Raw genomic sequence first — 72,089 nt, 5'->3', positions numbered from 1 at the left:
TTGGATCGAGGGGAATTTGAAAGTAGCCTGTCTAGGAAACAGTAGTATTCATTTCCTGATAGACGTTCCAACATTTGATCGATGAAAGGTAATGGAAAATGATCCTTCCAAGTTTCATCATTTAGTTTACGATAATCTATGCAAACCCTCCAACCGGTGACTTCCCGAGTTGGAATAAGCTCATTATTCTCATTTTGAATTACGATTGTCCTTCCCTTTTTGGGTACCACTTGAACAGGACTAACCCATGGCGAATCAGAGATAGGATAGATTAGACCGGCGTCCAGAAGTTTGATCACTTCTTTCTTGACGACTTCTTGAATCATAGGGATGACCCTTCTTTGCCTCTGAACTGAAGGTTTGAAATCATCTTCCATAAAGATCTTGTGGGTGCAATAGTTGGGGCTGATCTCTTTGATGTCGGAGATCTTCCAAGCAATTGCCTTCTTATGTGATTTCAAAAATTGAATCAATTTCTCCTTCTCTTGTGGCGCGAGGTCTTTTGATATGATCATAGGGAGTTGCGATTCTCCTTCTAAGAATGCATACTCCAGATTATCGGGCAACTTCTTTAATTCCCATTCTGGATGTTCCTCAATAGATGGCTTCATCCTAGCTATTTCCTTTCGGTCTAACGAGTCATATTTCTCCTGGAATTCTGATTCTTCAGTAGCGGTCACTGATGCTATCTGTTCTTCATTTATGGAAATTGTCCTTCTTAATACTTCCTCTTCAGAAACGTCTTCTTTAGTTTCGAAGTTAGGTTCGGGATACTCCTCACAGTCCTCCCTTGACTAGGGTTTCTGATATACCGGAATGAAATCTGTTTCTTCATTCGATCTTCTCCTTAATAGAGGTAAAGGAATGCCTTGTCCTAGCGGTGCTATTTGAATAGTGTTGCCAAGAAAGTTACTTTCAGAGAGGGGAGATATGTGTTGACTAAGGTCTATGGCGGAATGGTTGTCGAGATTTCCTTTAGGAGGTGTAACGAACAGATCCTTAGAAATTTGATCTTGACTACATATAGCCATAGTCTCTTCTAGGTATTCGTTGACGAGTTCTTGAAAAGAATCGGAGAGATTCACATCTTCTTCCTTAGGATGGTTCATGAGGCGATCAACATTAAATGTGATTTCTTCTCCTCCAACCCTCAATTTCAATGATTTCTCATGAACATCAATTACGGCCTTAGCAGTATTTAGGAATGGTCTGCCAAGAATGAGTGAGACCTTCGTGTCTTCCTCAATGTCCATAATGACGAAATCAACGGGAAACGCAAACTTATCCACTCTAACTAGGACATCTTCAGCTATTCCCCGAGGAATCTTAACTGATCTGTCTGCGAGTTGGATAGTTATTCTGGTGGGCCTTAAGTCATTTAATACTAGCTTTTTGAATAATTAATAGGGCATTAGGTTTACACTGGCTCCTAAGTCTGCTAACGCATTGCTAATTTGGACATCTTGCAGGTAGCAAGGTACCGTAAATCTTCCTGTATCTCCTAACTTAGGGGGAATTCCATGTTGTAACACTAACGAGCATTCTTCACTTAAGGGTAAGCTAACTATCTCTCTTAATCTCTCTTTGTTTGAAAGCAGTTCTTTAAAAAATTTAACGCAGTTTGGCATCTCTACTAAAGCATCTACTAGTCGTACATTCAAATGCAAATTCTTAATAATATCCCAATACTTAGCAAATTATGCTTCTTGTTTTTCCTTCCTAAACTTACCTGGGAAAGGTATGCGGGAGCGCGGAATAATTTCCGAGGCCTTAGGAGAGATAGGTTCCGGTGGATTGACAACTGGGTCAATCGGCACAGGATCCTTATCAAAAAAAACTTGTAAGGGTATGTTAACAGTTGTTTCCTTTCATCCTCTAGTAATTACTAGGGCATCAAACTCACTACACTCTATATCAATTTTAGTGGTTAATAGTTTAAGCGTAAGCTGAAAATTACTGATTAATTCTTCAAAAGTCTTTATCAAAATGTCGAACTTATTCTGGCATTCTATGACTTGAAGGTTTATCATATATTGCTTTTTCATAAATTCAGCTAAAATTTACTTAGAGTGGAGAGTAGGTTTGTGCAACGGGAAAATTATATTATGATCCGAGCTATTTTGGTGTTTGTGTGCCCATCTAGGGTAAGGATACCTTAGATTGGTTCTAGTAGCATCGGAGTTTTTAGGAATTGGTAAACTTTGAAAAGTGAGGGTGAGATCTTGTAACCTGGTTTCCAGCATTTTTACCGTATGAGCGAAGACGTCATCCTTCTCAGCAACTTCATTGTTCCAATCTTCCTGTTGTGCAAATATTGTGTCCAAGAGATCCCATGCTTCGTCTGCTGTTCGGGACATGAAATTTCCTAGCGAGGCCATGTCTAGGAGAGACTTATCATCCTTGGTCAAACCATTGTAAAGCGTGCAGATTATGTCTGCCCGACTTAACGAATGATTCGGACATCTTTTAAGCATCATCTTTACTCTATTCCATGCTAGACACAATGACTCATTTTCTTTTTGGGAAAAGTTTGTGATGTCATTTCTTAAACAGGTTTGCAGGGAAGGTGGATAAAATTTGTTTAGAAATTTAGTGGCTAAATCCTCCCATGTATTGATTGAATTCGGGTTAAGTTCGTCAAACCATGTTGAAGCGTGTGCAGAAAGTGAATATTGAAAAAGATGAAGTTTTAAAATAATTTTCTCATTTGCTTCCTTCTTAAAAGATTCAACCAGCCTGATAAATTTGTTTATATGAAAGTTCGGATCGTCAGTCGGTAATCTTGAAATTTACAGATCATACTGACTAGTTTAATCATGTGTGAACTGATTTCAGGAATTTCTTCGGTTCCTAAGGTGATTGGTCCTCCTCTTTCCTCTAAACATGACTTATGCATAGAATCAAGGGTGTCTTGTTGTTCCATTTTTTTAAATTTTCTGTTTAAAAGGACTAAAAGTAACTTTTAGAAAATATTAATTTACTAAAAGGATCGATAATTCAATAAAAACAATTATTCTTGAAATTCGGTCGCTAACCAAATCCGATATCTTAACTGATAGGACTTCTCACAGATTACTGGTATCGAGGTGGCCAGGCCGACTACGGAGAGGCAGGATCCTTTTGGTTCCAAAATAATTAGAGACTGTTCGGAAAATCCAACAACCAAGTCCGTGTATAATTGTCTTTCTTAGACACCACCAAACAATACTTTGTCTGTTTAAAATATTTCTCGATCAAAATATTCGATCCCCGACAGCGGTACAAGAAAACTTGATGTCACTACAAAGATACGGCCGAAATGGACGGTTTTATTGTAACACCCTATTCCTGTTTCTGACTTTTTAGTTATTCGGGACGCCGTCCAGGATGGTGGGATGCCGTCCAATTGTAAAAGGCTGGACGCCGTCCAGAAAATGGGACGCCATCCCGTTTGTCTGTCGAGCCAGCTGTTTTAATTATTTTAAAAGGGGTAAAATGGTAAAATCACTTAGGTGCCGGTTTGGAGCCTTCAAGGCTGGTTCCTTGGCCATTTTGGATCATAATACACACACACAAACACACTCCTCAAACCCTAGTGAGAGAAACTCACTTTTAGTGAGAGAGAGCTTGGTTTGGAAGGGAAGGAGTCGGATTCTCGCGAAAGCTCGGGTTCTAAAGTTGTTCATCTCATTCACGGCTACATTGTGGTGGTATTGGTAAGCTCAAACTCCGAATTTCATTTGTTAGATTTGATATTCAAGTTAGGGCTTTGAGTTAGTTTGTTATGAAACCCTTTAGGTGATGAAATGGGTTTATGGTGACTTGTTGTTCTTGTCACTTGGCGGGTTTTGGGTCGGTTGACGATTTGGCCTTGATTAGGGTTTGATCTTGAGTTTAATCACTAGGATTAGTGATTTTGGAAGTGTTGGAACCCTTTTGGGTGAGTTTGGTTAACTAATTTTGAAATGGGTCAAAATTAGGGTTTTGGTGTCAAAATGGGTATGACACGTGTTTAACACTTGTGTTCGGGTTTAATTGGTGTGTTAAGACCATTTTCATGTGTATTAGTGATTATTGGTTAATTTGAGCGCAGTTTGTGCTTGGAAGTGCAAATGGGTCGAATTTGCACTAAGGGTCAATTGGGTTGGTTTGTAAGTCAACCCTAATTGTGTTGTTGTGTTTGTGATAATGGAATAGGTACTTTCCATTTGGCGCGTTGCGGATTACTTGGAAGCATTCATCAAGGCGACAAAGTGAGTGTTAATATCCTATATGCATATGTATGTGTAGGATGGGTACGGGTCGGGTGAAGTGGTTCTCGGTTTTAGAGCTCACTTCACATATAGGTGGATTTGATGGACTTGTGTGTAGGTCCAATTGGCACGGTTGTGCGTTTTGGTTGACCTCCTTTTGGCGAGGTGTACACTTGTGTGTACGTTATCACATGTATTGTGATGTGGTTTTGGATAACCCCGATGTGGTGGATTTTATAATCCCGTGACCGTGGGTTTTGGTATAGAAGAAGTGAATCGCGTGTAGTTCGGATTCATGGTGACTCGTGTAGTTCGGTCATCTTAATGAGGTAGTAATCTCGTGTGGTTTCGTATTACTATGGCTCGTGTAGTTCGGCCAACCTCGATGTCGTGTTATTGAAGATAGTAGTCTCGTGTGTATGCGGATTTACTAAGGCTCGTGTAGTTCGGCCAATCTTCATTGTGGTATTCGGTTCTCGGTATTTGGGTTAAGGGGTTAACCTTGGTCGTTTATATATATTGTTATATATATATTGTCGTATTATCTTGATGTAGCTAACCCTCCGGGTGTAGCTTCTTGGCGTTGTTCACATCGTCGTGGGTGAACTTACCTTATTTGTTGGCTTTGTTAGCTCGTTGCTTAGTGTTTGTACGGTATGCTTAGACTAGCTTTCTTTATGCTTGGATGCTCCGGTATGCGGTATTTGTTTATTTGTGTGGCGTATCCATTTTATGCATATATATGTATGTAGTATATTATCATTCACTAAGCATTAGCTTACCCTCTCGTTGTTGACCTTTTTATAGATTTGCAAGGATGCGGAGGATCGGGTAAGTGGGAATTAGTGGACTTGCGTAGTTTGCTTTAGAAGACTTGCTTTTGGATTTGATTAGGATTGGGTAGCGTATCTCCAATCCCATGCTCGGTCTTTATTCAATGTTAAAATTAATGTGGCCGAAAACTCGTAGTTTTGTACGAAAGTTGTAAAACGGCTGATGTGGGCCCGGTGTCGTAAAACTCGGTTTTTATTATGGAAAACTCTTAGTTTTAATTATTATAACATGTTGCGAAAGCGTTTTGGTTTAAAAGTGTCGGGAAGCGGGTTTTCCGCCCGCGTGTAAATGTAAAGCTGAACAGAATGTTGCAGTTGTTCTGGACGCCGTCCCAGTCTTCAGAACTGGACGCCGTCCAGATGTGCTGCTCCAGAATTATTATTTTTTTTATGACACGTTTTTGGTCGGATAACGGGTTGGGTTGTTACAAGTGGTATCAGAGCATGGTCTAAGGGATTTAGGTGACTTGAGATAAGTGCCTAGACTTAGACTTTTGTGTGTGCTTAATTTGTTGCGAGACTTGTAGGATTACGGGTCGAAATGGGTTAGTTAGTGCCTTGTTTATAGGTTGACTAACGTTATATTAGTAATGCGGATATTAATATATTTGTGTTGTGATAATAATTCTCGCGTATGTGCATATCGCGTAGAATTTTGTTTGTGTTTGTTTGTATCATCGAGCGAGGCGGTTGCTGTACTAACGAGTGGATGCGGCGTGTGTGCGTAATAAGGACTTGTAAACCTTATTACGGGTGCAAATCGTGTCTAACAAGTGATGTACGACGAGTATTTAGCAAGATGGGGCGTTGTGGAGTGTGTTTTATACGTTCGTGATCTAATCGCTTTGCATTCCTTAGAATGGCAACGGGAAATGGGATCGAGACGAACGACGTGGAGTTTAACGCTAGAGTTGCGGCCGCCGTTGCAGAGCAAATGAGTGCGTTTCGAGAAAAATGGATAGGAAGTATTCCGAACTTCAAAGTAGTGGTGAAATGGAGCGTTATCTTAAGAGCTTCATGAGGACTAAACCCCCGATGTATGACGGGAAACCGAATCCTTTGGTAAGCACAACTTGGATCTCGGATGTCGAAGGGTGTTTTCGTACTATTGAATGCCCTCCTGAGAAGAATACGAGACTCACTACTAGTTTGTTGCGGGGTAGGGCAAAGGATTGGTTGGATGGTAAGATTGATCTTGTTGGTGGTGAACCGTTTATGGCGTTATCATAGGACGGGTTTAAGAAGGAATTCTTTGAGGAGTTCCGGACTTCAGCCGATTTGTCGAAAATGCGTAATGAGTTGCGAAATTTGCAACAGGGTTCTATGGATTTGAATACTCTCAAGATGACCTTTATGGCGAAGGTTCGTTTTTGCCCGGAGTATTTGGGGAATGATAATTTGTTGACGCAAGATTTCTATCGAACCTTGAATGATGACTTGAAGAATAAGATTAGTCGGGGTCACGCGAAATCGTTTGCGGAATTATTCGCCGTAGCTAGAGGTTTCGAGTCGTATACGCGATCAAAGATTGGTGAACCTTCAAGTGAGAGAAGGGTTGTTTCGTATGGTGCTCCGAGTAAGAGGACTAAGGGTCCGAGTGTGAGCACGGGTGGTACGCGGACGGGTATACCGGATTCTAGTGCATCTAGATGTTACAATTGTGGCATGAGGGGTCACAAGTCTTGGGAATGTTCGGTACCAAAGGGTGATGGTATGGTGTGTTTCAATTGCCAAGAAGAAGGACATCGTAAGTCGGAATGTCCCAAGTTAGCGGGGACGGGTGCGGCAAGGAGACGTTAAGGTACGTTTCATTTTAATAAATATGTCCTTTGATTATTTATTATGTGCCGTTGAGTTGAGTTTATTAGATGCATTATGTTGTGCATGTTATTGATATGGGTGACGTTCCTAATGGAAGTACCCTATGGTGACGTTTCGATTGTCGGGCGAAGGGCGTAAGACTTGGTGCAACCAAGCATTTCCTTAGTATTGGGAATTGTTTCTACCAAGCCATATGTGTGGGCTTCGGTGTTCGGATATTAAGCGCGTGTTCGCATTTGTGTTAAATTGATGAACCACGAGGTTCGACGGGTGGTTAAAACCCTTGAGATCGAGAGTTTTGGATCTCGATGTATGTTGGTAAAGGAGTCTACGTGACGCGACATTAGGTGCCTCTTTTATACCTACTAGCATGGTGTTCGACTCCGATGGTATTGAGGTTACATTGTACTTAGGGTACCGGAGAAACCCGTAGGTACATGAGTGACTAGGTGAAATTTGACAAACTAAAGCAATTGGATGATTGCGAGAGTAGAGTGGTGTAATTTGCGGTACACTTTTCGTTCGAAGTGTTTAAGGATTGGTTGAAATCCTTCGTATGCTCAAGGTGGGAGCAAGATATGGTGATGGGTCGTGTGAACCCAATCGTTGGTAAAGTCTACCTTTGGTAGCATTGTACGGTTGTACGAGTTGTGGATATTGGAACGTAGTTCCAAGTGGGGGAGTTACACTCCCGCCCGAGGAAGCTTTTAATTTGAGACTTCGGATGACACTTTTGGTAGATCCGGAAGTTTGCGTTGGGACCTAGTTTTGGTCGATTTGTGGTAAAGTACAATTTCGGTTAAATTGTACTTATGGTTTTGGATGTAAGTTACCACCGAGGTGGTAATGTGGTAAATCTCGTTGAGAGATAAAGGACGTGTGTGGCGAGCAAGGTGAAATCCCTCGATTAAGGGATGTGTGTATCGGATTCTCTTTTAGAGAACTATTGTTGGGTACCTATGTTTGATATAGGCGGTTCTTGCTCGATTGTGTGAATGGTTAGTGGTATCCGTTAGGATTCACTATGGCATAGCAGAGCGCGATGTTACGCTACTCGTTGTTCGAGGCCAAAAGGGCGTTGATTGATGAAGCATGACTTTCGGAGTCCGCTGACTTCATCATGGGAGTATGCGATTGGTGCAGCATGACCTTCGGGGTCCGCTAACTTCATCATGAGCGAGGTGTTATATCGGTGAAGAATGACCTTTAGGGTCCGCTAACTTCATCCGGTATTGAGATTGGTGAAGCATGACCTTTCGGGTCCGCTGACTTCATCATGGTTGTTGATTGGTGAAGCATGATCTTTGGGTTCGCTGACTTCATCATGGTGGTTGATTGGTGAAGCATGATCTTCGGGTCCACTGACTTCATCATGGTAGTGGATCGCGTGTGGTTTCGGATTCACGATGACGCGTGTGGTTTCGGTCATCTTATTGTGGAAGTGAATCTCGTGTTGTTCGGATTCACAAATGACTCGTGTAGTTTCGGTCATTGTATTGAGGAGTGGGTCTCGTGTAGTTCGGATTCACAAATGACTCGTGTGGTTTCGGTCATTGTATTGAGGAGTGGGTCTCGTGTAGTTCGGATTTGAAAGGACCCGTTGTAACGACCCGACCAAAACCGTTATTGACGGCGTCGTTAACTTAGGTCCCGTTGCGTGGTCGTAGTCCCTATATGAGACTCGTTTGACCAAAATTATGTCGCGTTCATTTGAAAGGTACAAAGTTTAGTTTAACAAACGGATCGACAATAAGTTTAAGTTTACAAAGTTATAAAGTATGAATGAAATAACTTGCGACATAATTTGTTTGAAACCACAGTTGCTATAAATAGCGTAAGTAAGTAGACAAAAGTTTGAATCCAAAAATGCTATCCCTAGCGTATGCATGCATGGTAGACTCCAATCAAGTAATCAAAGAGTGCGGAAGCGTGTAACAAATAGCCATGTGAAAACCTGAGAAAACATAGAAGAATCTGTCAACGCAAAAACGTTGGTGAAATCATAGGTTTGAGTAAGTGAGTAAAAGTAAAGTAAGTAGAACCACAAGATTTGCAAAGTTGAAATAATAGTACATTCTAAAAGTTAATATTCACGAGCACCCAATTATCAAAGCTTAACATTCCATCCATTGTATACCCCATCCATAGTGCTAGAACAAACACTGATTCTCGAAAATATATTTCATCCGTAGACGGTAGCGAACCGTCAAAGATGAGGGTTGTCAACCCATATGGCCATATAACATAAGTTCTCGCTTACACCATCTGATGTAACTAATGATAATCGGATTGAGGATTTTCGTTCTAAACTCGTATGTAGAATGTTTATTTTCCCGTTCTTGTGTTCACTTAGTTCAAAAGAATCGTTTATGTTTTCTCATCCCAAATATAAGTTCAAAAAGAGTAAAAGTGGGACTATGATCTCACCTCGAGTGCACGAGTATAAAGGTACTTCACAAAGTAAACGTGTGCATGAAAGTTGCTTATCCTTGACCTAAACAAGTAAGTTGTATCAATTAACCGGTTACGACACAAGGTCGGGCGAAATGTGTTCAATTAGTCCTATGGCTCGTTACGACTCGATTAAATATAGCATGTGAATCACGTTGCCAAGTTTCATGTGAGAATCAAGTATAAAAGCATGTTAGAACGATTGCATAAAAGTTTGGTTAAGTTTGACTAAAAGTCAAACTTGGTCAAAGTCAACGAAAAAGTCAACATGTTCGGGTCGGGTCCCGGACTATTTTTCTATGCTAATTATTCATATACAAGTATATTAGAACAAGTTTCATGTGAATCGGAGGTCGATAGCTAGTCAAACATTTCACGTGAAAAGGGACATAATGAGCAGAATCTGGCCAGACCCATTTGTGCGCCGCGCGGGGTGAGGTGCGCGCCGCGCACCATGCTGTTCAGCTATTTTCTGCAGTTTTCAACTTATGCACGAATCCAACTTCAAATACCCATAAATCCTAAACCGTAAACATCCAAAACAAGTATCTTATATCGTTGGAAAGGTATTTTGACAAGGAATACAACTAACCACATATCATCAAACAAAAACATCATTTACAATAACCGAAAACTCGTCAATTGATCAAGAAAGGTTTATTTTCAAAGTTTCAAGTTCGTAAAACGTATTTTATGATTCGGGAATCCAATTTACACATACGATATGCCGTTTCGAAGGTAATTAAGCATACATTGCATCTAAACACTTACTAACAACATTAACAAGCATTCAACGCATCAAAAGTTCATGTCAAGAACTATCAAACCCTAGTCAAACATCACAAAATCATTAATCGGGTTTTTGAAGTTTTCTTAATCAACCTACACATCAAAATGTGGCTAATGATACTAGTAACACAATTAAAACATGCACTTTAACAATCTAACAACATTAACTCATCCAAAATCAAGGATTAAGCAAACCCATTTTAAAAACTCAAACTAGTTACTCCAAACCACAAATCGAGCAAACAAAACATATATTCATGTTACACACGAGCCATAGACACTAACTAACACCATTTCAAGTATATAAAACGAATTTAGAGAAATTTAGTGATTTTAGAAAGTTACCCAAAACGGATGAAATTGGTACCAAATCGAAGAGGATGAAGAGAGGATCACGAATATGTAATTTGTTTTGATGTTTGCTTCTCCAATCGGATTTAGATGATGATTTTGTGATTTTGGTGTTTATGTTCATAAAAGAGAAGTAGAGAGAAAAAGAGGAAGAAATGTGGAAGGTGTTGGTGGAAATGAATGGAGGAGGTGAAGTGGTTGACTAGTTGACCTAGTCACCACTTTGCCCGCTTGTCAACTTAAGTCCCTCATGTTTGTAGTCGGGTGCGGGAATTAACCAAACGAAATATTTTAAAAACGCTCGAGTAGACGAGTGATGTTATAATTAAATAACGAGAATATTATAAACGTTAGTCAACGGAAATTGGGAATTTAAATAGCGAAAGATATTATTTAAAAAAAAAGACGGTGTTAAAAATAAATTTAACGGAAAAACGCGGGATGTTACATTATCCACACCTCAAAAGAAATTTCGTCCCGAAATTTAGTTGGAAGTAGTAGTTGTTGAATCTTACTCGAGATCTTGCGTTGTAAATTCCACGAATAAGGGAGAAGTACGTCCTAGGGTATTTCAACGAATTTTGACGGTCGGGATCATATGTTGTTTTAAGGTTTGGCTTCACGATTTATGGTTTCAACCGGTCCTCCTAGGAAGTGAAGGTTATCGTCGATAGTGAGTTCATCAAAGGAGATAACAAGTTCTCGTTTCGCAAAACACGTCTTTGAGTTGATACATCGAATGTAGGATAAACGGAGACCCAAAATGAGTCGGAAAAGTCTAAACGGCTAGCGACGGGTCCAAAACACCCCAAGAATTTAAAGGATCAAAATATCGCGGATTTAGCTTCCTACGTTTTCCCGAAACGGATTGCACCTTTCCAAGGTGCGACTCTTAACGTGACGCGGTTTATTTGAAATGTTTACGTCTAACATCGGCGTAGCTCTTGGTGATTACGAATCGCGTAGGGTTTTACCTGAATATGAATAAATTTTCTCGGTTGCTCATGAATAACCTCGGCCCCGGTGAATTGATCATCATTTACTTGGTTCGACAAAGGAGAATGACGTTTCCGGTCACATGTGGTTTCAAAAGGAGTGACGTTAAAACTCGAATGAAAAATCATTGTAGTACGAGGATTCGGTTAAAGGAAAATACTTTTCTCAAGTAAATTTGAAGTTAGTAATACAAATTCGTATTACGGTTTCCAAGGTTTGAATCATATGTTTGCTTGGTCCGTCGGTTTGTGGATGATACGCGGTACCCATGTTTAAACGTGGTCCCGAGGCTTTTTGTGAGGCACTCCGAAGTCTAGAAATGAAACGAGGATCTCGATCCGAAACAAAGTACATTCCGTAAGGTATATTTGAACAAGTTTGTTAGGACAAGTTTCTCAAGAAAATTCGCGTCGCGGAAGATTTATCGGTTTCCAAATACGTTCGTCGGGGCAAGTTCTTATCGGGTTTTGAAAACGATTGTTAGGACTATCCACTCTCGTGGCGAATACTTGTATGACGTGAAGAGTCGCTCTCCATTGAGAATTTAGAATAAGGACCTCCTGAACCGGAAGTACGAGGGTGATGCAAGAGAAGTTTCCGCCCCGATGTGAGCATAACGAGTAAATTGTAGTTAGTCAATAAGACTGCGCGAAGACGAGCTAGTATACCCGTGTGACATACGGTTGAAGTCGAATGGAATCGGTAATTCATTCGGAAGCATAAATATAATTTGACAATAATTGAAGGTGTGTCCTCGGTATGGTTGTTATAAATATTCTCGGAGTTTTCGGATGTCCAAACCTGAAAAGATGAAGTCATGTACATGGCACATGGTGGTGTTTAGGTTGATCGAGTCTAACCACCATCACGTGTCACTAGAACTTTGGTATGTCTTACCGTAATATAACCACGTTGATCGAGTGTCGTTATATTACGCTAACTCATACCTCCATTCCCACATCACTCTATAGATTCAAGTTCGTGTAATCGTGAAGTTTAAAATAAACAAAGTGTAACAACGTCTCTAACATGACTCGTATTGAATCGAAAGAATTAGTGCAACTATAAAGAAGCGTTCCCCGAGGGAAGTGTATAAATGATTGTTCACGTCAATGTGGTTCGAGTCAGACAATAAGGTATTCAGGTATGAAAAGAGTAACGAGTCATGATAACGAGTAGCACGCAACCGTAGTGATAAATGTTGATGACGATACTCACCTAGAGTAGTGATGGTAGTAACACCAAAAAGTAGATAGTAAGAAACACCAGTGGGAAACCGATAGTAAGTTGAAACGGTGGCAAATAACAATCCGGGAGACAGAGTTCCCGAACAAGTGTGACTAATGAAGTCGTCGTCATCCATACGTGTATGAATCATGAATTTACGTGTGTTACCAAAAAGTGGCGGAATACGAGTTCGTATGATGAAGGTTGGGTACCATTAAAAAGTTTGCCTAAGAATGATTCAAGTATAATGCACAAGTAGTCAAGTAAGTGCTATCTATAGCAAATGTATGTCAGAATGCAAATGCTAACTATCCGGTTGTAGTCTAGACTCACTAATGCGTCCTAACGACTCTGTTAGACACACTAATGCACGTCCTAGTTCCCTACAACCAACGCTCTGATACCACTTGTAACGACCCGACCAAAACCGTTATTGACGGTGTCGTTAACTTAGGTCCCGTTGCGTGGTCGTAGTCCCTATATGAGACTCGTTTGACCAAAATTATGTCGCGTTCATTTGAAAGGTACAAAGTTTAGTTTAACAAACGGATCGACAATAAGTTTAAGTTTACAAAGTTATAAAGTATGAATGAAATAACTTGCGACATAATTAGTTTGAAACCACAGTTGCTATAAATAGCGTAAGTAAGTAGACAAAAGTTTGAATCCAAAAATGCTATCCCTAGCGTATGCATGCATGGTAGACTCCAATCAAGTAATCAAAGAGTGCGGAAGCGTGTAACAAATAGCCATGTGAAAACCTGAGAAAACATAGAAGAATCTGTCAACGCAAAAACGTTGGTGAAATCATAGGTTTGAGTAAGTGAGTAAAAGTAAAGTAAGTCGAACCACAAGATTTGCAAAGTTGAAATAATAGTACATTCTAAAAGTTAATATTCACGAGCACCCAATTATCAAAGCTTAACATTCCATCCATTGTATACCCCATCCATAGTGCTAGAACAAACACTGATTCTCGAAAATATATTTCATCCGTAGACGGTAGCGAACCGTCAAAGATGAGGGTTGTCAACCCATATGGCCATATAACATAAGTTCTCGCTTACACCATCTGATGTAACTAATGATAATCGGATTGAGGATTTTCGTTCTAAACTCGTATGTAGAATGTTTGTTTTCCCGTTCTTGTGTTCACTTAGTTCAAAAGAATCGTTTATGTTTTCTCATCCCAAATATAAGTTCAAAAAGAGTAAAAGTGGGACTATGATCTCACCTCGAGTGCACGAGTATAAAGGTACTTCACAAAGTAAACGTGTGCATGAAAGTTGCTTAGCCTTGACCTAAACAAGTAAGTTGTATCAATTAACCGGTTACGACACAAGGTCGGGCGAAATGTGTTCAATTAGTCCTATGGCTCGTTACGACTCGATTAAATATAGCATGTGAATCACGTTGCCAAGTTTCATGCGAGAATCAAGTATAAAAGCATGTTAGAACGATTGCATAAAAGTTTGGTTAAGTTTGACTAAAAGTCAAACTTGGTCAAAGTCAACGAAAAAGTCAACATGTTCGGGTCGGGTCCCGGACTATTTTTCTATGCTAATTATTCATATACAAGTATATTAGAACAAGTTTCATGTGAATCGGAGGTCGATAGCTAGTCAAACATTTCACGTGAAAAGGGACATAATGAGCAGAATCTGGCCAGACCCATTTGCGCGCCGCGCGGGGTGAGGTGCTCGCCGCGCACCATGCTGTTCAGCTATTTTCTGCAGTTTTCAACTTATGCACGAATCCAACTTCAAATACCCATAAATCCTAAACCGTAAACATCCAAAACAAGTATCGTATATCGTTGGAAAGGTATTTTGACAAGGAATACAACTAACCACATATCATCAAACAAAAACATCATTTACAATAACCGAAAACTCGTCAATTGATCAAGAAAGGTTTATTTTCAAAGTTTCAAGTTTGTAAAACGTATTTTATGATTCGGGAATCCAATTTACACATACGATATGCCGTTTCGAAGGTAATTAAGCATACATTGCATCTAAACACTTACTAACAACATTAACAAGCATTCAACGCATCAAAAGTTCATGTCAAGAACTATCAAACCCTAGTCAAACATCACAAAATCATTAATCGGGTTTTTGAAGTTTTCTTAATCAACCTACACATCAAAATGTGGCTAATGATACTAGTAACACAATTAAAACATGCACTTTAACAATCTAACAACATTAACTCATCCAAAATCAAGGATTAAGCAAACCCATTTTAAAAACTCAAACTAGTTACTCCAAACCACAAATCGAGCAAACAAAACATATATTCATGTTACACACGAGCCATAGACACTAACTAACTCCATTTCAAGTATATAAAACGAATTTAGAGAAATTTAGTGATTTTAGAAAGTTACCCAAAACGGATGAAATTGGTACCAAATCGAAGAGGATGAAGAGAGGATCACGAATATGTAATTTGTTTTGATGTTTGCTTCTCCAATCGGATTTAGATGATGATTTTGTGATTTTGGTGTTTATGTTCATAAAAGAGAAGTAGAGAGAAAAAGAGGAAGAAATGTGGAAGGTGTTGGTGGAAATGAATGGAGGAGGTGAAGTGGTTGACTAGTTGACCTAGTCACCACTTTGCCCGCTTGTCAACTTAAGTCCCTCATGTTTGTAGTCGGGTGCGGGAATTAACCAAATGAAATATTTTAAAAACGCTCGAGTAGACGAGTGATGTTATAATTAAATAACGAGAATATTATAAACGTTAGTCAACGGAAATTGGGAATTTAAATAGCGAAAGATATTATTTAAAAAAAAAAGACGGTGTTAAAAATAAATTTAACGGAAAAACGCGGGATGTTACACCCGTCCATATACATTATAAACGATTCACAATAGTTGATTACATTGCGAGATATTTGACCTCTATATGATACATTTTACAAACATTGCATTCGTTTTTAAAAGACAAACTTTCTTTACATCGAAAATTGACAGGCATGCATACCATTTCATAATATCCACTATCCAACTATAAATTGATTTAATAATAATCTTTGATGAACTCAATGACTCGAATGCTACGTTCTTCAAAATATGCTATGAAAGACTCCAAGTAATATCTTTAAAATGAGCAAATGCACAGCGGAAGATTTCTTTAACACCTGAGAATAAACATGCTTTAAAGTGTCAACCAAAAGGTTGGTGAGTTCATTAGTTTATCATAATCATTTATTTCCATCATTTTAATAGACCACAAGAATTTCATTTTCAGTTCTCATAAATATACGTCCCATGCATAGAGACAAAAATAATCATTCATATGGTTTGAACACCTGGTAACCGACATTCACAATATACATATAAGAATATCCCCATCATTCCGGGATCCTCCTTCGGACATGATATAAATTTCGAAGTACTAAAGCATCCAGTACTTTGGATGGGGCTTGTTGGGCCCGATAGATCTATCTTTAGAGTTCGCGTCAATTAGGTTGTCTGTTCCCTAATTCTTAGATTACCAGGCTTAATAAACAGGGCATATTCGATTAGATAATCCATCCATAGAATGTAGTTTCATTTACTCATGTCTATTTCGTAAAACAGTTATAAAAGCAACGCATGTATTCTCAGCCCAAAAATATAAAGGGTAAAAAGGGAAATGAAACTCACGCATATAAATATTGTAAAACAGTTAATAAAGCATTTGCATGTATTCTCAGCCCAAAAACGTAAAGAGTAAAAGGGAGCAAATGAAACTCACCATACTGTATTTCGTAGTAAAAATACACATAACGTCGTTGAACAAGTGCAAGGTTGGCCTCGGATTCACGAACCTATATTAATTATATATATTTATATGTCGGTCAATATTTGTCTAACAATTTAGGCCAAGTCATAGTGTACCACAATCCTAATGCTCGAGTCTGACTCAACAGTAGTATAGTAACATGTTATATTACTCATGCTCAGTTAAAATTCTAGTAAAAGGGGACGTGTGAAACAACGTAACACAAATGGTTTCATAATCATAAAATAGTATTTTAATTTTTAGAGAAAGTCAACACAAAAAAAAAATATAACTGAAAAGTTAATGGGAAAAGTCAAAGTTCAAAGTCAAAAGTCCAAGGTTAAAGTAAAAAACAAGGTCGCATGCAAAAATACAATAACTTATACAAAAATGATTTTCGGTCAAACATGACTAAACGGCCACTTCAGCGATTTTTAGAAAAATTATCGGAGCTCCGATTGATAAACGGCCAAAGATAAAAGTTACACATTACCAAAAAAAATTAAGCATAAATGTTACAGAAGTAAACTAAACCTAGACAACTCGTAGTTGCCAACGCGGTTTCGGCGTTTCAAAGTTAATTTTTCAGCTTTAATAAATTTACAAAAGTGACCGAGTAGCCTACTTTGGAGATTTTTAGAAAATTCCTCGAAACTCGGATTGACAAACGGTCAAAGCCTGCAAATTCTCGTTACCACAAATATATAACATGATTTTTGGCAAAAGTAAACACACATCAGGCCGACCATGACAACTGATTCAAACTGACATTTTTAAATAAAAAGTTTCAGCTCTTTTCAGAATTTTAAAATGTAACCAAACAGTCAACTTTGACGAGTTTTAGAAAAATCGTCGAGACTCGAATTGACAAACGGCCAGAGTCGTTTGTTAAACCTTACAGCAAAGAATTCAGTGGTATTTTTTATTAAATCTGAAACAACGCAGATCCGCGAGAATTTCAGTTCCCTTTTCGACATTTCATCAAAATTTGCAAAACTTCTTTTGTCCATAACTTGACAACCGTTCAACGAAACGAGACGTGCTTTATATGAAAATTCATCTACTCGATGAGTAGGATCCAAATAACCACTTTTTATAACCCAAAAAATTAGTTCACTAATTATCATTAGCAATTTTAATTACAAAATTAATTATACAATTCGTTTATTTCATAACTTTCTAACCGTTCATCGAATCCATTCGATATCTAAATAAAAGTTCTTAATTTTTCGCTAGCTTTCCAAAGACATGCATATCTTATATCTTATCTCAACCGCAGATGTAACTAATTCAAGATTCAACATAACCTATCTAAGGGCAATATCAAAAATACAAGCATGCATAATCCTATTTTCTCGAGCACTAGTCAGGGATACACTATCAGTATGTAAAAATTAAATTATGAGTACTTACGTATCAATATTGAGGTTCAATATTGCAGGAACGGTACGTAGACGCAATGGAGACGCTAAACACTAGATTGACCTCGCGAGCATAACCCTCAAACATTACCCATAACCTCCTTAGCGATAACCCATAATTTCCTTAGCTCTATCCCGCTCATAAAACCCATTTTGAAAACACGCGAGCAGAACCTCGTCATAGTATTTTATGTATAATACTAATAACAATAATACTACTAATAATAATAAAATTAATAATATTAATCTTAATAATAATAATAAAAATAATAATATATATATATATGATATCGAGAGATAGAGAATGGATTACTTCATCCATAAAACTTACGTTTTTATAGACCAAGATGTGGCCACCTACCACCTAGCATGAGATTCTTTTTCATTTCAATTTTGTTACTAGTCTTGTCGACACTCATTCTTAAATTTTCATTTGGTTATAAATAATATTAATTAATATATAATATATTTAATCTTTAGAATTAATTAAATATTATATTATATTTACGCTCATGGTAAAAATATAATTTTTACAAAAATGACACGGTCGTGGTCTTACGAATCATGTACCACTTTCGGTTTTTCGAGCGCACTTTCGTACGTTTAGAAAACTAGCCTTTTACGTTACGCGACGTGTACCTTTTACAAAAATTAGACTTACTTATCAATAATTTATCTTTATAAAAATATCACTTATAAAATTTAACGTTGTGGTCATTTACTTATTTAAATCAAAGTCTCGTTGTTTATCAAAATATTTTATTTTAAATTAAACATTTTGTGACATGCACCTTTATTAATAACTAGACTTAAATTAATTAAAAACTTAGCTACTCAAAGTGTAACTTAATCTTTTGAGTGTTTTGGTCATTTACTTTTATAATTCACAATCTTGTTATTTATCAAAGCCTATTTATTAATATTAGTTTAAAATCAAAACGTTTTATGACTAATTTAAAATATAGATATATATTTAAAATTTATCTAATAACATACTAGCTAACTTTTCAAAACCAATTATATTTCAAAGTTGTTTTATAATCGTTTAGAAAATATTATAACACGTTTTGTTTATTCTTTAAGGCTTTAAATAGATTCAATTTCTTTATGCACTAACGTTTTTAAATATTAACAGCATCACTAAGAGAGTGTTACTATCGTGTGCTTAATGAATCTAGAAAACATATATTCTAAATACAAGTCGCAGGTTTTCTATATATATGACTAATAATCGAAATACCAACTTACGTTATTTAAATAGATATATTTTAATAACCAGTTCTATTATATCGAAAAACATTTTCACACGTTTGAAAATAGATCAATCAGTGTATTATGAAATTCAATTCTCCACTAACTTTTGTCTAACTCTCGATAAGTGACACCTTGTTCTTATTTGAAGATCACTTCACCATTATTTTCGAATACCGTTAAAAGTAAGAGTTCTCTAATTCAAAGTGGACCTCATAACAGATACTCGTAATCCTAATTCAATGTATTTGATGATTCAATCATTTGTTATTATCTTTTAATCTCGTCGATTAACTTACATCGAGCAAATACGTTCATGTAAAGTATTATTCATTCAATATCTTGATAGCATTTCCAAATTCATAAATTAGATCTCATATCTTATATTCATATCAACTAATCCGTTCAATGTTTTATCAGTATTTCTCAATTTAAAAATCACACATATGTACATATATTTATTTACACATAATTGTTCGTGAATCGTCAGGCATGGTTAAAGGGTATTTGATTAAATGAATATAGTTTCAAAACTTTCGAGACTCAACATTACAGATTTTTGCTTATCGTGTCGGGTAAATATAAAGATTAAAGTTTAAATTTGATCGGAAATTTCTGGGTCATCACAGTACCTACCCGTTAAAAGAAATTTTGTCCCGAAATTTGATAGAGGTTGTCATGGCTAACAGTAAGAATGTTATTATGACGAATATAAGCTGATACATAGAGTTTTATCATGATGGATAAAATAATTCGATTTCTTGAAGCGTATGAGTGAAGCTATCGTAAAAGAGCGAAATGAATAAATGTAGAATCGTTTTAACCGATGACGTAGTTATGATTGATTTTCGGAATTCATGGGATTTAAAGAAAATCTTCGTAATAAGATTTGGTCCTTCGGCAATTAAGGAAATCAAGATCTTCTTTGATTTAATACGGTAATCTGTTTCGATTGTTATGTCGGATATTTCACTATAAATCCACCGTCTTCTTTTCCTTATTCTCTCATCTCTCATCTTCTATACTTTCTTCCTCAATTCTTACTGTAAAGTATTCGTTAATATGCACCATCCCATCCTGATCCTTGATATCCTCTTAACTTTCATATCTGTCATTCTTCTTTTTAATCTGCCACCGGAAGAATCTATTTACTTCTACTATACCCTAGGGTTTATAGTGTTTTTAGTTATCCCGTGTCTTTACGTTGCTATATACATTGACATATACGGTTTATAATTTCCGGGTGGTTGTTGGGTTTTATATCTTCTCTCATACTTCGATGTCCCTGCTTCTATCTTTTATAGTCATTGTCATCCACAGTTAATGTTCTCTTCTATTTACTGCGGTTTATACCCCAAATTTCTATTTCGGAGCTTTGTCCTTTCGTTTCTTCTTCTTGCGATTAAATAGTTCTTGTAATGGTCCGGAATTCGCACATATGAATTTCGGAATGAACATTGTTAATGTTCTAAGAAGAAATTTGAAATGGTACGATCTTGATTTGTTAAATTACCAGAATACCCTGAAAAGAACCGAATTATCAAGAAATATTTCCTTGATATGTTTAGAGATTAGATAGAATGTAAAAGTCGTGTAAATGACACATGATGACGGTATGTTCTGTGAATCATCACGTCCATTAAAAACTCAGCATGAATTATTGTAATATAATGACGTTGATCAAGTGTCATTATATTATACTAACTCAGGCATCAGTTCCCAACAGTACTTCAAAACATTCATATTTGAATTTTTCAGAATTTAGAAACTAACACAGTTTCTTTTTATGTTGCAGATATTACGGAGAGATAAATGATCTCAGATAAGGATAGTTGTGAAAATATCTCTAGAGATATGGAGAATATGTAAAATGGAAGATACGAAGATACCTTATAATATTTAAGGTAAGATGATGATGACGAATATCTGTCTGTGAAGGTTTAGAATAAGGGGTAACGTGTTTGCTAACGATTTCAGCAGACACTGAATCATTTGGATCCCTTGAAGGCAGGTTCAGTCCTTGTGATTTATGCACAGCCTCTTTCATAATTTGCTCAATCCGTTTTCCAGTTTCAAACCTTCTCTTTTTCTGAGCTTTACCAACACACTATTCTTTATCATCAAACTTTTGACTGTTAAGGTCGTTTACAGTTTTTTTTTTTTTTGCTGCTTCATTAGTATTTCGAAAAAAACTGGCTCGCAGTTTAAGGTGTTTTTAGAAACTTCACATTCAAAATATGTAATTCTTGGAGGTAGACATTATAGGTATAACCGTTGGCGTAGAGATGCTACGAAATTCAAAATACTGATTGCTAATTCCCTGGTGATTGGTACGTCAGGTTAAGATACGGGTGAATATACAGTCGCGTTTCTACGAACAATTTTAATGGTTTTTCGAAGAGACTTGAACCCTTGATCAATGAAGTTGTTGTTAACTTCTCTGCTATTGTGGTGGGATATAAAAGGTTCTCCATTAACAATGGCGAAAGGGCAACGTATCTATCGGGGTTATAATAAGACGGGTCCGACTGAAAAGTCGAAGTTGACTTGCTGGAGCTGTGACAAAATTGGCTACTTTGAAGGGAATCGTAAAGTTTGTTTTTGCTAATAAATGCTAAAGAATTCGACGCGATACATGTTAAACTATGACTTTAGTTTCGAGAGCTTTTCAGGTACAAGACTTCGGATAATGTGCGATTGGATCATCATCTCAATTGTTCAATGTTTGAAGTGTCTTCCGGAATTTCGAAAGGTTTTAAATGCATATTGTCATAGTCAATATTCAAATGATGAAATCTTCCTGAATTTCGAATGATTTTCATATACTTCCGAGTGTTACAAATAAAGGTGATGTTCTGTCATAGTTTTGAATTCAAAGTATGACTTCGATAGATGTAAGAATTCTAAGAGTGATGTCTTCTGTTAAATCTTGACTTGGATTTTGATTTGTCAAAATTAGAATATGTAATCAATTTTGGATGAGAATAGTTATTTTGATTTTTACAAAAGATTGTATATTGTTGAGAGAGTAGTGAATACAGTTGGTGATTACTAAATCAGATTCAAAGAATGTAACATATTAATTGTGAATTTAAATATCTCTCGGGTATTACCTACCCGTTAAAAAAATTTTCACAAATAATGTTCTGAACAAGAATTTTCATTACGGTCTTTATGAAAATATGTGTGAGTATATTTTCTTCAGATGTAATACAGGTTCAATGAGTTTAAAATCATATTAAGCTCATTTGACTTTCGGTTTGAATTAGAAATGAATAATCTCTAAAATATTAGAGATTACATAGTCTTCACGGAGTATTTCACTAATGCAATCAATACTTTAATATTTATTTTTATTGATATTCTTCAGTGAAGGATGTTGACGTTTGAAGAATTTTTGCGAACTTCGCAAGATACGAATGTTGTTTTTCAGTAAATTCCGAGTACATCGAAGATGAAAGTGTAAAATCAAACAAGTTATTGAATAATACACTTGGTTTATTATAAACCCGAATTCATTTAATTGAAACAGAGATTGTAGCTAACGATGGTTGGGTTGTTAACGAAAGATGTACATCATAGCATATTAGTAATATGAATTTATTTGAGTAGTATCTACCCTTTTTCAATTCAAACTCAATAGCTTAGTACGAAAGATTTATATAGTTTCAGAATTCATATATATATATATATATATATATATATATATATATATATATATATATATATATATATATATATATATATATATATATATATAATATATATAATTTCTTCAGAGGAATGAGTTAATACTTCATAACTCGTTGATACAATATGTTCGTTGTTGATTCGTAATAATTTCCACAGTACTTCTTGAATTGGCGAAACTTGTGATGTTAGAGGTGCTGACGATTTTAATGATGTTGACAGCACGAACTGTGTTGGTAAGGCTATGGGTACTGCTGATGCTATTGGTAAAACAAGTCTAGCTTGTAAACCGCGCACCATTCTTGTCAGGGTTTCGATTCTTCTCTCTATCATCTCTGTTCACTCATTTGGTTTATGGTTAAGGTTGAGATAAATAATCTCTAAGATTTTAGAGATTACATAATCACCGCAGGATGTTTCTCCGATGAAGTTATGAATCAATACTTCATCGTTTGTTGCAGTTGGTACTCCTTGATATTTATAGTGTGTGTGATACTGATACCTGAGATACAGATCGTGATGTTGCGGTGTGTGATGCGGATGTGATTGTTGATGGTGGTAATGATCCTGTTGATGTTAATAGTGGTGGTTGATGTTGATGCCGGTGATGCTGCTGGTGCTTTTAGTATTGAGGCTTGCGAGGTGGATGTTACTGGCGGTACTGGTTACGCTGCTGGTGCTGCTGATGGTGTTTGTAACCTTCGCACTATATTCTCCAAAGCCACTACCCGAGCGCGAAGCTCGTTAACTTCTTCTATTACACCGGGGTGATTGTTGGTTCAGACGAGCGGATATATATAATCTAAAATTTGGTGTAGTATATAATCGTGACGAGATACTCTGGAGATGAGAGAGAAAATGGTTTCTCGAACAGGTTCACCGGTAAGTGCTTCAGGTTCATCGCCAAGAGGGCAATTTGGTGGATGGAAGGGATCACCTTCTTCTTGTCGCCAATAATTGAGGAGGCTACGAACCCATCCCCAATTCATCCAGAATAGGTGATGACTGATTGGTTGATCTATTCCGGTCACACTGCTTTCGAAGTTTGAATGGGATTCCATTTCGGAATCTGAGTGATTTGAACTGATGACGAATTCCATTTCGTACGATTGGATAAAGGATTTTTTTTTTTTTTATGAAATGATTTTGGCTAACGGATGGTATTCTAATTACATAGAATATATATATATATATATATATATATATATATATATATATATATATATATATATATATATATATATATATATATATAGATCAAAAGATTTCGTAGATTACGGAGGACTTTGCGGGATATGTCAGGCAAGGTTTAAAGTAAAAGATACGATAAGATATGATTTAGCAGATATGCTAAGATATGAATTTTTGTCTATACACTATTCATGCAATCAACGCAGCAAGACGTGTCTTAGACTAAAAATGATAAGCAGGTAATTTCCTGAGGATGATAAGTAGTTAATTTTTGACACAAAATGATAAGCAAAACTTTTGACATGCAGACATGGTCGAAGTCCAGACTCACTAATGCATCCTATCGACTTATCAGTTAGACACACTAATGCAGACCTGGTTCGCTAAGACCACCGCTCTGATACCAACTGAAAGGACCCGTCCATATACATTATAAACGATTCACAATAGTTGATTACATTGCGAGGTATTTGACCTCTATATGATACATTTTACAAACATTGCATTCGTTTTTAAAAGACAAACTTTCTTTACATCGAAAATTGACAGGCATGCATACCATTTCATAATATCCACTATCCAACTATAAATTGATTTAATAATAATCTTTGATGAACTCAATGACTCGAATGCAACGTTCTTCAAAATATGCTATGAAAGACTCCAAGTAATATCTTTAAAATGAGCAAATGCACAGCGGAAGATTTCTTTAACACCTGAGAATAAACATGCTTTAAAGTGTCAACCAAAAGGTTGGTGAGTTCATTAGTTTATCATAATCATTTATTTCCATCATTTTAATAGACCACAAGAATTTCATTTTCAGTTCTCATAAATATACGTCCCATGCATAGAGACAAAAATAATCATTCATATGGTTTGAACACCTGGTAACCGACATTCACAATATACATATAAGAATATCCCCATCATTCCGGGATCCACCTTCGGACATGATATAAATTTCGAAGTACTAAAGCATCCGGTACTTTGGATGGGGCTTGTTGGGCCCGATAGATCTATCTTTAGAGTTCGCGTCAATTAGGGTGTCTGTTCCCTAATTCTTAGATTACCAGACTTAATAAACAGGGCATATTCGATTAGATAATCCATCCATAGAATGTAGTTTCATTTACTCGTGTCTATTTTGTAAAACAGTTATAAAAGCAACACATGTATTCTCAGCCCAAAAATATAAAGGGTAAAAAGGGAAATGAAACTCACGCATATAAATATTGTAAAACAGTTAATAAAGCATTTGCATGTATTCTCAGCCCAAAAACGTAAAGAGTAAAAGGGAGCAAATGAAACTCACCATACTGTATTTCGTAGTAAAAATACATATAACGTCGTTGAACAAGTGCAAGGTTGGCCTCGGATTCACGAACCTATATTAATTATATATATTTATATGTCGGTCAATATTTGTCTAACAATTTAGGCTAAGTCATAGTGTACCACAATCCTAATGCTCGAGTCTGACTCAACAGTAGTATAGTAACATGTTATATTACTCATGCTCAGTTAAAATTCTAGTAAAAGGTGACGTGTGAAACAACGTAACACAAATGGTTTCATAATCATAAAATAGTATTTTAATTTTTAGAGAAAGTCAACAAAAAAAAATATAACTGAAAAGTTAATGGGAAAAGTCAAAGTTCAAAGTCAAAAGTCCAAGGTTAAAGTAAAAAACAAGGTCGCATGCAAAAATACAATAACTTATACAAAAATGATTTTCGTTCAAACATGACTAAACGGCCACTTCAGCGATTTTTAGAAAAATTATCGGAGCTCCGATTGATAAACGGCCAAAGATAAAAGTTACACATTACCAAAAAAAATTAAGCATAAATGTTACAGAAGTAAACTAAACCTAGACAACTCGTAGTTGCCAACGCGGTTTCGGCGTTTCAAAGTTAATTTTTCAGCTTTAATAAATTTACAAAAGTGACTGAGTAGCCTACTTTGGAGATTTTTAGAAAATTCCTCGAAACTCGGATTGACAAACGGTCAAAGCCTGCAAATTCTCGTTACCACAAATATATAACATGATTTTTGGCAAAAGTAAACACACATCAGGCCGACCATGACAACTGATACAAACTGACATTTTTAAATAAAAAGTTTCAGCTCTTTTCAGAATTTTAAAATGTGACCAAACAGTCAACTTTGACGATTTTTAGAAAAATCGTCGAGACTTGAATTGACAAACGGACAGAGTCATTTGTTAAACCTTACAGCAAAGAATTCAGTGGTATTTTTTATTAAATCTGAAACAACGCAGATCCGCGAGAATTTCAGTTCCCTTTTCGACATTTCATCAAAATTTGCAAAACTTCATTTGTCCATAACTTGACAACCGTTCAACGAAACGAGACGTGCTTTATATGAAAATTCATCTACTTGACGAGTAGGATCCAAATAACCACTTTTTATAACCCAGAAAATTAGTTCACTAATTATCATTAGCAATTTTAATTACAAAATTAATTATACAATTCGTTTATTTCATAACTTTCTAACCGTTCATCGAATCCATTCGATATCTAAATAAAAGTTCTTAATTTTTCGCTAGCTTTCCAAAGACATGCATATCTTATATCTTATCTCAACCGCAGATGTAACTAATTCAAGATTCAACATAACCTATCTAAGGGCAATATCAAAAATACAAGAATGCATAATCCTATTTTCTCGAGCACTAGTCAGGGATACACTACCAGTATGTAAAAATTAAATTATGAGTACTTACGTATCAATATTGAGGTTCAATATTGCAGGAAAGGTACGTAGACGCAACGGAGACGCTAAACACTAGATTGACCTCGCGAGCATAACCCTCAAACATTACCCATAACCTCCTTAGCGATAACCCATAATTTCCTTAGCTCTATCCCGCTCATAAAACCCATTTTGAAAACACGCGAGCAGAACCTCGTCGTAGTATTTTATGTATAATACTAATAATAATAATACTACTAATAATAATAAAATTAATAATATTAATCTTAATAATAATAATAAAAATAATATATATATATATATATATATATATATATATATATATATATATATATATATATATATATATATATATATATATATATATATATATATATATATATATATATATATATATATATATATATATGATATCGAGAGATAGAGAATGGATTACTTCATCCGTAAAACTTGCGTTTTTATAGACCAAGATGTGGCCACCTACCACCTAGCATGAGATTCTTTTTCATTTCAATTTCGTTACTAGTCTTGCCGACACTCATTCTTAAATTTTCATTTGGTTATAAATAATATTAATTAATATATAATATATTTAATCTTTAGAATTAATTAAATATTATATTATATTTACACTCATGGTAAAAATATAATTTTTACAAAAATGACACGGTCGTGGTCTTACGAATCATGTACCACTTTCGGTTTTTCGAGCGCACTTTCGTACGTTTAGAAAACTAGCCTTTTACGTTACGCGACGTGTACCTTTTACAAAAATTAGACTTACTTATCAATAATTTATCTTTATAAAAATATCACTTATAAAATTTAACGTTGTGGTCATTTACTTATTTAAATCAAAGTCTCGTTGTTTATCAAAATATTTTATTTTAAATAAACATTTTGTGACATGCACCTTTATTAATAACTAGACTTAAATTAATTAAAAACTTAGCTACTCAAAGTGTAACTTAATCTTTTGAGTGTTTTGGTCATTTACTTTTATAATTCACAATCTTGTTATTTATCAAAGCCTATTTATTAATATTAGTTTAAAATCAAAACGTTTTATGACTAATTTAAAATATAGATATATATTTAAAATTTATCTAATAACATACTAGCTAACTTTTCAAAACCAATTATATTTCAAAGTTGTTTTATAATCGTTTAGAAAATATTATAACACGTTTTGTTTATTCTTTAAGGCTTTAAATAGATTCAATTTCTTTATGCACTAACGTTTTTAAATATTAACAGCATCACTAAGAGAGTGTTACTATCGTGTGCTTAATGAATCTAGAAAACATATATTCTAAATACAAGTCGCAGGTTTTCTATATATATGACTAATAATCGAAATACCAACTTACGTTATTTAAATAGATATATTTTAATAACCAGTTCTATTATATTGAAAAACATTTTCACACATTTGAAAATAGATCAATCAGTGTATTATGAAATTCAATTCTCCACTAACTTTTGTCTAACTCTCGATAAGTGACACCTTGTTCTTATTTGAAGATCACTTCACCATTATTTTCGAATACCGTTAAAAGTAAGAGTTCTCTAATTCAAAGTGGACCTCATAACAGATACTCGTAATCCTAATTCAATGTATTTGATGATTCAATCATTTGTTATTATCTTTTAATCTCGTCGATTAACTTACATCGAGCAAATACGTTCATGTAAAGTATTATTCATTCAATATCTTGATAGCATTTCCAAATTCATAAATTAGATCTCATATCTTATATTCATATCAACTAATCCGTTCAATGTTTTATCAGTATTTCTCAATTTAAAAATCACACATATGTACATATATTTATTTACACATAATTGTTCGTGAATCGTCAGGCATGGTCAAAGGGTATTTGATTAAATGAATATAGTTTCAAAACTTTCGAGACTCAACATTACAGATTTTTGCTTATCGTGTCGGGTAAATATAAAGATTAAAGTTTAAATTTGATCGGAAATTTCCGGGTCATCACAGGATTCACAAATGACTCGTGAGGTTTCGGTCATTGTATTGAGGAGTGGGTCTCGTGTAGTTCGGATTCACAAATGACTCGTGTAGTTCGGTCATTCCTCTGGGATAGTGACTCTCGTGTAGTTCGGATCCACTATGGCGCGTGTAGTTCGGCCATTCCCGATTGTTGTTGTGGTGAAGGTAGTGAGTCGCGTGTAGTTCGGATTCACTAAGGCGAGTGTATTTTCGACCAGCCTTCGTATTGTTGGATGTGTGAGCACCGATGGGAAATTCGAGTACCATCTCCGTGTGCGATTGGATATGCGTTGTCCATGAGTTAGTGTTATATGTCATTGTACACTAACGGATGATGTTTGATCTATCGGTTGTTTGATACACTGATGGTGGGGTCGTGAGGACCATGTTGTGGAATGATTAGTGATGCGATAGCCGTGTTTCGCTCACATGTTGTTACGGGTGTGACGATCGTCGATTTTGTACACCTTGGGATCTAGCGTTGCCATGATCGTTTGGGCGCTATCGGTTTTAACCGTTTGTTATGATGTTACGGTAGTTGCGTATTGGTTGTATTGCGCACTACAAGGGATGTTAGTGATTGATGTTATCCGTAAGGATTCGTTTGGATCGGTCCTCATCGTTTTGGATTGTTGACTTTAGGATTGAGACTTGGTTGCTTTTAGCATTGTACTTGGTAATGATACGCTAGAGGGTTGATATCTCGGTTCGAGATTGGTTGAGTTTTTTTTCCGATATGAGGGATTGAGCATGGTTTAGTGCTCGAATTGTGATTTGATAAATCGCGTGTGACGATTTTAGTTGTTAGAGGTGATTCATTGGGAAGAATTGCTTAGGAAGGTCGGATTGGGACTTATGTTGAGGACCCTTGAGTGTGGTCCGTGCAGTTAAGTGACGAAGATCATGAGGTCGTGATCGAGTTTAAGTGGGGGAGAGTTGTAACACCCTATTCCTGTTTCTGACTTTTTAGTTATTCGGGACGCCGTCCAGGATGGTGGGACGCCATCCAATTGTAAAAGGCTGAACGCCGTCCAGAAAATGGGACGCCGTCCCGTTTGTCTGTCGAGCCAGCTGTTTTAATTATTTTAAAAGGGGTAAAATGGTAAAATCACTTAGGTGCCGGTTTGGAGCCTTCAAGGTTGGTTCCTTGGCCATTTTGGATCATAATACACACACACAAACACACTCCTCAAACCCTAGTGAGAGAAACTCACTTTTAGTGAGAGAGAGCTTGGTTTGGAAGGGAAGGAGTCGGATTCTCGCGAAAGCTCGAGTTCTAAAGTTGTTCATCTCGTTCACGGCTACATTGTGGTGGTATTGGTAAGCTCAAACTCCGAATTTCATTTTTTAGATTTGATATTCAAGTTAGGGTTTTGAGTTAGTTTGTTATGAAACCCTTTTAGATGATGATATGGGTTTATGGTGACTTGTTGTTCTTGTCACTTGGCGGGTTTTGGGTCATTTGACGATTTGGCCTTGATTAGGGTTTGATCTTGAGTTTAATCACTAGGATTAGTGATTTTGGAAGTGTTGGAACCCTTTTGGGTGAGTTTGGTTAACTAATTTTGAAATGGGTCAAAATTAGGGTTTTGGTGTCAAAATGGGTATGACACGTGTTTAACACTTGTGTTCGGGTTTAATTGGTGTGTTAGGACCATTTTCACGTGTATTAGTGATTATTGGTTAATTTGGGCGCGGTTTGTGCTTGGAAGTGCAAATGGGTCGAATTTGCACTAAGGGTCAATTGGGTTGGTTTGTAAGTCAACCCTAATTGTGTTGTTATGTTTGTGATAATGGAATAGGTACTTTTCATTTGGCACGTTGCGGATTACTTGGAAGCATTCATCAAGGCGACAAAGTGAGTGTTAATATCCTATATGCATATGTATGTGTAGGATGGGTACGGGTCGGGTGAAGTGGTTCTCTGTTTTAGAGCTCACTTCACATATAGGTGGATTTGATGGACTTGTGTGTAGGTTCAATTGGCACGGTTGTGCGTTTTGGTTGACCTCCTTTTGGCGAGGTGTACACTTGTGTGTACGTTATCACATGTATTGTGATGTGGTTTTGGATAACCCCGATGTGGTGGATTTTATAATCCCGTGATCGTGGGTTTTGGTATAGAAGAAGTGAATCGCGTGTAGTTCGGATTCATGGTGAGTGTAGTTCGGTCATCTTATTGAGGTAGTAATCTCGTGTGGTTTCGTATTACTATGGCTCGTGTAGTTCGGCCAACCTCGATGTCGTGTTATTGAAGATAGTAGTCTCGTGTGTATGCGGATTTACTAAGGCTCGTGTAGTTCGGCCAATCTTCATTGTGGTATTCGGTTCTCGGTATTTGGGTTAAGGGGTAAACCTTGGTCGTTTATATATATTGTTATATATATATATATTGTCGTATTATCTTGATGTAGCTAACCCTCCGGGTGTAGCTTTTTGGCGTTGTTCACATCGTCGTGGGTGAACTTACCTTATTTGTTGGCTTTGTTAGCTCGTTGCTTAGTGTTTGTACGGTATGCTTAGACTAGCTTGCTTTATGCTTGGATGCTCCGGTATGCGGTATTTGTTTATTTGTGTGGCGTATCCATTTTATGCATATATATGTATGTAGTATATTATCATTCACTAAGCATTAGCTTACCCTCTCGTTGTTGACCTTTTTATAGATTTGCAAGGATGCGGAGGATCGGGTAAGCGGGAATTAGTGGACTTGCGTAGTTTACTTTAGAAGACTTGCTTTTGGATTTGATTATGATTGGGTAGCGTATCTCCAATCCCATGCTCGGTCTTTATTCAATGTTAAAATTAATGTGGCCGAAAACTCGTAGTTTTGTACGAAAGTTGTAAAACGGATGATGTGGGCCCGGTGTCGTAAAACTCGGTTTTTATTATGGAAAACTCTTAGTTTTAATTATTATAACATGTTGCGAAAGCGTTTTGGTTTAAAAGTGTCGGGAAGCGGGTTTTCCGCCCGCGTGTAAATGTAAAGTTGAACAGAATGTTGCAGTTGTTCTGGACGCCGTCCCAGTCTTCAGAACTGGACGCCGTCCAGATAGCTGGACGCCGTCCAGATGTGCTGCTCCAGAATTTTTTTTTTTTTATGACACGTTTTTGGTCGGATAACGGGTTGGGTTGTTACAAGTGGTATCAGAGCATGGTCTAAGGGATTTAGGTGACATGAGATAGGTGCCTAGACTTAGACTTTTGTGTGTGCTTAATTTGTTGCGAGACTTGTAGGATTACGGGTCGAAATGGGTTAGTTAGTGCCTTGTTTATAGGTTGACTAACGTTATATTAGTAATGCGGATATTAATATATTTGTGTTGTGATAATAATTCTCGCGTATGTGCATATCGCGTAGAATTTTGTTTGTGTTTGTTTGTATCATCGAGCGAGGCGGTTGCTGTACTAACGAGTGGATGCGGCGTGTGTGCGTAATAAGGACTTGCAAACCTTATTACTGGTGCAAATCGTGTCTAACAAGTGATGTACGACGAGTGTTTAGCAAGATGGGGCGTTGTGGAGTATGTGTTTTATACGTTCGTGATCTAATCGCTTTGCATTCCTTAGAATGGCTACGGGAAATGGGATCGAGACGAACGACGTGGAGTTTAACGCTAGAGTTACGGCCGCCGTTGCGGAGCAAATGAGTGCGTTTCGAGAAGAAATGGATAGGAAGTATTCCGAACTTCAAAGTAGTGGTGAAATGGAGCGTTGTCTTAAGAGCTTCATGAGGACTAAACCCCCGATGTATGACGGGAAACCGGATCCTTTGGTAAACACAACTTGGATCTCGGATGTCGAAGGGTGTTTTCGTACCATTGAATGCCCTCCTGAGAAGAAGACGAGACTCACTACTAGTTTGTTGCGGGGTAGGGCAAAGGATTGGTTGGATGGTAAGATTGATCTTGTCAGTGGTGAACCGTTTATGGCGTTATCATGGGACGAGTTTAAGAAGGAATTCTTTGAGGAGTTCCGGACTTCAGCCGATTTGTCAGAAATGCGTAATGAGTTGCGAAATTTGCAACAGGGTTCTATGGATTTGAATACTCTCAAGACGACCTTTATGGCGAAGGTTCGTTTTTGCCCGGAGTATTTGGGGAATGATAATTTGTTGATGCAAGATTTCTATCGAACCTTGAATGATGACTTGAAGAATAAGATTAGCCGGGGTCACGCGAAATCGTTTGCGGAATTATTCGCCGTAGCTAGAGGTTTCGAGTCGTATACGCGATCAAAGATTGGTGAACCTTCAAGTGAGAGAAGGGTTGTTTCGTATGGTGCTCCGAGTAAGAGGACTAAGGGTCCGAGTGTGAGCACGGGTGGTACGTGGAAGGGTATACCGGATTCTAGTGCATCTAGATGTTACAATTGTGGCATGAGGGGTCACAAGTCTTGAGAATGTTCGGTACCAAAGGGTGATGGTATGGTGTGTTTCAATTGCCAAGAAGAAGGACATCGTAAGTCGGAATGTCCCAAGTTAGCGGGGACGGGTGCGGCAAGGAGACGTTAAGGTACGTTTCATTTTAATAAATATGTCCTTTGATTATTTATTATGTGCCGTTGAGTTGAGTTTATTAGATGCATTATGTTGTGCATGTTATTGATATGGGTGACGTTCCGAATGGAAGTACCCTATGGTGACGTTTCGATTGTCGGACGAAGGGCGTAAGACTTGGTGCAACCAAGCATTTCCTTAGTATTGGGAATTGTTTCTACCAAGCCATATGTGTGGGCTTCGGTGTTCGGATATTAAGCGCGTGTTCGCATTTGTGTTAAATTGATGAAACACGAGGTTTGACGGGTGGTTAAAACCCTTGAGATCGAGAGTTTTGGATCTCAATGTATGTTGGTAAAGGAGTCTACGTGACGCGACATTAGGTGCCTCTTTTATATCTACTAGCGTGGTGTTCGACTCCGATGGTGTTGAGGTTACATTGTACTTAGGGTACCGGAGAAACCCGTAGGTACATGAGTGACTAGGTGAAATTTGACAAAATAAAGCAATTGGATGATTGCGAGAGTAGAGTGGTGTAATTTGTGGTACACTTTTTGTTCGAAGTGTTTAAGGATTGGTTGAAATCCTTCGTATGCTCAAGGTGGGAGCAATATATGGTGATGGGTCGTGTGAACCCAATCGTTGGTAAAGTCTACCTTTGGTAGCATTGTACGGTTGTACGAGTTGTGGATATTGGAACGTAGTTCCAAGTGGGGGAGTTACACTCCCGCCCGAGGAAGCTTTTAATTTGAGACTTCGGATGACACTTTTGGTAGATCCGGAAGTTTGCGTTGGGACCTAGTTTTGGTCGATTTGTGGTAAAGTATAATTTCGGTTAAATTGTACTTATGGTTTTGGATGTAAGTTACCACCGAGGTGGTAATGTGGTAAATCTCGTTGAGAGATAAAGGACGGGTGTGGCGAGCAAGGTGAAATCCCTCGATTAAGGGATGTGTGTATCGGATTCTCTTTTAGAGAACTATTGTTGGGTACCTATGTTTGATATAGGCGGTTCTTGCTCGATTGTGTGAATGGTTAGTGGTATCCGTTAGGATTCACTATGGCGTAGCAGAGCGCGATGTTACGCTACTCGTTGTTCGAGGCCAAAAGGGCGTTGATTGATGAAGCATGACTTTCGGAGTCCGCTGACTTCATCATGGGAGTATGCGATTGGTGGAGCATGACCTTCGGGGTCCGCTGACTTCATCATGAGCGAGGTGTTATATCGGTGAAGCATGACCTTTAGGGTCCGCTGACTTCATCCGGTATTGAGATTGGTGAAGCATGACCTTTCGGGTCCGCTGACTTCATCATGGTTTTTGATTGGTGAAGCATGATATTCGGGTCCGCTGACTTCATCATGGTTGTTGATTGGTGAAGCATGATCTTCGGGTCCGCTGACTTCATCATGGTAGTGGATCGCGTGTGGTTTCGGATTCACGATGACGCGTGTGGTTTCGGTCATCTTATTGTGGAAGTGAATCTCGTGTTGTTCGGATTCACAAATGACTAGTGTGGTTTCGGTCATTGTATTGAGGAGTGGGTCTCGTGTAGTTCGGATTCACAAATGACTCGTGTGGTTTCGGTCATTGTATTGATGAGTGGGTCTCGTGTAGTTCGGATTCACAAATGACTCGTGTGGTTTCGGTCATTGTATTGAGGAGTGGGTCTCGTGTAGTTCGGATTCACAAATGACTCGTGTAGTTCGGTCATTCCTCTGGGATAGTGACTCTCGTGTAGTTCGGATCCACTATGGCGCGTGTAGTTCGGCCATTCCCGATTGTTGTTGTGGTGAAGGTAGTGAGTCGCGTGTAGTTCGGATTCACTAAGGCGCGTGTGTTTTTGGCCAGCCTTCGTATTGTTGGATGTGTGAGCACCGATGGGAAATTCGAGTACCATCTCCGTGTGCGATTGGATATGCGTTGTCCATGAGTTAGTGTTATATGTCGTTGTACACTAACGGATGATGTTTGATCTATCGGTTGTTTGATACACCGATGGTGGGGTCGTGAGGACCATGTTGTGGTATGATTAGTGATGCGATAGCCGTGTTTCGCTCACATGTTGTTACGGGTGTGACGATCGTCGATTTTGTACACCTTGGGATCTAGCGTTGCCATGATCGTTTGGGCGCTATCGGTTTTAACCATTTGTTATGATGTTACGGTAGTTGCGTATTGGTTGTATTGCGCACTACAAGGGATGTTAGTGATTGATGTTATCCGTAAGGATTCGTTTGGATCGGTCCTCATCGTTTCAGATTGTTGACTTTAGGATTGAGACTTTATTGCTTTTAGCATTGTACTTGGTAATGATACGCTAGAGGGTTGATATCTCGGTTCGAGATTGGTTGAGTTTTTTTTTCCGATATGAGGGATTGAGCATGGTTTAGTGCTCGAATTGTGATTTGATAAATCGCGTGTGACGATTTTAGTTGTTAGAGGTGATTCATTGGGAAGAATTGCTTAGGAAGGTCGGATTGGGACTTATGTTGAGGACCCTTGAGTGTGGTCCGTGCGATTAAGTGACGAAGATCACGAGGACGTGATCGAGTTTAAGTGGGGGAGAGTTGTAACACCCTATTCCTGTTTTTGACTTTTTAGTTATTCCGGACGCCGTCCAGGATGGTGGGACGCCGTCCAATTGTAAAAGGCTGGACGACGTCCAGAAAATGGGACGCCGTCCCGTTTGTCTGTCGAGCCAGCTGTTTTAATTATTTTAAAAGGGGTAAAATGGTAAAATCACTTAGGTGCCGGTTTGGAGCCTTCAAGGCTGGTTCCTTGGCCATTTTGGATCATAATACACACACACAAACACACTCCTCAAACCCTAGTGAGAGAAACTCACTTTTAGTGAGAGAGAGCTTGGTTTGGAAGGGAAGGAGTCGGATTCTCGTGAAAGCTCGGGTTTTAAAGTTGTTCATCTCGTTCACGGCTACATTGTGGTGGTATTGCTAAGCTCAAACTCCGAATTTCATTTGTTAGATTTGATATTCAAGTTAGGGTTTTGAGTTAGTTTGTTATGAAACCCTTTAGGTGATGAAATGGGTTTATGGTGACTTGTTGTTCTTGTCACTTGGTGGGTTTTGGGTCGGTTGACGATTTGGCCTTGATTAGGGTTTGATCTTGAGTTTAGTCACTAGGATTAGTGATTTTGGAAGTGTTGGAACCCTTTTGGGTGAGTTTGGTTAACTAATTTTGAAATGGGTCAAAATTAGGGTTTTGGTGTCAAAATGGGTATGACACGTGTTTAACACTTGTGTTCGGGTTTAATTGGTGTGTTAGGACCATTTTCACGTGTATTAGTGATTATTGGTTAATTTGGGCGCGGTTTGTGCTTGGAAGTGCAAATGGGTCGAATTTGCACTAAGGGTCAATTGGGTTGGTTTGTAAGTCAACCCCAATTGTGTTGTTGTGTTTGTGATAATGGAATAGGTACTTTCCATTTGGCGCGTTGCGGATTACTTGGAAGCATTCATCAAGGCGACAAAGTGAGTGTTAATATCCTATATGCATATGTATGTGTAGGATGGGTACGGGTCGGGTGAAGTGGTTCTCGGTTTTAGATCTCACTTCACATATAGGTGGATTTGATGGACTTGTGTGTAGGTCCAATTGGCACGGTTGTGCATTTTGGTTGACCTCCTTTTGGCGAGGTGTACACTTGTGTGTACGTTATCACATGTATTGTGATGTGGTTTTGGATAACCCCGATGTGGTGGATTTTATAATCCCGTGACCGTGGGTTTTGGTATAGAAGAAGTGAATCGCGTGTAGTTCGGATTCATGGTGACTCGTGTAGTTCGGTCATCTTAATGAGGTAGTAATCTCGTGTGGTTTCGTATTACTATGGCTCGTGTAGTTCGGCCAACCTCGATGTCGTGTTATTGAAGATAGTAGTCTCGTGTGTATGCGGATTTACTAAGGCTCGTGTAGTTCGGCCAATCTTCATTGTGGTATTCGGTTCTCGGTATTTGGGTTAAGGGGTTAACCTTGGTCGTTTATATATATTGTTATATATATATTGTCGTATTATCTTGATGTAGCTAACCCTCCGGGTGTAGCTTCTTGGCGTTGTTCACATAGTCGTGGGTGAACTTACCTTATTTGTTGGCTTTGTTAGCTCCTTGCTTAGTGTTTGTACGATATGCTTAGACTAGCTTGCTTTATGTTTGGATGCTCCGGTATGCGGTATTTGTTTATTTGTGTGGCGTATCCATTTTATGCATATATATGTATGTAGTATATTATCATTCACTAAGCATTAGCTTACCCTCTCGTTGTTGACCTTTTTATAGATTTGCAAGGATGCGGAGGATTAGGTAAGCGGGAATTAGTGGACTTGCGTAGTTTGCTTTAGAAGACTTGCTTTTGGATTTGATTAGGATTGGGTAGCGTATCTCCAATCCCATGCTCGGTCTTTATTCAATGTTAAAATTAATGTGGCCGAAAACTCGTAGTTTTGTACGAAAGTTGTAAAACGGCTGATGTGGGCCCGGTGTCGTAAAACTCGGTTTTTATTATGGAAAACTCTTAGTTTTAATTATTATAACATGTTGCGAAAGCGTTTTGGTTTAAAAGTGTCGGGAAGCGGGTTTTCCGCCCGCGTGTAAATGTAAAGCTGAACAGAATGTTGCAGTTGTTCTGGACGCCGTCCCAGTCTTCAGAACTGGACGCCGTCCAGATAGCTGGACGCCGTCCAGATAGCTGGACGCCGTCCAGATGTGCTGCTCCGGAATTTTTTTTTTTTTTATGACACGTTTTTGGTCGGATAACGGGTTGGGTTGTTACATTTATTCGTGCGGTGTCGTTGGGCCGCATGACGTCTAATTCAGTTGATCAAGGTAGCACACAGTGGTTTTGTTTATTTATATTGTGCGGGGCCTAAATTTACTTTTACTTTCTAAGGTGTAGAAGGTGTAAGTTAACCTAGTGTCGTATTTTTGCTGATTAACGAATTGAAGATCAAGTGGATAATTGTCTTTTAGTTAAACTACCTGGATAAAAGATAGTAGTTGATTTTAGCTAAAGGTCCTAAATGCGGAAAAGTAAATAAAGTGGAAGGATATCCGGAGTATGCAGATCATGGAAATGTTGACCAAGATATCAGTATTGGGTTAGGGAAAGGTAATTATGATTATGTTAAGACTATGCTTGGAATGGTGTAGATCTGGTTGGATGAGCCAATTACACAGACCTACTTGTCTCTGAACTCTCGGAGTTCTCTTTAAGCAGTGAGAAGTATGTCACTTGGTCATATAATTGAATGGTAACAATACCTCGGAGGTTATCCTCAGTAAAGTACTAGGTTTATTAGTGGGTTAAGCTCTAATCCTAACCCTCGTTATCAGTTTAGGTAACTGAATAACAACGTGCCGTGTTGATTGAACACTGATCACAAACGGAAGGAATCCGTCGGCTTAAGTTGGCAAAACCTTAAATGAAAACTAACAACCATTCCATCATACTAATGAGATCACAACAAATCAAACATTAAACAACATCACAGTCAATATACTGATAGTAAAGCAGATAGAAACCTAATGAATACCTAAACAGTTGATATGACTAAGACCTAGGGCAACAATCAAACAAGAACATGCAACAGGCTTGGGTCATACAGTAAAGGCACTAACTAGATCTTAACAACTCCTAAGAGGTCTCTTCGGAACAGTCAATAGGCATACTAGGTCATTCATGTCTCAATTCCTAAGTTCCGTGTCCCAAAAATGCATTAGATGCCTCTCGGGAACTCCGACCATACCGAGTTCATAGAATCTTCAGATACAGTATAACCAGGGGTCTTAATCCTATGAAGTAGCTAATTTCATATAGGTGGACAAGTCCTGATCACAACCTAGGTTGGTCAATCCTTAAGATGCTAGCATACAAATCTATCAGACTTCCTAGTTCAGTATTATAACAGTAATCGTACTAAATTAACATAATTACGCTAACCCAAACTTCTATCATGGCAACATACAGATTAATTAAGCTATCATGGCAATATCGGAACGCATTATTAAACATAAAAATTAAGAACACATGTTTAATACAAAAGATAAGCGTTTCAGATAAAAACCTGAAAAGGCCGAACAAATCTGCCCGAGGTCGTAGGGACTCGCCGGGATATCCTCCGGAAAATAAAAGCTAAGCTAACTACTACTAAAAACTAACTAAAAGATTGAAAATATAAAATGAATTACAAATTGAGTGTGTGTTGGAATGGATGGAGAGAGCCCTTTAAATAGACCTCATTTTTGCCTGCAAACGGCTGACAAGCCGTATGGCAGGCCGTATTTGGCAAGCCGTTTGCAAGGCAAGCCGTATTAAGGGGCCGCTTGATGGACCGTTTGGCAGGCCGTTTGCCATACTGGCAAGCCGTATGGCAGGCCGTTTTTGGTGCCTGGTCAGTCTTGATTCACTGGATCGTAACTTGATTTCTTATCTTTCACCGTTTTCGCTCTAGAATCTTCGTTTTAGCTCCGTTTTACTTGATTCTTTTTGCATCGCCTTCGTAATTACTTAATCTACAAAATCAACCGAAAAAGCGATAATTTTGCCGATGAAGTTTTAATCTTTATTGTTTTAAGGCTTAATAATGGGGATAAAAATGTGACTTTTTGCCCGATATCAGCCCCCAGAGATTTTGATCAATTAAAATGCTTAGAGGAGTTAATTTTTTCTACAAAAGAGATTAAGAATCTTCCAGATAGCCTGTGTATGTTGATACAACTGAAATCTCTTCGTTTTAAATCTTGTTGGCTTATCGAGAAGCTGCTTGAGGATCTTGGTTTATTAGAGTGTTTATTAGCCTGCACACTCGTCCGGGTAGGATGAGTTTTATGTAGTGTCTCGGCTAGCCTTTGTCCAATATGCTTGTTCCCGGATGCCTACGTAAGTAATCTTCCGATTAGGTTACTAAAGTGGAACCAGGGAGATGTTCCTTGCCCGAGGTGGTTCACGCCGGGTATACTCTAGTCGGAGTGCTACTAATAGTGTGCCTTTCTTAGACGGATCACTATGCGTATCATTAAGTCCCCCAGTTTGATGATGGTAGCCGGAACAGTTACCTTTATCAAACTTTGAAAATGAACCCACGTTTTCGATTGGATGTGCATTAAATGCTTGACAGTTTGATAAGACAGCTTCTGCAGACACGCCCCCTTTTTGTATTTTTTCCATTTTTCAACTTTTTAGAACGACGTTCGAGGAACATCTTTTTGCAATTTTAATCATTACCTTTGGGATCCATCTTTTAATCTAAACCGTTAGATCGATTTCTTTGAAACCTATAAATAGCCACCTTTTTTCATTCTTCTCACTTTTTACAACTTTCGTATCTTCAAACGTTTCTTTTTATAAAAACTAACTGTTTTTCACGAAAAAGGTACCTTTTTTTCTTCTTTTCTCGTTCTTACTTTTTCATGTCAGTTTGTAATTTTTGTATTTACGTATTATGGCGGATCAGTCTTCCACAACTACCAGCGTAGACGTCATTGAATCTTCTTTTAGGGCTTTTGTAAATATTGACGATATAATGAGTCGAGTGTGCGATGAATATCTTGACGAATTAGTAAATAAGTACCCATTTTTGGCCAGTTATGTCTTAAGGGTTCCTGACGCATCCGATCGAGCATATAAACCTCCATCGGGCATGGTTACCATGTACGGTGCAACCATTACCGTGGGCAACTTACGGTTGCCCTATTCCGAATTTATGTACCAATTTTTTACACATTATAAAATAGCACCTGCCCAATTACATCCGCACGCATACCAGAAGTTGGTAATGTGGGAGATGTATCTGAATTATTACCACATACTCCCGACGGTTAGCATGTTTCAATACTGCTTTACCGTGTCGAGGTCTGAGGTTGGTTGGTTGGTTCTCCATAAAGCGAAGGGGATTCTTCAACTTTACCGGTGTTATGGATACCTCTCTGAAGGAATGGCGAGAGTCGTTCTTTTTTGTTGATCGCAAAGAGTTACCAGCAAGGTTTTTCCTGTCAGTTTGACTTTGCAATTCGGGTCGCCGGCGTTGTTTCTTGTTGGGGTAGTCGACAATGAAAAAAATGAGAGTTAGTCGACCATGTTTATACGGTAGTCGACCGAGAACTCAATTAAGCTTGGTCGAGCACCTTGAAAAATGAGGTGGTCGACCAAGATATATGGTGGTAGACCAACAATTTGGTCTACCCAATGGTGTATATTGAGAATTTTTTTTTTTTAAATATATTTTCTTTAAAAACTTTTAGAAAAGTATTTTGGCCAATTTTTCATTTTAGTCAAAGAAAGTTGTGCAAAACTATCATTTACATTTACATTTACAATAACTATATTAGCCAACACTAATGAATAGTACTCGGGTGATGTCATCACGACATCACCTATTTGGTCTTTTTTTTTTTTTTTTACGATTTTTCATCCCGATTATTCTGACCCAACGGAGTGAGTTACTCTGTACCTCTATCTAGTTTAAGCTAAGTTACAACCAAAAAAAAAAAAATGTCTGAAATATCATCTCTTCACCCAAGATTCGCTAGCTGCTCCCTTTTACTCACACGTGAGATTAAATTTGATTACTAGCTGCTCCATTTATTTCATCTTCATTCGTTGCAATTCAAGCCCTAATTTCAAGAGCTAGCATTTACGATTGCATTACTAATTCTTTTTTTCTAATTTTGTGCCCTAATTTCAAGCCCAGCGATTCAAGTTCTACTCTCGCTGCCATTCATGCTCCATTAGCTGCGACATGGTAGTGTTTCTAGCTTCAGTTTATTGATTCCTTTAGGTTTTTGTTTTTTGTGCTGTCCACATTTTTTTTTCATTCAATTACTTATGAACAAATGAATAAAATTTGTGAGATACTAACTACATATGATTCCTTTAGCTGCATTGGTCTTTTTATATTCTTATTTTACAACTTATTATGTGAGGGCGTCCATGAGAATGTCGATTTAGCATTGTGAGTTTGAGCTGATGAGTAATTTACTTTGTTAGGGATGTTGATTATGTGAGCTTTTAGTCATGGTCTTGTTTAGTTTACTTTCATTTATATGATGGTCCATGACGTAATGCTGTAAACTTGACCCGTTTGATTGAACGGTGTAGGGAACTCTGAGGTTTACTTGTCTTCTGTTCTTATAACCCAGTAAGATTTTGAAGGTTGTTCCAATTGGTAAGATTTTAGTGTTATTGCTAGTTTAAATCCTTAGTTTTGCATTGTGAGTTTTGTGAACATTTCTAGCATAAATAAATTTCTGTGAGTTTTGTAAATTCTTATTACTTGTAATTGATCATCTGTTTCTTCAGTATTTACTTGTGATTCTTATTACTATGCAATGTAAAGTTGATTTTTAATGTTCAGTTCTCACAGGTAGTTGGTTGCAGCACTAATTGACTTCCATATCAATGTTATGCTTTATCGATATGTCTGTATATATCAAATCATCAATATATATTTTTGCTTTCTTATAATTCTTGTTATTATTATTATTATTATTATTATTATTATTATTATTATTATTATTATTATTATTATTATTATAAAAATAATAATAATAATAATAATAATAATAATTATTATTATTATTATTATTATTATTATTATTATTATTATTATTATTATTATTATTATTATTATTATTATTAAAAACTTAAAAGTTTTAAAACTTACAAAAAATTAGTGGGAAGCCTAGAGACAATCTGGGCCCCCACACCTCTAGCAATAGCAAAACCTATCCTAGTAAAAATATGAGCAGCAGCACCGGCACCAATATCTTGCGCTATCGAACTCTTCTGAACCCGCTTTAGCAAAGAAACAGCCTCCTTCTCTAATTCCCCAAGGGAAGAAAATGAGAAAGGAATGAAACCATAACCAATCGCCTGACAACTAGATTCGTACTTGACCCGCTTCCGACGAGCCGCATCAATCACAGCACGTCCAGGGACAAAGTCAGAAAGCCCAGACTGTGTCAAAGGAGAAGACCCAGTCAAGTCAACACAAACATCGCGACCACAATCCCAGGAATAAAGTAACACATCTGCAGGTCTGAGGGCCCTGTCGTTCCCTCCAGACAACCCAATGTCAACCTCCTTTCTCGCTGAAATCCCAGATCGATAACAAACATCAACAAGGGAATCCCGGACAATATTATGTCGATGCTTAATACCCACCATACCAGCACAAGACACCGCGTGATCCCCGAAAATATCCCCAGTAAAAACCCTTGAACAAGCAGAGCATGCCGTCGAGATAGAGAACAATGGAACACCTAACCGGTAGCACAACACACATCGGTAAGTCTTTGCGTTCATCGTCTGACCCAACCCCAAAATAGGGACTGCCCTTAGCCAAGCAGAGGTGTGATCACCCTGCTGTGATTTCCATAAGGCCGATTGTCGGGGAGATAACGAAAAAGTGGATTCTGCAGAAGCGGTAACCTTTGTGAAATAAACATCTGCCAATTTCTTCATGAGTATTGGGGCAGCGACTTCACTCGGATTACCTAAAATATCAAACCCAACCGTTTTATTAAACAGACCCAAAGCATCTTCAAAAGCACGACCAAGACCAACAATACTCGCATGACGTAGGAGCTTGGTCTGCAACCCAGCAGACTGTAATCGAGAAGCCAGAAAAGCATAAAGACGAACATCTCCTGCAGAATAAACACCAAGCCCTCCAAATGCAAATGGCAAGGTGGCAAGCCGCCACTGCCAATCACCAAACCCAGGCCCTGAAGCAGTAACAATACGCTCCAAGGAAGATCGAAGGGCTCCATCGAAAGCGCGTTGAGCCTCCTCAAATATACTAGGAGGACAAGTACGCAAGGTAAAGTAGAGTTTAGAAACTCCCGTACATGCCCTAAGCAACAACAACTCACATTGAGGATCATCAAGCTTAGCAACCTTATCCATAAGCGCAATGGACTTGGTCACCCTTTGCATCACCAGTTCACTACTAAAACCAGGATCGGAACTTGCGGGGGCCCCAAGCAACTTAACACCATTTAAAGGCCGAGAAATATTAGGAGGAAAGACACCTACTTGTCTGCTGCGAGGGTCCTCCGTAGGCCAGAAAATTTCTGTTTTTTCAACGTTGAGATGTAGCCCAAAACGAGGCCCATCCTCCATAATCAAATGCAAAACCTTCCCCACCACCAAAGTGTCCCCAATAATAGTGCCATCATCCAAATACCACGCCTGAAGACAAACCTCAAAATTATCTCTGATTTTAGAAACCAAGGGTTGTAAGACCAAAGCAAAAAGCAACGGACCAAGGGGATCACCCTGTTGCACCCCCTGAGAAGACCATAATGTGTAGTTTTCATAATACAATCTGGCTGGATTAGAGTAGCAAAATTCAACCCACCGAGAAATGCTCGGACAAAGGCGGCGAACTTCACGTAACATGACCGTACGATCAACTAGATTGAAGGCATTTTGAAAATCAATTAATAACATAGAGAGGCCAACATCAGAGCCACGATCCTCAATCAACCGATTCACAGCATGAAGAATTGCCTCACCACCTGAAGAAACACCAACACCAAATTGAAGACCATCGAAGTAACTTCCCAAAGACTGGCCAACCATAGCAGCGCCAACCTTCGAAACAAGACGTCGCCAAACAGTACCCACAGCTATAGGACGAAGACCACCGCCGGGCTTGACAAGCGGTGTGAGGGGAGCACTAGCAATATACTCTCCTAATTCCATAGGGCACCTTCCAGCTAGAAAGAGATTAACGACCCCGGTAATAGAGCCAACCAACTCATCCGAGACTGCCACAGCAGCACCACTCAAGCAATCCATAAGGTGTTGTGCACGTAAACCATCCCTACCACATGAAGTGCCCCGAGGAAAACTTTTAATCTGGCCCAAAACAACAGCAGAAGTCGTAACGAGGTGAAGGTGATCAACCGTCATATCAGGCAAGGATGGAGCTATAAAAGAAGGGTGCTTAGACAGCAAGTCCGCCAGTGTGGCGTCATTATAAGGAGCAACGCCTGATGAAGAAAGAACACGAGCTGCAGCGGTGTAATGGCCATCACAAATCTTCCTACGACACTGCTTAATATTACGCTCTTCCAAATCAAGGACCTCATCATCAACCACTGATAACATAGGAGAATCCTCTGCCAAATACTCCCTCACAAGCTGTAAACTCCCACCCGCTGTCCCCCAAGAGCAAATAGCACGGGAAATATTCTCTTCCTGATGCCGACGCTTTATCGAAGACCTAGACTCACGACTACTCCGTGGCCGAAAGGTTTTAAGGGTACAAAGGGGTAACACCAACAAAGAGACCCAACCAGAAATGTCATCAGGCTTAGAGATCACCTTATCAAGAGCACCTTTCAAAATCCGAGAAAACCCCAAACGACACTTGGGAGGGATAGACTTAACCGTGCGAAACCCCTTAGAGAACAACCGATCAAGGAGAGCCACGTCAAAACCATCGTTATGATCACGCACCGAACCATCCTCAATACAAAGTCGAGCAGGAGAAGAGGGAGCTAGTGGCTTGGAAAAATTATGAAGCACAAAACGAACAACACCATTTCCCTCATCGGGGGGCGGCACATCCGGGCCCCTACCATGACGGCACTTAGCACGTACCGTGTGTGTTTTGAAGCAAACACCACATAACCAAATCCCCATACGCCTAAAAGTAACATCAGCCTCAGTATAAACACCCAAATTAGAAGTAAGAGAATGTCGAGTGATATCCCGCGCATCGATACCACAATGACGATCACTAAGATGCTTGATAACAGAACTTCTAACAAGCCCATTTCCACTCCCATTTTGACAGCCACTAAGACCCACAAAGGGACAATGAAACTTCACTGTGGCATGCGACATAACTGCACACAACCTTTAGTTGTTGACAGAGACAAAATCCCCATACACCAATAAAATTATAACCATGAAGCCAAGATAAAACTCATAGGGGACTTTTAACAAACACCTTGTGGGCACAAATTCAATTGAAAAATGATACAGACTCTATCTTCTCTCAAAATCTTCCTGCTAGAAACATGTGCTAACCAATAAATGAAGAAAGATTCCAGGCGTAAAACGAAGTGAAGAAAATTACAGTAGTCCATACCCCGTAGTTAACTAGAAAATGAAAAACTGGAAATTGAGAGGGAACAGGGATATAAAAACAGCATCTGAATTCTCAATCGCACGTGTTATTGATGAAGTCAAAACAAATCTTAATCCAAAAGATGAAAGGCTAATTATACCACTCAGCATCGGAGATCCATCCATCTTTCCATGTTTCCGTACAACTCAAGTAGCTGAAGATGCACTTGTTGCTGCTATTCGTTCTTATTAACTTGACCATATTATTATTATTATTATTATTATTATTATTATTATTATTATTATTATTATTAAAATTTTGTTAGATAATGCTAACATTTGCTAATATTGATGGCTATAAAATTAAAACTTGAGTTTAAACTATAATTTATTCAAAATGAGCATGCATTTAGTGATCAGCTAGAAAGTTAACATATTTTAGAAATTGTTGACCTAGGAAGGATAAGTTTTAACTTTTTGGTACATGTATGTGATGGGATCATCTTATTATAAAAACTGGAAGAAATGGTATGATTGAATGTGATAGAGATCAACCCAACGAATTCCAGCCCAATGTTGCTCAGCCCAAGCCCAGGATATGGAAGGTCTACAGGAGAAGGAATAAAGGGCAGCTGGAGGGTCAGGAGTAACTATCCTGTTGGTATATAAAGAGGCACTGCTGCTATTGTAATGTTCATGTTTTTATTTTGCATGTTATTTTGAATCGGCTTGCTAAAGCTTGGGCAGAGAGATCCCTTTTGCTGTGGGAATCCTCTGAGTTATCTTTTTCAATCAATAAAAATCATTCAGCCATATTGGTTCCCTATCAGAATGGGTAGGTTAATTATATAATTTTACCATTAAGGTCATACGCTTATCTATATTCCAAAATTTTCATTTTCAATATATACTAATAGGTGCCGGAATAGGTGCCGGATATATGGTCGTCTTAGTTGATTTGATTATCGTTTTTATCCATCTAATCTAAGATACCATTAAATAAATATAATATTTGGTGTCATTATTGATATTTTTAGTTTAACAAGCTTCGTTGTTCCTATTAACCACGGTTCAAATCTCAACTTTTTATGTCTATTTCTCAATTTTGTGCCACGTGTTTAGTAGGGGCCACGTGTTAGTATATGTTACCATCTTTTCCTGGTTAGATTTTAGGGTTTTGTTAGAGAGGTATCTTTTTCCCCCAAATTTTCAACAACACTTTGTTCTTCAAAAGTTTATTAGAGCCTTTGTACGATGATGAAGCGCTCAAAGCCAATAGATGGTGAAGGCGTTGTTTGATTAGTTTGCGTGCAGCATATGTATTTGGCATGTTGAGTGTTAACTTTTGTTTATATCAATCTGAAATAACTGTTTCTGTTAATCTTTTGATGCTTGAGTTTTGGAATTTTTCAATTGATTGAGGTGTTAAGCTTATTAGTTTTAGGTTTAGCATTATGTTAGTAATCGTTATTATATGTATGTTTCAATTGTAAGTGTTTATATCACTCTGAATTATTGATTTTGTTGATGTGTATATACTTCAATTATTGAATCTTGTACGGTTATGGAGTATTACATCAAATGTCCATGGAGGCTTTTCCACCTTACTAACAAGCTATCTTAAGCATTACTTATTACTTCTACTTATTTATTTATATTTTCTTACCTTTGTTACTCATATGTTGAATTTGAGTTGTTTAAAAATAGAGTGATAGTTGATTTGTAATTTGGGATTTTCGCAGGTGGTTGTTTGAAAAGGATTGACGTTTACTCTCTTTCAATTTTAAGGTAAGCTATGTTTTTAGTTGTGTTATTTTGTATTTTTTGTCCCTTTATAACCGAATAGTTAGGTCTCTTTATACGGTGAGGCTTTATAAGATATATTCTATAATAGCTACAGTTGTTTGTGATAATTAGCTTTGTGCAAGTATGAAAATAAAGTGGATATATTCATAGTGGTTCTAAGATTATGAATATTGATGTCATATCTTTCTTATCTGAAATTATTGTTGGAGGTGAGTACTGGTGTACAGGAGAATTTAAAGATGTTGTCAACAGGGGTGCTTTGTCTTTGGGACTTAATGAGGTTGGTTATAAACTTCTTTATTAAGTTACATATTTTTTTCAGCTTTAAGGTTAGTGGTATTAGCAATCTCTAAGTCTATCTAACTGTTATTTTCTTGGTTTATACAGTAGTATATAGTATTGTGTCATTGTTAGCTTAAGTTTTTTATGATGTTTAATATGAAGCTACACAGTTGTTAAGCATGATTTTTTTTTTTTTTTAATGTTTCAGATATGCAAGTGGGACTTTTAGTCGAACTTTTACATTATTATCAGTTTGAATATGTAATATTTTGAACCATCTTGATAACCTATTATTTTTTACTTTTAAGTAAAAACTTAGAATTATGTTCATATCATTTGTTAATTGCATTCATATCTTTTATTTTGTACCAATTTGAACTTACTGCACCATACATTAAAGTATGTATGTATCACTCTAAAATTTTACACCTAGAGTAAAAAATTATCCTCACATTTATGACTGAACAATTCAAACTTTGAAGTGAGTGCGAGTAAATGAGTAAATGTTGTACTAGTAATTGAGTAAAAGTTTCTTGCTTAAAAGTGTACCATTTTTTGTTAAGGTCAATTTTTTCTCACCTGTGTAGAATGTGAGCTTTAATATTTTACACACTTTTGAGTATCCACATTGACTTTATTAGTTGTAAATATTCAACATATCTCTTTTAGTGAACATGGTACAAGTTACATGAACTATTGATGTATTTTTGTCTAATAAGATATTCTCAATTATATTATAATATAGTTTATAATCTATAAATAAAAACAAGTAATAATCAATAATTAATATTAATAATATATATTAATATTAATAATATAATAATAATAATAACATAATAATATAATATAATAATAATAATAATAATAATATAAATATAATATCATATAATAATTATTAATAATAATAAAAAACCAAACAAATACATACTGTTAATCAAACAACCACATGGATTCTGGACCACTGACTTTTTGAAGTTTCAAGGCAATTTCACCCAACATCTTTTTATTCATACATACAATCACCTAAATAATCTTCAGATCTCAAGCATGTTTTTTCTGGGAATTAATTAGTTACTGGGTCTTAGTATGGCTTCTTTTATCGATTGCTTAACCAAGAGATTTTTCTACTTCAATGCTTATTATTGTTTCAAAATAGAGTATTAGTATCCTGCAAAGACACCATTACTAATGCCATCTTCTTCAACTTCATTAGTTCAAAAGAGGTTTAAGTATGATGTGTTTTTAAGCTTTAGTGGTGTAGATACGCGCAAGACCTTTGTAGATCATCTTTATTCCACTCTTAAGCAAAAATGCATTCTGACCTACAAGGATGATGAGGAGATCAGGCAGGGCAGAAAGATAAGTGATGAGCTCATCAATTCAATAGAAAACTCGAAATTATACATAATTGTTTTCTCCAAGAACTATGCATCTTCATCTTGGTGCTTGGATGAGCTTGTCAAAATTATGGAGTGCCAGAATGCAGCAGACCAGACCGCTTACCCTGTTTTCTATGACGTGGAGCCCACCGAAGTCCGCAAACAAATCGGTGCAGTTGGAAAAGCATTTTCCAAACATGAAAAGGCAGAAGCTGCTGGGAAATGGAGAGGAGCTCTGAAAGAAGCAGCTGATCTTGCTGGGTGGGAGTTAAATGCCAATTTTAATGGGTAAATTAATTAATTCCTACATGTGTAGTACAGTAAACCAGTGATGGTTATATATATAATATACAAATTAATATTATGTGTAGATCTGAACTAATTGATCTTGTAAGGGTTTTGAACAACTTAAATTGACAATTTACTCTTCGTTAACGTACAGGCACGAAGCTAAATTAATCAAAGAAATTGTTGAAAAGATTTCACTAGAGTTACTTCCCTTTTGGACTAGCACAGATGATGGCAATTTAATAGGCATGGAGTCCCGGGTTGAGGATATTGTTTCAAGATTAGAAATTGGAATTGATGATGTTCGTGTTATAGGGATCAAGGGGATGGGAGGTATTGGGAAGACAACTTTGGCCAGAGCTGTTTTTGATAAAATATCTCATACTTTTGAAGGTCAAAGCTTTGTTGCTGATGTAAGGGAAGTTTCAAAAGCATCTTTGTATGGTTTGAGTTCTTTGCAGAAACAACTCCTTTCGGATGTGTTCAAAGATGAAAGCATCAAAGTAAACAATGTTTATGATGGAAAAAAACTGATGAAAAGAAGGATGCCTGGTATAAGGGTTCTTGTTGTTCTAGATGATGTGGATCACATTAACCAGCTTGAGGAGTTTGCAGTCGAGCCTAAATCGTTTAAGGCGGGAAGTAGAATTATCATTACGACAAGAGATGAGGAAGTGCTCAAGGTACGCGGAGTAAAGTTAATTACTCTTGATGTCAATATGTTATCGAACAAGGAAGCAATTTGCCTTTTCAACAGGTATGCATTTGAGGGAGACGTTCCACTTCAAGGTTATGAAGACCTATCGAAAAAAGTTGTACATTATGCCGACGGTCTTCCCCTAACGATCAAGGTTTTGGGTTCGTTTCTCCGTGGTAAAGATAATGATGAATGGATAGATGCGTTGAAAAGGTTACAATCAATTCCATTGAAAGAAACTCTTGATAAACTAGAAATAAGCTATATAGGTTTAGAAGATGACTACAAAGAAATATTCTTAGATGTTGCATGCTTACTTAAAGGTTGGCACAAAGAAGACGCAATCACAGCACTTGAAAGTCAAGGATTCAATGCTAGAATTGGTTTAAGAGTTCTTCAACAAAAATCACTAATAACTATTTCTGAATATAATTGCTTAAACATGCATGACCATATAGAAGAAATGGGAAAGAATATTGTTCGCCGTTTACACCCTAATGAGCCTTGGAAACATAGTCGATTATGGATTGAAGCAGAAATTAAAGATATGTTGGCTAATGATCAGGTAATTAAGGATTAAGTGTATTCATAAGGTGAAGATAGCTAATTAATATTTGGTTTTTGTTATGATATGACTTAATTATATATTCTTCACCTTTTTTATTACAGGGTACCAAAGCAACAAGAGGTATCCATATTAACACAGAGGAATTTGATCCCGAAATTTTTATGAGAGGTCTTCGAAATATGGAGGAACTTAGATTTCTGTATGTGAGATGTTATAATATGGTTTTAGATGCTCAATGTAATAAGAGCAGTTGGAAATATGACAAATATGGTCAATATTTGCCAAATAGTTTACGATATGTGTGGTGGGGTCACTTACCAATTGATAGCTTACCCATAACATTTTTGGCAAATAATCTTGTTACACTGGGATTGTTTGGAAGCAATATTGTACAACTTTGGGAAGAAGGAGAAAGAAAGGTACATGGTTATTAGTTGTTTTGTATATACATCCTTACGTACACCAATATTCATTGTTTTCATTCAGTTTCTTGTTTTTATCATAGGTTCTTAACAAGCTCAAATTCCTTAACCTCAGATGGTCAAAATTGGTGACCTTTGACTTTGAGCGAATTCCGAACCTTGAGAGATTAGATCTTCAAGATTGTATCAATATGGTAGAGTTTCATATCCCCAATGGATTTCCAAAACTCAAGTTCCTCGCCCTCACGAACTCAACCTTGAGGATCCTTAACCTTGGGCCGACTCCAGATCTCGAAACGTTAATCCTCAAGAGATGTTATGATTTAGTAGAGCTTCACATTCCGTTCCAATGTCCAAAGCTCAAATCTATTATCACTGAATCCAAAAAACTGAAAATCCTTGACCTTGGGCTGATTTCGGATCTCGAGACATTAAGTATTGAAAGAAGTGATTTGGTAGAACTTCATATGCCCAACGAATGTCCAAATTTGGAATATCTCAATCTCAGTTTTTCCAAATTGAGGAACCTTACCCTTGGGCAGGCTCCAAATCTCAGGTCATTAAATCTTAAAAGTAGTTGTAATTTGGTAGAGCTTCACATGCCCTACAAATACCCGAATCTCGAGATATTAAATCTTAAGAGATGTGATTTGGTAGAACTTCATATGCAAGACGAATGTCCAAATCTGAAATATCTCAACCTTAGTTTTTCCAAGTTGAGGAACCTAACCCTTGGGCGTTCTCCGGATCTCGAGTCACTAGAACTTAGATGGTGTTGTAATTTGGTAGAACTTCACATGCCCTATAGCTACCCAAAGCTCAAATCCATTGTTGTTACATGCTCAAAGTTGAATAAACTTGACCTCGGGGCGATTTCGGATATCGAGACATTAAGTCTAGAAGGATGTGATTTGGTAGAACTTCACATGCCTAAAGAATGTCCAAATCTAAAATATCTCCACCTCAATTTTTCTAAGTTGAAGAACCTTACACTTTGGCGGTCTCCGGATCTCGAGGCGTTGAGTCTTGATGGGTGTTGTGATTTGGTAGAACTTCACATGCCCTACACATACCCAAAGCTCAAGTCCATTATTCTTGCACGCTCAAAGTTGAATAAACTTGACCTCAGGTTGATTCCAAATCTCGAGACATTAAATCTAAATAGATGTGATTTGATAGAACTTCACATGCCTAAGGAATGTCCAAATCTAAAATATGTTGACCTCGGTTTTTCCAAGTTGAGGAACCTTACCCTTGGGCGGTCTCCAAATCTCGAGTCGTTATGTTTTGATGGGTGTTGTGATTTGGTAGAACTTCACATGCCCTATAGATACCCGAAGCTCAAGTCCATCATTCTTGCACGCTCAAAGTTGAATAAACTTGACCTCGGGTTGATTTCGGATCTCGAGAGATTAAATCTTAAGGGATGTCATTTGCTAAAGCTTCACATGCCCGAAGAATGTCCAAATTTAAAATATCTCGACCTCCATTTTTCCAAGTTGAGGAACCTTACCCTTGGGCGGACTCCGGATCTCGAGTCGTTAGATCTTGGATGGTGTCGTGATTTGGAGGAACTTCACATGCCACATAGATACCCGAAGCTCAAATCCATTGTCTTTGCATGCGCAAAGTTGAATAAACTTGACCTTGGGCTGATTTCAGATCTCGAGACATTAAGTTTTGAAGGATGTGATTTGGTAGAACTTCACATGCCCAACCAATGTCCAAATTTGAAATATCTAAACCTCGGTCTTTCTAAGTTGAGGAACCTTACCCTTGGGCTGACTCCGAATCTCGAGACGTTAAGTCTTAATGGGTGTTGCGATTTGCTAGAACTTAACATGCCATACACATACCCGAAGCTCAAGTCCATTAATCTTTCATGTTCAAAGTTAGACCTAGGGGGATGCACGAGGTTTGAATCATGTTTGTTCCCCAAAGTGTTCCATTTAGTTGAGGTTTGTTCTTTGTCAGGGGTATATCTAGTAACAGAGTCCAAAGATATATGTCCATTTCACCTCGACAACAGTTTGTGTAAGTTTCGTATTACTCGTATTTATGCACAACATCCATTTCCAATTCTTGAAAATCTTGAGAAAGTTATGTCTATAAGTTGTTGTGCTAGCAACCTTGAGAGTTTGACACTAAGCGCTCATCATTTAAGATTTATGAAAAAGCTTACTCTCGAGGGTAATATTCCCGAGGCCCCCAAAGATCTTGACCAGTTACAATTCTTAGAGGAGTTAACTTTTTCTACAAAAGAGATTAATAATATTCCAGATAGCCTTTGTAAGTTGAAGCAACTTAAATCTCTTTGTTTTGATTCTTGTTGGCTTATCGAGAAGCTGCCTGAGGATCTTGGCTTGTTAGAATGTTTAGAGGAGCTTACCGTTACAGATTGCAAGCATCTACAAGGTATTCCAAACAGCATCTGCAAGATGGAACGTTTAAAATATCTCTATCTTCCCAATTGTATTCTAGTTGACACGTTGCCCGAGGAACTCTGGCGGTTAGTAAGTTTGAAAGAGTTAAATTTAGAAGGTACAGGGGTAACTAAGCTTCCACAAAGCATTTTTGGCTTAAAAGGTCTGCGTATATTTGGGAGTAAATGGCAGCTTGAGTCTTTCGAAATTACATCTGTAAAACAAACCACTATTTCTGGAACTTTCTGCTACATATAGCTCACAATAACTCAGACACAACCATATGCAGCACATCACAAAGAGTCATTGTAACAGGTATGTACTTACTCCGTTTAATGTAGATTTCAGTGATTTCTTACCGAATGTTTCATGATAAAGATTACTACTGTATCATTTTAGAAGTGTGCTAGCATATTTATATAATCTTTTGTATCAGCTAATACTATTTTATGCATTTTGCAAATGACTGGAGTACATAAAAGCATAATGTTTGCACTCTTGTTACATGTATCATCGTTGCTTATTGGATGTAGATGAACTTGAAAGCAAGTGATAAACGGAAGTTTTGATAGTGGAACAGATACACGTACACCGAGGTTGATCTGTTGCTAGTTTGGGTTCAGATGATCAATGAAGTTTAGGGTCCAGCAAATTACAAATGGAGGGAAATTGCGTTATTAATTCCCGATCAACTGGTGTTTCTTTCTTTGCACTTTATGTTCGACCTTCTTGTTTGTAGCTAATGTGCTGTTAATAATCTGGACGTCCGGTAGTTAGAAATGTCAATGTTGGTCAGTAAGGACCATTACTTTAGCCTATTGCGGATCATGTACATTGTTATAAGCTCAAATAATATTTGTTTGTGATCTTTACCAGTTTTTTGTTTTGCCTTTAATTCTCAACTTTCAATTTACACTACCTTTTTAAACAGATGTATTAACAGTGTGTTTGTAACATTTTTTTAATTTGATAGAAGCTCATGGGTTTTGACCTTGTCTAAGCCAACCCCATCCAAGTTCGAATCTTGTTTCCGAACAAGTTAACAACCACTGATTAAAAGTAGTACGTAGTTGATTCCTACAATCTATACAAAGTCATAACTAAACTGCTCTAAATTAAAACTACTTATCAGTCAGATATTAACTCAAATCAATTTTTTAAAGTAAGTTGGAGGAAGTTGTTACAATTTAAAAGTAATATACAAGGGCAAAATTAAAAAGTTAAATGATTTTTAGTAGTTATTTTTTGGGATTATCACCAAAAAGCCCATTTTTTTTACCTTTTTTGCGTGAGAGCCTAAAAAAAAAAATTGCCAATTTGCCCTCACAAGGTGTCTTGCTCCCTTGCGCCTTGCGTCCTTGCGACCTTGCTTCCACCTGGGATCAAGGACGCAAGGTGCCTCTTGCTCCCTTGCTTCCACCTGGGAGCAAGGTGCCTCTTGTTCCCTTGCTTCCACCTGGGAGCAAGGACGCAAGATGCATCTTGCTCCCAGGTGGAAGCAAGGACGCAAGGTGCATTTTGCTCCCTTGCTTCCACCTGGGAGCAAGGAGCAAGGAGCAAGACACTTGCTCCTTGCTCCCAGGTGGAAGTAAGGGAGCAAGATGCACCTTGCGTCCTTGCTTCCACCTGGGAGCAAGATGCATCTTGCGTTCTTGCTCCCAGGTGGAAGCAAGGGAGCAAAAGGCACCTTGCTCCTTGCTCCCAGGTGGAAGCAAGGTCGCAAGGACGCAAGGCGCAGGGGAGCAAGGCACCTTGCGCCTTGCGAGGGCAAATTGGCAATTTTTTTTTTTTTTTTTTTGGCTCTCACGCAAAAAAGGTAAAAAAAATGGGCTTTTTGGTGATAATCCCTTATTTTTTTTCTAAGTGGATACTTTGTTGGACACACAAAAATGGTAATTGCGAACAAACTAAAATGAGAGGGATATAGTATAAAATCGTACTTACACTTCTAACCATCACCAAGTTCGGCCATGATTCATAGAAAATATATATTTAAGAAACATTACTACTCAAGAAGATTGTTAGAAGGAATAAGCAGCTATTGCAAGTAAATTGCAACTAACTTTGTTCTTCACTCACTAACTTTTTTTTTTTTTTTTTTTTTTTTTTTTTTTTTTTTTTGAACAGCAGTTTGGATCACCTAGGGGGACTAAACCACCCAAGCGATCATCTTCTGCAGTTACATAACCCGTCCCCAACTGCTAAAACTTTCCAGCCTACAATCTAGAAGCCCACCTTCTAGATGTTCAAAGTAACCTTCTTTGAACACCATGTAGAAGAAGCAAAGATGAATACGATGACGGCCGTCCACCTTCTCCGTTCACACGACACCTTCCTCGTTCACACCATTCCACCGCCACCAAAGTTTTAGTATAAATAGAGGTTGAAACTTCAATTGTAAATCATCCCAAAATCACTCAGAGAAGTGTAATCACAACCTAGATAGTGTGTATGAATTTGAGAGTTTTTTAGAGTTTTGTAAATACTCGTGTAATCTATTCTTGTGAGTAATAGAGTTATTTTCTCTCAAATTTATATCTCTCAACGTCCAGGTGATCTTCTCTTCACAACAAGTGGTATCAAGAGCTTGGTGAGAGACGTTGGTCGAGTTTTGGGTTTTCTGAAGTTTTCTCAAAATTCAATTTTGAGTGTACCATTGGATTCGTCTCGTCAAACCGAGTCCAACGCAAAAAAACGGCGACTTAAACGGAGTTATAACGAGCCCAGAAAACGCGGTCAAAGTTTGGTTAACTCGCCGGAATCTCGCCGGAGAAGACGACCGGTGCCGGAATTTTCGCCGGAGAAGAAATCCTGTAGCAAATTACTGTAGCAGTCCTGTATCAAATTACTGTAGCAGCTGGCATTCACTGTAGCAGCTGGCGGTACTGTAGCAATTCTGAAATTTTACAATTTGGTCCCTGAAATTTTCAGAATTTCATTTTTTGGATCCTAAAGTTTATAAAAATTATAATTTTGCCCCGTAAGTGGAATTTGAGCCGCGAAGTGTCTATTCCACCATTTTTAACCGTTCCGGACGTAACGGTGATCTCTGTTTTCTACAATTTAACCCTGTTTGTATTGAAAAATTATTTGTAAGGTGATAATGTCCACAAAAGAGTCAACATCATCTTCTGGAGCTATGATTATGCTCACAGCCACAAACTACACGCTGTGGAAACTTCGAATGGAAGATCTCCTCAGCTGTAAGGATTTGTTCGATCCTATTGAATTGAAGGGTATAAACCCTGATTCTGCCAAAGAGATAGATTGGAAGAAATCAAACCGAAAAACTATTGGTCAGATCCGTCAATGGATTGATCATAGTGTCTTCCACCATGTTGCACAAGAGACGGACGCATATGCCCTCTGGAAAAAGTTGGAGGACATGTACCAGGTCAAGACTGCTCGGAATAAAGCCCTGCTGATGAGGCGTTTAGTCAACATGAAGCTCAAAAATGGAACTTCAGTTGCCGAGCATACCAGTGAGTTCCAGAGCTTGGTCAACCAGTTATCGTCTGTAGAGATGCCTCTTGGCGATGAAGTTCAGGCGCTATTGCTACTTAGTTCTCTTCTCGATAGCTGGGAAACGCTGGTCGTAACATTCAGCAACTCAGCTCCGAATGGAAAACTTACCATGTCAATGGTCAAGGACGCCCTATTCAGTGAAGAGGTAAGGAGAAAGGACATGGGCACATATCAGACCCATGCCTTTATCACATAGAATTGGGGGAGACAGCGAATGAGTAGCAAAAATAAATGGAGAGGCAGAAGCAAGAGCATGGGCAGGTCAGCTGATGGCAGAAAACTAACATATAAATGCCATCATTGTGGATTAGAGGAACATTTGAAGAAGAACTGCTATAGATTGAAAGAGGGACAAGGTCAAAGCAGTTCACAGCCGAAGAATAAAGGTGGAGAAACATTAGTGACTATATCTGGTGATGTAGCTTATTGTTCAACTCATGATGAGACATGCCTTCACGTCTCACGAGAAGAAACAGAATGGGTGGTAGATACTGCAGCTTCCTACCACGTGACTCCATATAAGGAATACTTCACAACATACAAAGCTGGTGACTTTGGAGCTGTGAAGATGGGAAATTCCAGTTTCACTGAGATTGTCGGAATTGGTGATGTCAAGATGAAGACAAGTTCTGGGAGCACAATCACTCTGAAGGATGTCCGCCATGTGCCAGATCTTCGGCTAAATCTACTTTCTGGAGTAGCTTTAGACAAACAGGGCTATGATAGTCATTTCAGTAGAGGCACATGGAAATTGTCAAGAGGCGCTATGATAGTCGTTCGAGGACACATTTGTGGCACACTATACAAAACTCATGTAGAGATCTGCACATACAGCATTAATGTTGCAGAAAATGAGGCTTCACAAAATTTATGGCACCAGAGACTCAGTCACATGAGAGAGAAAGGGTTGTCTACCCTAATAAAGAAGGAGCTTATTAATGTAGACAAGGATGCTGCACTACATCCATGCAATCATTGTCTGTTTGGTAAGTGAAATGTCCCGTTCTTATTGATTAAAAACGTTCCATATTAATTGATTTCGTTGCGAGGTTTTGACCTCTATATGAGACGTTTTTCAAAGACTGCATTCATTTTAAAACAAACCATAACCTTTATTTCATCAATAAAGGTTTAAAAAGCTTTACGTAGATTATCAAATAATGATAATCTAAAATATCCTGTTTACACACGACCATTACATAATGGTTTACAATACAAATATGTTACAACAAAATAAGTTTCTTGAATGCAGTTTTTACACAATATCATACAAGCATGGACTCCAAATCTCGTCCTTATTTAAGTATGCGACAGCGGAAGCTCTTAATAATCACCTGAGAATAAACATGCTTAAAACGTCAACAAAAATGTTGGTGAGTTATAGGTTTAACCTATATATATCAAATCATAATAATAGACCACAAGATTTCATATTTCAATACACATCCCATACATAGAGATAAAAATCATTCATATGGTGAACACCTGGTAACCGACATTAACAAGATGCATATATAAGAATATCCCCATCATTCCGGGACACCCTTCGGATATGATATAAATTTCGAAGTACTAAAGCATCCGGTACTTTGGATGGGGTTTGTTAAGCCCAATAGATCTATCTTTAGGATTCGCGTCAATTAGGGTTTCTGTTCCCTAATTCTTAGATTACCAGACTTAATAACAAGGGGCATATTCGATTTCGATAATTCAACCATAGAATGTAGTTTCACGTACTTGTGTCTATTTTGTAAATCATTTATAAAACCTGCATGTATTCTCATCCCAAAAATATTAGATTTTAAAAGTGGGACTATAACTCACTTTCACAGATTTTTACTTCGTCGGGAAGTAAGACTTGGCCACTGGTTGATTCACGAACCTATAACAATATATACATATATATCAAAGTATGTTCAAAATATATTTACAACACTTTTAATATATTTTGATGTTTTAAGTTTATTAAGTCAGCTGTCCTCGTTAGTAACCTACAACTAGTTGTCCACAGTTAGATGTACAGAAATAAATCGATAAATATTATCTTGAATCAATCCACGACCCAGTGTATACGTATCTCAGTATTGATCACAACTCAAACTATATATATTTTGGAATCAACCTCAACCCTGTATAGCTAACTCCAACATTCACATATAGAGTGTCTATGGTTGTTCCGAAATATATATAGATGTGTCGACATGATAGGTCGAAACATTGTATACGTGTCTATGGTATCTCAAGATTACATAATATACAATACAAGTTGATTAAGTTATGGTTGGAATAGATTTGTTACAAATTTTCACGTAGCTAAAATGAGAAAAATTATCCAATCTTGTTTTACCCATAACTTCTTCATTTTAAATCCGTTTTGAGTGAATCAAATTGCTATGGTTTCATATTGAACTCTATTTTATGAATCTAAACAGAAAAAGTATAGGTTTATAGTCGGGAAAATAAGTTACAAGTCGTTTTTGTAAAGGTAGTCATTTCAGTCGAAAGAACGACGTCTAGATGACCATTTTAGAAAACATACTTCCACTTTGAGTTTAACCATAATTTTTGGATATAGTTTCATGTTCATAATAAAAATAATTTTCTCAGAATAACAACTTTTAAATCAAAGTTTATCATAGTTTTTAATTAACTAACCCAAAACAGCCCGCGGTGTTACTACGACGGCGTAAATCCGGTTTTACGGTGTTTTTTCGTGTTTCCAGGTTTTAAATCATTAAGTTAGCATATCATATAGATATAGAACATGTGTTTAGTTGATTTTAAAAGTCAAGTTAGAAGGATTAACTTTTGTTTGCGAACAAGTTTAGAATTAACTAAACTATGTTCTAGTGATTACAAGTTTAAACCTCCGAATAAGATAGCTTTATATGTATGAATTGAATGATGTTATGAACATCATTACTACCTTAAGTTCCTTGGATAAACCTACTGTAAAAGAGAAAAATGGATCTAGCTTCAATGGATCCTTGGATGGCTCGAAGTTCTTGAAGCAGAATCATGACACGAAAACAAGTTCAAGTAAGATCATCACTTGAAATAAGATTGTTATAGTTATAGAAATTGAACCAAAGTTTGAATATGATTATTACCTTGTATTAGAATGATAACCTACTGTAAGAAACAAAGATTTCTTGAGGTTGGATGATCACCTTACAAGATTGGAAGTGAGCTAGCAAACTTGAAAGTATTCTTGATTTTATGAAACTAGAACTTTTGGAATTTATGAAGAACACTTAGAACTTGAGAGAGATCAATTAGATGAAGAAAATTGAAGAATGAAAGTGTTTGTAGGTGTTTTTGGTCGTTGGTGTATGGATTAGATATAAAGGATATGTAATTTTGTTTTCATGTAAATAAGTCATGAATGATTACTCATATTTTTGTAATTTTATGAGATATTTCATGCTAGTTGCCAAATGATGGTTCCCACATGTGTTAGGTGACTCACATGGGCTGCTAAGAGCTGATCATTGGAGTGTATATACCAATAGTACATACATCTAAAAGCTGTGTATTGTACGAGTACGAATACGGGTGCATACGAGTAGAATTGTTGATGAAACTGAACGAGGATGTAATTGTAAGCATTTTTGTTAAGTAGAAGTATTTTGATAAGTGTCTTGAAGTCTTTCAAAAGTGTATGAATACATATTAAAACACTACATGTATATACATTTTAACTGAGTCGTTAAGTCATCGTTAGTCGTTACATGTAAATGTTGTTTTGAAACCTTTAGGTTAACGATCTTGTTAAATGTTGTTAACCCAATGTTTATAATATCAAAAGAGATTTTAAATTATTATATTATCATGATATTATGATGTACGAATATCTCTTAATATGATATATATACATTAAATGTCGTTACAACGATAATCGTTACATATATGTCTCGTTTCAAAATCATTAAGTTAGTAGTCTTGTTTTTACATATGTATTTCATTGTTAATATAATTAATGATATGTTTACTTATCATAATATCATGTTAACTATATATATAACCATATATATGTCATCATATAGTTTTTACAAGTTTTAACGTTCGTGAATCACCGGTCAACTTGGGTGGTCAATTGTCTATATGAAACCTATTTCAATTAATCAAGTCTTAACAAGTTTGATTGCTTAACATGTTGGAAACATTTAATCATGTAAATATCAATCTCAGTTAATATATATAAACATGGAAAAGTTCGGGTCACTACAGTACCTACCCGTTAAATAAATTTCGTCCCGAAATTTTAAGCTGTTGAAGGTGTTGACGAATCTTCTGGAAATAGATGCGGGTATTTTTTCTTCATCTGATCTTCACGCTCCCAGGTGAACTCGGGTCCTCTACGAGCATTCCATCGAACCTTAACAATTGGTATCTTGTTTTGCTTAAGTCTTTTAACCTCACGATCCATTATTTCGACGGGTTCTTCGATGAATTGAAGTTTTTCGTTGATTTGGATTTCATCTAACGGAATAGTGAGATCTTCTTTAGCAAAACATTTCTTCAAATTCGAGACGTGGAAAGTGTTATGTACAGCCGCGAGTTGTTGAGGTAACTCTAGTCGGTAAGCTACTGTTCCGACACGATCAATAATCTTGAATGGTCCAATATACCTTGGATTTAATTTCCCTCGTTTACCAAATCGAACAACGCCTTTCCAAGGTGCAACTTTAAGCATGACCATCTCTCCAATTTCAAATTCTATATCTTTTCTTTTAATGTCAGCGTAGCTCTTTTGTCGACTTTGGGCGGTTTTCAACCGTTGTTGAATTTGGATGATCTTCTCGGTAGTTTCTTGTATAATCTCCGGACCCGTAATCTATCTATCCCCCACTTCACTCCAACAAATCGGAGACCTGCACTTTCTTCCATAAAGTGCTTCAAACGGCACCATCTCAATGCTTGAATGGTAGCTGTTGTTGTAGGAAAATTCTGCTAACGGTAGATGTCGATCCCAACTGTTTCCGAAATCAATAACACATGCTCGTAGCATGTCTTCAAGCTTTTGTATCGTCCTTTCGCTCTGCCCATCAGTTTGTGGATGATAGGCAGTACTCATGTCTAGACGAGTTCCTAATGCTTGCTGTAATGTCTGCCAGAATCTTGAAATAAATCTGCCATCCCTATCAGAGATAATAGAGATTGGTATTCCATGTCTGGAGACGACTTCCTTCAAATACAGTCGTGCTAACTTCTCCATCTTGTCATCTTCTCTTATTGGTAGGAAGTGTGCTGATTTGGTGAGACGATCAACTATTACCCAAATAGTATCAAAACCACTTGCAGTCCTTGGCAATTTAGTGATGAAATCCATGGTAATGTTTTCCCATTTCCATTCCGGGATTTCAGGTTGTTGAAGTAGACCTGATGGTTTCTGATGCTCAGCTTTGACCTTAGAACACGTCAAACATTCTCCTACGTATTTAGCAACATCGGCTTTCATACCCGGCCACCAAAAATGTTTCTTGAGATCCTTGTACATCTTCCCCGTTCCAGGATGTATTGAGTATCTGGTTTTATGAGCTTCTCTAAGTACCATTTCTCTCATATCTCCAAATTTTGGTACCCAAATCCTTTCAGCCCTATACCGAGTTCCGTCTTCTCGAATATTAAGATGCTTCTCCGATCCTTTGGGTATTTCATCCTTTAAATTTCCCTCTTTTAAAACTCCTTGTTGCGCCTCCTTTATTTGAGTAGTAATGTTATTATGAATCATTATATTCATAGATTTTACTCGAATGGGTTCTCTGTCCTTCCTGCTCAAGGCATCGGCTACCACATTTGCCTTCCCCGGGTGGTAACGAATCTCAAAGTCGTAATCATTCAACAATTCAATCCACCTACGCTGCCTCATATTCAGTTGTTTCTGATTAAATATGTGTTGAAGACTTTTGTGGTTGGTATATATAATACTTTTGACCCCATATAAGTAGTGCCTCCAAGTCTTTAATGCAAAAAAAACCGCGCCTAATTCCAAATCATGCGTTGTATAATTTTGTTCGTGAATCTTCAATTGTCTAGATGCATAAGCAATCACCTTCGTTCGTTGCATTAATACACAACCGAGACCTTGCTTTGATGCATCACAATAAATCACAAAATCATCATTCCCTTCAGGCAATGATAATATAGGTGCCGTAGTTAGCTTTTTCTTCAATAACTGAAACGCTTTCTCTTGTTCAGCATTCCATTCAAATTTCTTCCCTTTATGCGTTAATGCAGTCAAGGGTTTTGCTATTCTGGAAAAGTCTTGGATGAACCTTCTGTAGTAACCAGCTAGTCCTAAAAACTGGCGTATGTGTTTCGGAGTTTTCGGGGTTTCCCACTTTTCAACAGTTTCTATCTTTGCCGGATCCACCTTAATACCTTCTTTGTTCACTATGTGACCGAGGAATTGAACTTCTTCCAACCAAAATGCACACTTTGAAAACTTAGCGTACAATTCTTCCTTCCTCAATACTTCTAACACCTTTCTCAAATGTTCACCGTGTTCTTGGTCATTCTTTGAGTAAATAAGTATGTCATCAATGAAAACAATGACAAACTTGTCAAGGTATGGTCCACACACTCAGTTCATAAGGTCCATGAACACAGCTGGTGCATTAGTTAAACCAAACGGCATGACCATAAACTCGTAATGACCGTAACGTGTTCTGAAAGCAGTCTTTGGAATATCATCTTCTTTCACCCGTATTTGATGATACCCGGAACGTAAGTCAATCTTTGAATAAACAGACGAGCCTTGTAGTTGATCAAATAAGTCGTCGATTCTCGGTAGTGGGTAGCGATTCTTGATGGTAAGTTTGTTCAACTCTCGGTAGTCGATACACAACCTGAATGTACCATCTTTCTTCTTGACAAACAAAACAGGATCTCCCCAAGGTGATGTGCTTGGTCGAATGAAACCACGCTCTAAAAGTTCTTGTAATTAGCTTTGCAGTTCTTTCATCTCACTGGGTGCGAGTCTGTAAGGAGCACGAGCTATTGGTGCAGCTCCTGGTACAAGATCTATTTGAAATTCAACGGATCGATGTGGGGGTAATCCCGGTAATTCTTTCGGAAATACATCGGGAAATTCTTTTGCGACGGGAACATCATTGATGCTCTTTTCTTCAGTTTGTACTTTCTCGACGTGTGCTAGAACAGCATAGCAACCTTTTCTTATTAGTTTTTGTGCCTTCAAATTACTAATAAGATGTAGCTTCGTGTTGCCCTTTTCTCCGTACACCATTAAGGGTTTTCCTTATTCTCGTATAATGCGAATTGCATTTTTGTAACAAACGATCTCTGCTTTCACTTCTTTCAACCAGTCCATACCGATTATCACATCAAAACTCCCTAACTCTACTGGTATCAAATCAATCTTAAATGTTTCGCTAACCAGTTTAATTTCTCGATTTCGACATATATTATCTGCTGAAATTAATTTACCATTTGCTAATTCGAGTAAAAATTTACTATCCAAAGGCGTCAATGGACAACTTAATTTAGCACAAAAATCTCTACTCATATAGCTTCTATCAGCACCCGAATCAAATAAAACGTAAGCAGATTTATTGTCAATAAGAAACGTACCCGTAACAAGCTCCGGGTCTTCCTGTGCCTCTGCCGCATTAATATTGAAAACTCTTCCGCGGCCTTGTCCATTCGTGTTCTCCTGGTTCGGGCAATTTCTAATAATGTGGCCCGGTTTTCCACATTTATAACAAACTACATTGGCATAGCTTGCTCCGACACTACTTGCTCCGCCATTACTCGTTCCGACACCATTTGTTCCTTTTGTTCTATTAACCCCTGGTCCGTAGACCTCACACTTCGTCGCGCTATGACCATTTCTTTTACACTTGTTGCAAAATTTGGTGCAGAACCCCGAGTGATACTTTTCACACCTTTGGCATAGCTGTTTCTGATTGTTGTTGTTGTTGTTGCGGTTATTATTGTTGTTGGGATGATTGTTGTAGTTGCTGTTGTTGTTGTTGTTGTTGTTGTTGAGCCGTTTGTTGTAGTTGCGATTGATGTTGCGATTGTTGTTGTTGTTGTATTGGTGATTCTTATCACCATTTTCCTCCCACTTTCTTTTGACTTGCTTCACATTGGCCTCTTCAGCAGTCTGTTCTTTAATTCTTTCTTCAATCTGGTTCACTAGTTTGTGAGCCATTCTACATGCCTGTTGTATGGAGGCGGGCTCGTGTGAACTTATATCTTCTTGGATTCTTTCCGGTAATCCTTTCACAAACGCGTCGATCTTCTCTTCCTCATCTTCGAATGCTCCCGGACACAATAGGCACAATTCTGTGAATCGTCTTTCGTACGTGGTAATATCAAATCCTTGGGTTCATAACCCTCTAAGTTCTGTCTTGAGCTTATTGACCTCGGTTCTGGGACGGTACTTCTCGTTCATCAAGTGCTTGAATGCTGACCACGGTAGTGCGTACGCATCGTCTTGTCCCACTTGCTCTAGATAGGTATTCCACCATGTTAACGCAGAACCTGTGAAGGTATGCGTAGCGTACTTCACTTTGTCCTCTTCAGTACACTTACTTATGGCAAACACCGATTCGACCTTCTCGGTCCACCGTTTCAATCCGATCGGTCCTTCGGTTCCATCAAATTCCAAAGGTTTGCAGGCAGTGAATTCTTTGTAGGTGCATCCTACACGATTTCCTGTACTGCTAGATCCAAGGTTATTATTGGTATGTAGCGCAGCCTGTACTGCGGCTATGTTTGAAGCTAGAAAAGTACGGAATTCCTCTTCATTCATATTCACGGTGTGTCGAGTAGTCGGTGCCATTTCCTTCAAAATAGTTAAATGGAACAAGTTAATCATACAGAATATTAAGAGTAGTTAATAGTATTTCGTAGCATAATATGAACTCATTTATAAAAGCTTTTTCTTTATATTAGCGTTTTATAAGTTTAAATTCGGGTAGTACCTACCCGTTAAGTTCATACTTAGTAGCTAATATACAATTCAACTACTACAATTCTATATGAAAAACTGATTATAATAATATTTCGCGTTCAAACTTTTACACAATATTTTACAAACTTACAATACCGCTTATTTTACATATAGCATGAAATATAGCACATAATAAATTTGATACAAGATGGTTGTGAAGATAATTCTAGCTAGTACACAAGTCGTTCAGCAAAGGCAATAAAGACACGTAATTCATACGTCCAGAAACAAGTCATGCATTCTGGTTTTACTAGGATTACTTCCCATCCTTGGTCTTGTGGAACATAACCGTTATGGCCGTTGATAAGACAGCGTGTTGTAACGTCGTCAAAGGGACGAGGGTTACGTAATGTCCAACAGTCCCGTAATAATCTAAAAACCTCATTTCTTACCCCAATTACCGACTCCGTCACTTGTGGAAATGTTTTGTTTAATAGTTGTAGCCCGATGTTCTTGTTCTCACTTTGGTGAGAAGCGAACATTACTAATCCGTAAGCATAACATGCTTCTTTATGTTGCATGTTAGCCGCTTTTTCTAAATCACGAAGTCCAATATTCGGATATATTGAGTCAAAATAATTTCTTAACCCGTTGCGTAAAATAGCATTTGGGTTCCCCGCAATATATGCGTCAAAGTAAACACATCGTAACTTATGGGTTTCCCAATGTGATATCCCCCATCTTTCAAACGAAAGTCTCTTATAAACCAAGACATTCTTGGAACGTTCTTCGAATGTCTTACAAACTGATCTCGCCTTAAATAGTTGTGCCGAGGAATTCTGGCCGACTCTAGACAAGATTTCATCAATCATGTCTCTGGGTAGGTCTCTTAAAATTTTGGGTTGTCTATCCATTTTGTGTTTTTAAACTGTAAAATAGACAAGAGTTAGATTCATAAAAAAAAATACTTATTAATACAAGCAATTTTTACATATATCATAAAGCATAAGAACACTATATTACATATATTACACCACACGAATACAACTATCTTATTCCGACTCGTTCGTTTCTTCTTCTTCGATTTTTGTTCGTTTTGCCAAGTTTCTAGGGATATATGATGTTCCCCTAATACGAGCCGTCGTTATCCACATTGGTTTAGAAAAACCTGGTGGTTTAGAGGTTCCCGGGTCATTGTTACAACTTAAGGACTTCGGGGGTTGACGATACATATACAGTTCATCGGGGTTGGAATTAGATTTCTCTATTTTTATGCCCTTTCCCTTATTATTTTCTTTTGCCTTTTTAAATTCAGTTGGGGTAATTTCTATAACATCATCAGAATTCTCGTCGGAATCTGATTCATCGGAGAATTGGTAATCCTCCCAATATTTTGCTTCCTTGGCGGAAACACCATTGATCATAATTAACCTTGGTCGGTTGGTTGAGGATTTTCTTTTACTTAACCGTTTTATTATTTCCCCCACCGGTTCTATTTCTTCATCCGGTTCCGATTCTTCTTCCGGTTCCGATTCTTCTTCCGGTTCCGACTCTTCTTCCGGTTCCTCTTCGGGAACTTGTGAATCAGTCCACGAATCATTCCAATTTACATTTGACTCTTCATTATTATTAGGTGAGTCAATGGGACTTGTTCTAGAGGTAGACATCTATCACATAATATCAAACGCGTTAAGAGATTAATATATCACATAATATTCACATGTTAAAAATATATAGTTTCCAACAAAATTTGTTAAGCAATCATTTTTCAAGTAAACACGGTCGAAGTCCAGACTCACTAATGCATCCTAACAAACTAGATAAGACACACTAATGCAAAATTCTGGTTCTCTAAGACCATCGCTCTGATACCAACTGAAATGTCCCGTTCTTATTGATTAAAAACGTTCCATATTAATTGATTTCGTTGCGAGGTTTTGACCTCTATATGAGACGTTTTTCAAAGACTGCATTCATTTTAAAACAAACCATAACCTTTATTTCATCAATAAAGGTTTAAAAAGCTTTACGTAGATTATCAAATAATGATAATCTAAAATATCCTGTTTACACACGACCATTACATAATGGTTTACAATACAAATATGTTACAACAAAATAAGTTTCTTGAATGCAGTTTTTACACAATATCATACAAGCATGGACTCCAAATCTCGTCCTTATTTAAGTATGCGACAGCGGAAGCTCTTAATAATCACCTGAGAATAAACATGCTTAAAACGTCAACAAAAATGTTGGTGAGTTATAGGTTTAACCTATATATATCAAATCATAATAATAGACCACAAGATTTCATATTTCAATACACATCCCATACATAGAGATAAAAATCATTCATATGGTGAACACCTGGTAACCGACATTAACAAGATGCATATATAAGAATATCCCCATCATTCCGGGACACCCTTCGGATATGATATAAATTTCGAAGTACTAAAGCATCCGGTACTTTGGATGGGGTTTGTCAAGCCCAATAGATCTATCTTTAGGATTCGCGTCAATTAGGGTGTCTGTTCCCTAATTCTTAGATTACCAGACTTAATAACAAGGGGCATATTCGATTTCGATAATTCAACCATAGAATGTAGTTTCACGTACTTGTGTCTATTTTGTAAATCATTTATAAAACCTGCATGTATTCTCATCCCAAAAATATTAGATTTTAAAAGTGGGACTATAACTCACTTTCACAGATTTTTACTTCGTCGGGAAGTAAGACTTGGCCACTGGTTGATTCACGAACCTATAACAATATATACATATATATCAAAGTATGTTCAAAATATATTTACAACACTTTTAATATATTTTGATGTTTTAAGTTTATTAAGTCAGCTGTCCTCGTTAGTAACCTACAACTAGTTGTCCACAGTTAGATGTACAGAAATAAATCGATAAATATTATCTTGAATCAATCCACGACCCAGTGTATACGTATCTCAGTATTGATCACAACTCAAACTATATATATTTTGGAATCAACCTCAACCCTGTATAGCTAACTCCAACATTCACATATAGAGTGTCTATGGTTGTTCCGAAATATATATAGATGTGTCGACATGATAGGTCGAAACATTGTATACGTGTCTATGGTATCTCAAGATTACATAATATACAATACAAGTTGATTAAGTTATGGTTGGAATAGATTTGTTACAAATTTTCACGTAGCTAAAATGAGAAAAATTATCCAATCTTGTTTTACCCATAACTTCTTCATTTTAAATCCGTTTTGAGTGAATCAAATTGCTATGGTTTCATATTGAACTCTATTTTATGAATCTAAACAGAAAAAGTATAGGTTTATAGTCGGGAAAATAAGTTACAAGTCGTTTTTGTAAAGGTAGTCATTTCAGTCGAAAGAACGACGTCTAGATGACCATTTTAGAAAACATACTTCCACTTTGAGTTTAACCATAATTTTTGGATATAGTTTCATGTTCATAATAAAAATAATTTTCTCAGAATAACAACTTTTAAATCAAAGTTTATCATAGTTTTTAATTAACTAACCCAAAACAGCCCGCGGTGTTACTACGACGGCGTAAATCCGGTTTTACGGTGTTTTTTCGTGTTTCCAGGTTTTAAATCATTAAGTTAGCATATCATATAGATATAGAACATGTGTTTAGTTGATTTTAAAAGTCAAGTTAGAAGGATTAACTTTTGTTTGCGAACAAGTTTAGAATTAACTAAACTATGTTCTAGTGATTACAAGTTTAAACCTCCGAATAAGATAGCTTTATATGTATGAATTGAATGATGTTATGAACATCATTACTACCTTAAGTTCCTTGGATAAACCTACTGTAAAAGAGAAAAATGGATCTAGCTTCAATGGATCCTTGGATGGCTCGAAGTTCTTGAAGCAGAATCATGACACGAAAACAAGTTCAAGTAAGATCATCACTTGAAATAAGATTGTTATAGTTATAGAAATTGAACCAAAGTTTGAATATGATTATTACCTTGTATTAGAATGATAACCTACTGTAAGAAACAAAGATTTCTTGAGGTTGGATGATCACCTTACAAGATTGGAAGTGAGCTAGCAAACTTGAAAGTATTCTTGATTTTATGAAACTAGAACTTTTGGAATTTATGAAGAACACTTAGAACTTGAAGATAGAACTTGAGAGAGATCAATTAGATGAAGAAAATTGAAGAATGAAAGTGTTTGTAGGTGTTTTTGGTCGTTGGTGTATGGATTAGATATAAAGGATATGTAATTTTGTTTTCATGTAAATAAGTCATGAATGATTACTCATATTTTTGTAATTTTATGAGATATTTCATGCTAGTTGCCAAATGATGGTTCCCACATGTGTTAGGTGACTCACATGGGCTGCTAAGAGCTGATCATTGGAGTGTATATACCAATAGTACATACATCTAAAAGCTGTGTATTGTACGAGTACGAATACGGGTGCATACGAGTAGAATTGTTGATGAAACTGAACGAGGATGTAATTGTAAGCATTTTTGTTAAGTAGAAGTATTTTGATAAGTGTCTTGAAGTCTTTAAAAAGTGTATGAATACATATTAAAACACTACATGTATATACATTTTAACTGAGTCGTTAAGTCATCGTTAGTCGTTACATGTGAATGTTGTTTTGAAACCTTTAGGTTAACGATCTTGTTAAATGTTGTTAACCCAATGTTTATAATATCAAAAGAGATTTTAAATTATTATATTATCATGATATTATGATGTACGAATATCTCTTAATATGATATATATACATTAAATGTCGTTACAACGATAATCGTTACATATATGTCTCGTTTCAAAATCATTAAGTTAGTAGTCTTGTTTTTACATATGTATTTCATTGTTAATATAATTAATGATATGTTTACTTATCATAATATCATGTTAACTATATATATAACCATATATATGTCATCATATAGTTTTTACAAGTTTTAACGTTCGTGAATCACCGGTCAACTTGGGTGGTCAATTGTCTATATGAAACCTATTTCAATTAATCAAGTCTTAACAAGTTTGATTGCTTAACATGTTGGAAACATTTAATCATGTAAATATCAATCTCAGTTAATATATATAAACATGGAAAAGTTCGGGTCACTACAGTACCTACCCGTTAAATAAATTTCGTCCCGAAATTTTAAGCTGTTGAAGGTGTTGACGAATCTTCTGGAAATAGATGCGGGTATTTTTTCTTCATCTGATCTTCACGCTCCCAGGTGAACTCGGGTCCTCTACGAGCATTCCATCGAACCTTAACAATTGGTATCTTGTTTTGCTTAAGTCTTTTAACCTCACGATCCATTATTTCGACGGGTTCTTCGATGAATTGAAGTTTTTCGTTGATTTGGATTTCATCTAACGGAATAGTGAGATCTT

General features: G+C 37.2%; 1 protein-coding gene and 1 long non-coding RNA gene across 2 annotated transcripts; both read left to right on the top strand.

Moving 5' to 3' along the window:
- The first annotated feature begins 47,104 nt into the window (after window positions 1-47,104).
- On the top strand, window positions 47,105-48,754 carry LOC139902831 (uncharacterized). The gene is made up of 4 exons (XR_011777716.1): window positions 47,105-47,213; window positions 48,121-48,166; window positions 48,394-48,464; window positions 48,675-48,754. It is a non-coding gene; the product is annotated as an uncharacterized lncRNA (long non-coding RNA).
- Window positions 48,755-49,542: 788 nt separating this feature from the next.
- LOC139902829 (uncharacterized) lies at window positions 49,543-55,118 on the top strand. The gene is made up of 5 exons (XM_071885475.1): window positions 49,543-50,133; window positions 50,288-51,395; window positions 51,500-51,817; window positions 51,904-54,558; window positions 54,777-55,118. The coding sequence occupies exons 1-4, from the start codon at window positions 49,655-49,657 to the stop codon at window positions 54,499-54,501; spliced, it is 4,503 nt and encodes a 1,500-aa protein (XP_071741576.1). The 5' UTR covers window positions 49,543-49,654; the 3' UTR covers window positions 54,502-54,558; window positions 54,777-55,118.
- Window positions 55,119-72,089: the final 16,971 nt, after the last annotated feature.

This window comes from Rutidosis leptorrhynchoides, chromosome 3, assembly GCF_046630445.1.
Source record: "Rutidosis leptorrhynchoides isolate AG116_Rl617_1_P2 chromosome 3, CSIRO_AGI_Rlap_v1, whole genome shotgun sequence".
In the NCBI taxonomy this organism is placed as follows: domain Eukaryota; kingdom Viridiplantae; phylum Streptophyta; class Magnoliopsida; order Asterales; family Asteraceae; genus Rutidosis; species Rutidosis leptorrhynchoides.
Note: the sequence above shows the minus strand (reverse complement) of the source record. Positions and strands in the feature narration are given on the sequence as shown.

What these genes read in the sequence shown, in the direction of transcription:
- LOC139902829 (XM_071885475.1), top strand. Translation starts at nt 49,655, where the DNA reads ATGCCATCTTCTTCAACTTCATTAGTTCAAAAGAGGTTTAAGTATGAT. An exon ending in TTAAATGCCAATTTTAATGG is followed by an intron (nt 50,134 to 50,287) that starts GTAAATTAATTA and finishes GTTAACGTACAG; the next exon opens with GCACGAAGCTAAATTAATCA. An exon ending in GGGAAGAAGGAGAAAGAAAG is followed by an intron (nt 51,818 to 51,903) that starts GTACATGGTTAT and finishes TTTTTATCATAG; the next exon opens with GTTCTTAACAAGCTCAAATT.